This window comes from Talpa europaea, assembly GCF_964194135.1.
Source record: "Talpa europaea genome assembly, chromosome: 4".
NCBI classification, from domain to species: domain Eukaryota; kingdom Metazoa; phylum Chordata; class Mammalia; order Eulipotyphla; family Talpidae; genus Talpa; species Talpa europaea.
Window position 1 is genome coordinate 20,341,128 of NC_140070.1, and position 72,089 is coordinate 20,413,216.

Sequence of the window (72,089 nt, forward strand, 5' to 3'; positions counted from 1 at the left end):
TAAGAAAACAGAACATTAGTTTTTTTCTGATTATCTGATCATCCATTCCACCCCCATTTTGTGATGAGTATATGGAGCAGGCACTTTTCTAGGAAGATGTGATCTCCTCTGTCATCAATCTTACAACCTATAGGAGACAATGCATATATAAAATGAGTGTTGTAATTAGATTGGTTTATGAGAAAGCCAAGGGCAGGGTGATGGGAAAATTTAGACACAATGGTTGTGAAAGCCTTTGGGGAAGATGATGATTAGCAAAGACTTATTTTCCTGAATTTATGAATCCAGGAGGAGATGTCCACTGAAGTAATTCTTTTTTTTTAATTAATAAATTTTATTTTTATATTCCCCATACAATTGCAATCCCCCCATTCTGACCCCAATCCCTCCCCTCCCGCCCCCCACCCCCCAAAAAGTGTCTCTGGTTCATAGTTTTTGTTGATTTTGATTTTCACTTTCTTATAGTTATTCATTTTCCTGGTCCCTTATTTAAGTACTCTAGATTCCTGCTATGAGTGAGACCATCCGGTATTTTTCTTTTTGGCTTATTTCACTGAGCATGATCCCTTCCAGCGCCATCCATGTTGCTGCAAATTGCATGTGTTTATCTTTTTTGAATGCTGAGTAATATTCCATGGTATATATGTACCACATCTTCTTGATCCAGTCATCTATTTTTGGGCATTTGGGCTGTTTCCAAAGCGTAGCTATTGTAAACAGTGCTGCTATAAACATAGGGGTGCAGGTGTTCTTTGGAATTGATGTTTCTGTGTTCTTTGGGTAAATACCTAGGAGTGGAATTGCTGGATCCTGTGGAAAAAGAGCTGATGAGACTCAACAACAACAAAGAAAATAATCCAGTCAAAAAAATGGACAGAAGAGCTAAAAAGAAACTTCTCTGAAGAGGAAATGCGAATGGCCAACAGGCATATGAAAAAATGTTCAACATCACTTGTAATCAGGGAAATGCAAATCAAAACTACCATGAGATACCATCTTACACCAGTGAGAATGGCACATATTAAAAATCTAGCAACAAAAAATGTTGGCGAGGTTGTGGAGAAAAAGGAACTCTTCTGCACTGTTGGTGAGAGTGCAAACTGGTCCAACCACTATGGAGAGCTGTGTGGAGATTTCTGGACCTACTAAACATAGAGCTTCCACTGAAGTAATTCTTTTGGTCATTATAATCTTCTTTCCTATTTAAACCACCTCATGCAGTAACAACAACTTAGCATGGTTTTCTTCTTTGGTCCAGCCTATCTGATGTCTGTGTAATCTCTCTCATCTGGCTTCCTCCATGTACTCAGCTACTCAGAAATCCTTCATCCTGGAAAGGTCATATCTAAGAGTGAGGTAAGGCCTTACATTTGGAGCAAATTTAATTCAACTTGGAAAAGCTTAAGATTCTTGATTCTAGTTTCAAGTCAAAAAGAGATTTTCAAAAAGAAAGCTGAAATTTTATACCCATCTCTTGACCTGCCACTGATAAGGGCTGTGTATTTTGGCCCAGTTTTCTTTATTTTGAAAAGTTAAACATCTAGAATTTCATGCAAAGCTCTTGATTTTTAACTGCTGGCAATTTATCTTAAGATGTAAATATACTGTTCCTTCCAAATGAACAAAAGAAGACAAACCAATAAAGGCAAACAATTGAAGGTATAGGTACACACAGCCATTGTCCTACTTAAGGCTGAGCAGGACTGGCGATGACAATGCAATGTGTATACCAAAGAGGCAGTCAATATTAGGTCAATCAGAGCTGCCTAGCTATTAGGGCAAGGGAGAGAGATATTGAACTTGAGCTTGGTAAGTAGAAGAATGGCAGTATCGTCAACTGCACCACTTAACCCCAAGAAAGAGTAGGATCAAAGAGGAAGGTGATCTTTGAACAGGTCCATTTCCCTCCAGTGCTCCAGCATGTGTCCCTGTTCTGGGATTGACTGTGCTCACCAGATCACAGGCACTGGTACAAAGGAGCACAGAGTCCTGGGGCCTGTATAAAGAGGCATAGCTTGTTTTCTTGCTCTTGGTTTTATTATTAGCTTCCCAGATACTATGTTTGTGGGTTTTTTTTTTTATATAAATTGAAGGTTTGTAGCAAGTCTGAGTGAAACAAGTCTATTGCACCATGTTTTTCCAACAGTCTGTGCTCACTTTGTGCCTGTGTCTCATTTTTTAGCAATAAAGCATTTTTTATTAAGGTATATACATTGTTTTTTTTTTTTTAGAAGTAATGCTATTGCACACTCCATAGACTATAGTATACAATACTGTGCAAACATAAATTTTCATGTGATTTGCTTTATTTTGGTGGTCTGGAACTACATGCACAATATATTTGAGGTATGCCTATACTTTGATACATTATGCAAATCTCAGAGAACTGTAGAGAAATGTCATTAAGTAATAGCAAGGAAGAATTTTAGCCTGATAGAAAAAGTACAACAGTAGCTTAATACTGGTTTCAATAAAGACTGTATGTTTTATGTTACTTAAGAACATTTGAAATGAGACTGTATTAAATATATGAGTAGCTCTTCCTAAAGCAGAAGAGAACCACTAATCGCCATCCTAATTAACTGATTATAAATTTTAAGAGAGAAGATTAAGTTCTGCTTTTAAATATAGTTACCTGGCTATATGAATATGAACCAAATATGAAAGATTTACAGTAAAAATATTATCAATATTTCCAATTTTATAAAATTTGTGTCAATGCTTATAGACAGTAAAATGTTTTATGTATTTTTTAAATACTATAATTAGTAGACATAACAGCTATTGTCAAATTAGCCAGATTTGCATTCTTGGTTTCCAATTTTCAGTTCTCTCGAGAAAGTGCAATTATTCTTAGCAATGAGAACAAAAGTCTCACAGGATACATGCAAGTCTTCACCTTGATTTACAGCTTCAGTGTTAATAAACTAATGCCAACTATGCTAACAGTCTGGAAATCCATTGAAAAATACCATTGTAAATGACAGTTCTGGCACACACACAAATAGATGGAGATTTGCCTGATTTTTAAAAGGTATTTTACAGATTTGGCTACATAATACTAATTCATAACTGTTCATTTTATCCTGGAAAATGTCTATAAAATCCTGGGGAGAAATTGCCCTGGAGTACAAATTGACTTTACACAGGAAGAAGTCAATTATTGCCGAGAAAAATCGGTGTTGAGGACAGAGCTCCAAAATGGCAGAGGTAAGTTTACTTCCTTTAAGTGCGCCTCCACAAAGCCACCTATGCATTTGTATGTATATATTTTTGTCGTTCTGTTTGAACAACTTCTCACTGAGCTCCTTTCCAAATTTGGGGTCCTTCTTCTTTCCTGGGAACTTCATATCAGGGTACGTGGACAATTCTCTTTTACCCCAGTTATCTCTAGATGTAACCATCTATACTGTCTTGATTCTAATTTTTAAATAGCCTCCTATTTTACCATGATAGTGGTTATAGTCAATCTTATAGTGAAGATTATAAAAATGCGTTTACAAAACTGTCTGTGCTTCATATTGGGTGACAGAATGAGATTTAAGTTAAGAGAACTTGTATTTGTTCCAGCATGCCACTTATTAGTTGTAATTAGATCTATTCCAACAATTATCTTTTTTATTTTGATTTTATTATGCCAATGTATTTTCAAGCAAATAACTGTGAAAAAAAATGTAAAATAGCAAAGTTAATATAAATTTTAACAAATACTTGAAGCCAAGAGTTGGCTCTTTGAAAAGATCAAACCAGCTGATAAATGTTTAGGTAGACTCTCAGAAAAAATAATGCTCAATAGCTACAATAATAAATAAAAGAATATTATGAATAATTTTACAGAAATAAGGACTAGAAGAGAGTACTGTTAACAAGTTTTCAGATTGGACAACCTAGATGTGGGCAAACATAACAAAACTAAATCATGAAGATATAGAATATCTGAATGACCTATAATAAATAAGGGATCAAATCTATAATAAAAACATCTCCCAATAAATAAACATCTATGACCAGATGGTTTTACTGATGAATTCTAACAAATATTTAAAGAAGAATTAACACCCATTCTCCTCAAACTTTTCCAAAAAACTAAAGGAGTGAAGACTTCCAAACTCGTCTTGTTAGACCAACATTTTCCTGATATCAGGATCAAACATACCAAAAAAGCAAGCTCGGGATCACTATCCCTGATGAATAATAGTGCAACCCCACACCCCCAAATACTCACACACAGAAGTCTACAATGTGTTAAAAAGATTATGTACCATAACCACGTGGGATTTATTCCTGGAATACAAGAAAGTTTCCACATATGAAAATATAAGATACATTAACAGAATGAAGGAATAAACACATGGTCATCTCAACTGATGTGAAGAAGCATTTGACAAAATTCAACACCTTTACAACACCCAGCTGACAGTTTAAAAAGTGGACGCAGAGGGAGACTCCCTCACTAAAAGTCCACTGCAAAACCTACAGTTAACATCACAATGGCGAAAGATGGAAAACTTTCATTCAAAGATTAGGAACAAAACAAGAATCCTCACTCGCGCCCCTTCTATTCAAAGGGCCCCAGTTCGAGCAATTAGTGAAGGAAAACAAGTAAAGCCATTCCAGATGATAGCAGTAAAATGATCTCTGTTCACAGATGACATGACCTTATATGAAGAAAACCCTAAAGATTCGAATGATAATAAAATCTTTCAGAACTAATAAACCTGCAGGATAGAAAACGAGCACACAAAATCAGTTGCATTTCATTACACTAACAATGAACAACTAAAACAAGAGAGCAATGGACTTCTAGCTTGATTTTTTTAATTCATTTAAAAAACTTTTTTGATGATGACCATTATCTTACATTCTTGTTTGTTTTTTCACAATATAGAATTTCTCCCCTCAGGTGTGGTCACTGCAGCTTTCCCACCACCAAGAGCACCATCATCTACCACAGTCCACTGTGCTTGCTGTCCCTACCCCCCTACTCGCTCCTGCTTGCCCCTCCCTTCTTGGATGCCTCAGATCTATGATGGGTTTTAAAGGGTTTGTTTTTCACCACTTTCCTTTGGGCTATCACTGTGATTCTCAGAGAAACTGGTACTATGTTCTGGTCTATCAGGCAATGTTTTGTTTTCCTGTACCTCTTCAGTTTTCAAAGTATCTGAAAAATATTTTTCATAGTGTGTCTAGTTTTTTTTTTTTTAAGATGTATTCACTTATGCACTCAAGAACTGGGGTACAGGCCAGAGGTGTGGGGGGTGAGAGGATTCACCAGAGACAGAGTGGGGAGCAAAATAGGCAGATCCACTGAAACACACTGCTGAGGGGAGCAGCGGGCAAGACAGGAGAGGGCTTCTGCACCTGACTGCAGAAGTCAGCTTCTGCAAGCTGACTCTCCCTGGCCGGCCAGGGATCGAACTTGTGCCTCAGAGGTTGCGGACAGCTTCATAGGTTGCGTCTTAACCCCTTGTGCCACCAGGGAGGCCCTCTAGTTGTTTTTTTTTTTTTTAAAGATTTATTTATTTATTTATTTATTTGTTTGTTTATTTATCTATACAAGCACTGGGTACAGTCAGAAGCGTGGGAGGGTGAGAGAATTCACCAGAGCCAGAGCAGGGAGCAGAGCAGGCAGAAGGATAGAAGTACACTGCTGAGGGGAGCAGCCGGGGATCGAACCGGCGCTGCAGAGGCTGCGGGCAGCTTCGCAACCCAGCGCTCAACCGCTGCGCCACCGGGGAGGCCCATAGTTGTTTTTTAATAGAATGTGTTACCTGTTTGCATTTTTGTGCTTATAATGGGGATATCAAAAAGAGGATATAAATAACCATATTTTATTCTTCCAGGAGAAAATATATATATATTTATATATATATAATTATATATATATATATATATTTAGGTCATTATGATTTGCACAGATTTCTAGAAGAAAAGTAATCACATGATTTATGATTACTTATAATCATTAATAAATATTTAATTTGGTTTCTAATGTTACTATTAGGGATTTGCTTATTTAATCATTGCAGTCTTGGTGATCAGAGAAAAAGGAACAATGAGTCAAGCTTGAAACCATGGTAGGAGACATACATAGTCTGTGCTGGCTAATTGGTTATACTCACTTCCTTGTGTTACTACAACATAGCTTCTGCCTGTGAAGTGGTTACATGCTGAGCTTCTCAACAAAGAAGAAAACAGGTGCTGGTGAATATGTCGACCCAAGCAGTTACTGCTTTCCTTTCTGTTTTTGCATCTGATACCATCATTTACAATTCTGCCCTTTTCTTTCAATGGTGAAGTCCACAGACATCTCAAGCATGAGTAAACTTCAAATAAGGTCAAATTCCAGAGGTCAAAGCATTATTTTTCCTCCTCGCCCTGTTACCTGTGGTCACGCATGCTTCTCTCAATCCATGCAGCTGAGAATGACTGTAGTTTTCATTAGCATCACTAATTCCACAAAAGTGCATTTAGAGGGTTGTTAACCTTCTGGAGTCATGAATTAAGCATAATAACAGAAGGTAACATGTCAAAAGACCATAAGCAGGCCCCAGGCTGTCTTTGCAGTACCAGTTCTGCATAATGTTTCCAGTTGGTCTGCAATCATGCATGAACTTAAAAGAACAGAAAGCTGGAAATTGGGACCTGCGATCAAAATTGGACCTGTAGTTTCAATACCTTGATGCCTTTGAGAGAGACAGCTTAAAGACCAAAAGTGTACACAATGTTCCGTGTTTTCAATATCATAAGTAGACCTTACAAAAAGGGACATACTACTGGTCTGTAACGTGCCTACCATGGATTAGTAGATAATGTAAAACTATCCATTTAAGCTTCATATGTAATCCCTAATACCATTTATGCTTAACTGTGTTTCTTTAAAAAGAGAAATCATGACAATCATTAAAAAAGGAAAAATATTTCTCAATAAATACAGGTTTCTCAACACTGGCATTTCCCTGTGGCTTTGGAAGACCAACAGTAGAAGTTTCTGTGGCTTATCTGAGACTGTGGGTGTGGGGAACAGGGAGAAACCACTGTACTGATAATCCTTATGAAATAGGTATCTGCATCACCTATTTGAGGCTACAGAATGCTGATAAAGGGAAAGAAACTAAAGGAGAAAGAGCTTTGATATAATATCTGAACATCATATCATAGAAGGTGATTAATCAATTAAACATGTTATTCTGAATAATGCTGAGAAAGCTTCTCTGGCTGAAAGCAATGCATTTTAGTAGCAATGTCAGCTGTGGCTTGTGTGCTTTGTTCCTCTTTTATCTAGCATCCTGGAGATTTTATAAAAATGGGAGTAGAAAAGCACTAACATAAATTGAGCAGTTCCTATATGTCAGAGACTATAGAATGTGTATACAAACTCATCATAATTAATCTCTGCCATACCTCTTGCATTCTATAAATTACAGTCACCATCCTATGAGGGAATCAATTGAGGATCATGGCAGTAAGATATATTGTTAAATAGCAGGGAGGTGTAATCCTGTTCTAAATGACCCCCAAAACTTTCCATTGCCAGAGCTGGGTTTTTTCAGGAGTGGTACAGTGAAAGATGAAGGACATGGAATGTGAAGGGAAAACATGGAAGAAATAATATATAAGCCACCACCAAACTTAGCCAGATAGAGAAACAAGTGAACCCAATAATGGCTTTAAGACTTGTTTTAAAATGGAAAGAGGCAAGATTCTGGAGAACTAATTGAATTTATGGAGAGCAAACGGGAATACAGAAGTTGAAGTAGGAATAATAGTTAAGGGGCAAAGCCATAAATGATAAAATGATCCAAAGTAGGACTCTGGATTTAGGTTCCTGAAGAACAGATGTAGAATTCTTTAAAATAAATAGAGGTGGTAAAGTACTTATCCCATATGCCTCATTAGAGATAGAGTCCAAAAAAGAATCTGGGTCTTTTACATTGTAGGGTCTGGTATTTCATGCTTGAAAAAATACTGTGTCCCACAAGCCATTATGTGTATTTAAATAGATTTTTACAAATATTTTTGCATATGATTATTATCTTGTAAGAGAAATAGCATGAATTTTATTTTCACCACTAATGGGTTTGTGTTGACTTTGTTTCCAAATTCATAAAATTAGTCTTGATTTTTGTTGGTTAAATATTTTGAAAATTTTAGTGATTTTAAATGAATGAGGCAAAACTGCATTTCCAGGAAAAAGGTTACACTTTACTTAAATTTCAGTTTTATAATCAAGGATTATGAATCAAGTTATCCATGAGATAACTTGCTCATGAATACTTAGTTTTTCATTTTCACAAAATTCATATACCATGTTTATTCTCTAAAATATGTAAAGATTAAAAAATATGTTTAATCTATTCACAAAAATAGATCTTGAGGCATCTTACTTTACTTGACTTAGAATTTGTCATACTTGAAACAGGGTCTTTTAATACTCAAGGTAGTTATGTCAATCTTTTGAAATTATGACACTACAAATATTTTATATTAAAATATATTTCCCTTTAGCTATTCACAGTAATATTGAAGAATGAGATTTGCTGAGATCTTTTTATGCATCACACAAACCAATTATAAGTAGGTATAATTATTAGGCAATTAATTCTCTCTGTAAAGAATAAAATGCACTTGTTTGCCATGTGTGGTATATGAAAAAAACTTATACAATAGTAGCTATTAAATGGTAAGTCTATTTATGATCAAAATTTCATATTTAAAATATTATTTCTCTCTGTTTTGTCCTAAGTTATATATTTTTCTACTATTATTTACTGTGGTTACTTAAAAACAAAATAAGATAGTTAAAAATAAAATGGTAGGGCATCCTTCCAGTCTTATTCTCTGCTCCATTTTTGTCTTCACATTTCCCTTGTCTCCAAAAGCAAAACACTTGGATAAACCAAAATATTTATTCCAAGGGACATGGGTCTGCGACACTGTGAGTCCTGCCAACTACTGTATATAGTAAATTTTCCTTCAGATAAGTTACTGTTGAAGAAAAAGGAATTTTACATTCAATGGTGGTTAGAAAATTTTACTTTTTCATAAAGTGTTACACATCCGTTAATGTGCACCTGGTTCAGCAAAAGCCTTCCATAGTGTTCTCAATCTGAGAAGACTCTCTTACTATGTAATCTGTAGCTTGGATTTTTAGAAAATAAATAAGAAATCTGGGTGCCTCAAAAGTTCCCATTAAATTATTCTGTTATCTTTCAATGTTATCTGTAGCCAGATGCTGTTAGTCTTGCTCTTTATATATTAACTTTCTAGAACTCAAGCTAGCTAAAAACATGCGTAGGACCTTTAAATATATGTTCCTTTTGTATACCACAAATACTCATGCACATTTTTGGAGATAGGAGATGACCCTGATGCTCAATTGCATTGCAGAAAAATCAATCAGGTCACCCTTGGAGGTCATAATGCCCAACACTGTTGATACATTTAGTGTTTACTAAAACATTTGCTGAAACTTTGGTATCATTGTTGCAAGTATTAAGACAGTTTTCAGGACCATTGCCCAGTGACAGAAGTTTCCTTCACATTCACAATTCTGGGAGAGTTTTTATATTGCCATCCTAGAAATTCTGAAAACCATCCTGCCACCAAGAGAACATTATTATAAAATAATCTGCACCACATTCTTACTAGTTTTATGCAACACTAGCATTCCTGGGAAAATAAGAATAATTCCTTAACTACTTTGCATGTTATATACCATTATATTCTATATAAATTTAAAGATATTAATTTTAAAAAAGCAATCTCCTTTATTAAGATACTAAAATTTTTATTAATAAACAAATGCAACCCAATGTGCTGATTAAGTAAATCTGCTTTTCTTTTCTCACCAGTCTTGTATTTTAAATGTGGGCTTAATATTATGAATAGTCATTTAAAAGTGGGCCTAACTGGTTTGTCCATATCCAATTTTAAAATTCAGAATGTAATATCAACCATTTTTAGACAATCTCCCACACATTTTTCCCTATGAATATATTCATATATTTAATTTAATGCAAAAATTTCAATTTGCAATAGCATATTTTAATATAACATCTATAATTTCCAATGTTTTCCTTTCAGATATGATTCTATGTAAAGAAATGCAACATCTGTCTCTGGCTTATACCACTATTTTGCCTCATCTGTGGGCAGTGTATTTAAAGGAAATCAATTTATAATAACTTGTGGGAAATTTTTTTTTGCAGCTGAACTGTATATCAAATAACTGTAGTTTTTGAAGAACTTTTTGGCATTCAGGGCCATTTCTATTGCTGTGCAAAGCAGTTCCTCAATGCTTTCTTGGGAGCAGTCCATTTAAAATTCATATGGACCTATTAGATACATTATGCATATTTGGAATGACCATTGAGATATTTCTCTATTTAATTGGGGTGGTCTATGCTAACTCACAGGATTGATCCTGGCAGCTATTTTCAGTCTATGGTAATTTCTTTGGGGGATATGATAAAATCTTTCCTTCTATAAATGTTATCATTTTCTTATTGCAGCAAGTTTTTCGCCACCTTCCAAATCTTGATGGGTAGAGAGAACAGGAAATGGTAGCTGTCTAAATGAAAGCATGGCAGGAGGTCACCTACCCGCCCCCTGCATCTGAGCAAGGCTGTTTTATTGCTTAGTTCCACTGATGGCAGCCTGGTGATGATTGCAGCCCGTTTTTCAGTTCTCATGTCATAAAAAGCATGTGCTCTTGAAAGTTCAGGAAGTCAAGGCATCACTGACATTCTAGTCCTGGTGCTAGAAATGCAGGGTTGCATATCTGTGGCCAACCACATGTTTCTATTCTCTGTTCCTAGGAATTTTCAGATTAACCCTTGTCTTGATGTCACTCAATCCTTCCACTGGGTATATGAACAATATCTGAGATGAACTCCAGACTGGCCTCGAATCCTCTGCCCTTTGCCTCTTTCTGGGGTTAGGACAAAGGGTGCCACAGACAAGGATTTCAAACACATATCAAAGATTGAAGATCATGGACTGTGGAGAAGGGTGGTAGTAGGTAACAAAAAAGGTTAAATGAGAGAAAATATGTAGAAAACATATAGAAAATTTGGTTTAGCTGTTTTCCAACATGGCCATGTTCACCAGGTGGCTGGTAATTGCTGTTTAGCTGAATTTCTTTCAGGCTCAACTGCCTCCCTTCAGTTAAATATTGAGTCTATTTAAAACACAACTCCCAGTTAGATCTGAAATAATGGCCTTGGGAGAACTGAGTTTGTTTTTATGTAAAATTCTCAATATTTCATTTTTCTCTAGCCATACTTTACTTCCCCAAGGCGGTGGTTGCGTTTATGAAAATAACACTATATCTGTGTCAGAAAGTGAGTAGGTCCCCTGTCTGAGTGTGAGGAGGGGGGTCACTTTGGAGTTGCTGCATTGGTATTTCACCCTTTGTCATGATGTGTGGGCACTTTCCCCTGGAGCCCATGGCCTTGCATTTGATATCATTGCCCAGTGCTATCTCTTCAGCTTTGCTGGTTTGAGTATATTTCCATTATAGTTCCATGTCCCCAGAAGGACATATGGAATTCTGTGTATGTGCTAAAAATCATTTAACATAAAATTTAAATATACAGTTAAGTAATGCTAAGTATAATTATATTATTGTGAAGCAGATCTCCAGATATTAGTCATCTTGCAAAACTGATACTCTATACCTATGAAATAACAATTTCCCTTTTCCTCCTCTCCCCAGTTCCCAATAGCTACTTTCTTTTCTTTTTTTAAATTATTTATTTATTTATTTATTTATTTATTTATTTATTTATTTATTTATACAAGCACTGGGTACAGTCAGAAGCACGGGAGGGTGAGAGAATTCACCAGAGCCAGAGCAGGGAGCAGAGCAGGCAGAAGGACCGAAGTACACTGCTGAGGGGAGCAGCGGGTGGCAGGAGAGGTCTGCATGCCATGCGGGACCCTCCTCCGGTGGCCGGGAGCAGCCAGGGATCGAACTGGTGCTGCAGAGGCTGCGGGCAGCTTCGCAACCCAGCGCTCAACCGCTGTGCCACCGGGGAGGCCCTCCCAATAACCACTTTCTGTCTCTGTGAATTTGACTACTTTAGATTCTTCATATAAGTGGAATCATATGGTATTTGTCTCTTTGAAACTAACTTTCACTAAGCAATGCCCTTTTAGTTATCTGTTTTGCAGTATAAAATAGGAGTCCCTTGTTATTTAAGATTGAATCATATTGCATTGTATATACTATATATTCCATATATGTTTAAAAACCATTTATCTGTTGATGGACATTTAGGTTGATTTCACCTTTTGGCTATTATGATTAGTAATAGGAATGTGGACTAGTAATATCTCTGAGATGTTGTTTTTAATTTGGGGGGATAAATATAAAAAAAAGATAGCTATGTTATACGGTAATTCTCTTTTATCTTTTTTGAGGAACCACCCTACTGTTTTCCATTTTACAATCCTATCAACTGAGTTCAGAGCTTCAGAGCTTCTAGTTTCTTTGCATCCCTGACAATAATTTTTTCTAGGTTTTTTGTTGTTTTTTCCCTCTGGGTAGTTTTTTTTTTTTTTTTAATAAAAGTTATTCTAATAATTGTAAGGTGATATCTCATGGTTGCTTTGATTTGAAAATCTTTGCTGACTAGTGATGATGACCAATTTTTAATCTGCTTGTTGATCAACTGTAGGAATTTTTTCCATTGTTCCAAGATACAATTTCAAACTTGACAACATTTACTCTAACACCAAATGAAAACAAAGTATGAAATCTAACTCCAGATGTCAGGATAACTGGATTACCTCATCCTCAGATTGCTTATGAATCTCTGGATGAATTACATACAAATTGTCATCTTTTTCTACAAATTACTCATTCATCCTCCTCATATTGGTAGTTCTTTTTTTCTCTTGTGACTCCTTATGCCTTCACTTTATTAGAATCTGCAGTTTTAGCCATGGACTGAAGTTATGTCATACGTTTCCTGCTCAATTCTCAAGGGGAATCAGGAGTGGGCACTAGGTGAGGGGAAAGAATCCCAACTCCAGAGGACTGTACTCTGGAACTATTACTACCTGGATTAGGACAACAAACATCCTGTCATGCTCAATTGTTGCATTATTAAAAAGAGAAGAATTTATAAAGCCTTATAATAAGAAATGAGAGCAATGATAAATAACAACCATATAGCAAGATTCTTTAAATCAATAATTTATGTGAAATGCTTTCAACATCTTATAAAAATTCCTCATAATTATATGGTTTTATATTTTACAAATAACTTTCATGTGCAGATTTCACTTGTCAATTTTATAGTAATATTTTGAGGGAGGTAAGTAGAGAAATTACATTTATAAAATACCTGTGTAAATGCCAATAATGACACTTGATAACCCCATTTTGCATATTTAAAATGACCTTTAAATTGGGCTTTTCCTAAGCTTCAGAGTTCATAAATGAGCTAATGTCATCAGATTTCTTATCTGATGTGCCTATTCTGCCTTCTGTTTTTTTATGTATTTATTTTTTTAGCTTCTTTCACTACTCTTAGAGTAGAATACTGCTGGAGCCACATGGAATATAAGATTTAGTTTAATTTTACAAAGATATATCAACATTTTTAAAATTGACATTAAAATGTTCAACATTAGTTACTTTTGTCTCTATTAAATTTTCTCTGTTTTTAATATTTTATTAAGCAATAGGGTTATGGGAGGCAGAATATTGGCCCCCCAAAGATGTCAGCATGTAAATCCCTGGAATCTGTGAATATGTAAACCCACATTGCTGGAGGGGGTTTCAGATGAAATTAAAGTTAAGAACCTTGAAATGGGGAGATTATCCTAGATTATTTGGTGGGTTCAATGTAATCATAAGGGTCCTTAAAAAGAAGGCAGAAGACAGAGTCTGAAGGAGATGTGATCACTTGAAAGTGATCAGAGAGATAACATCTCTGGATGTGAAGAAGAAGGAAGGGATCAGGAACTAAGGGATATTGTTGGCTTCTAAAAGCTGGAAAATGCAAGGAAATGGATTGTCCACCAGAGCTTCTAGAGGGAAACACAGCACAACTAACATTGATTTCAACCCAGTAAAATCTTTGCTGGACTTCTAGCTCACAAAACTATAAAATAATATCTTTTTATTGGTTTGAATCACCAAGTTTATGGTAATTTGTTATGGTAGCAATAGAATACCAACACAGGGGTTAGTCACATAAATTTAATGACATACAGGAATATGTAATCCACAGAGGAATAACTACATATTATTCTTTTTTTTACATCAAACATGATTTAATGAACAAATTTTAAAATTTTATCATGAAATGGCATGTGTAGACTTACATTTGTATCTTCAATTAGGGTAAAACCCAAAAAGAGTATGTCACAGAACTTACAATTAATTTTCTAAGTTAAACAATATATATTATTTATACCCAGATTTTACTGACAAGTTTTTATAAATAAAATGTCACCAAATGAATCACTGAAAATACATTTGCTCACTTATTAACAAAATACTGATAGTCAATTAAGACTAACAATTTGAATGTTCTCTATTATGTACACCAAAATCTGACCAAGAAATTTCTTGCAATACAAAAAGATAACAATTAAAATATTTGCTTTATAATACAACCAACTCATACAATATATCCCTTCCTCAATTGTTTAAAATGTTTAGCAAAATTTCCTTTGCATAAAACCCTTTCCACATATTATTCTTTTGTAAACTTACTTCTAAAGGAAATAACTTTATGATTTTTCAGGATGATCATATTAATTTCCATAAATTCATTCATTATTTTTATCCTGTTACCTTCCTCAAGAACTGGAAAGAAGAGTAGTGATTCAGGACACACTTCTAAATACACAGTCCATATGGTAAATACTAAAAAATAGTGCTAAATACTCTTTGATAAAGTAAAGCTGACTGGGTGAAATGTCTCAGGGGCACAATGAGCTCAGTGAAATAGTCTGGCAAATATGCTGGAGAATGGGCACCAACAGGTTAGAAGCAGCTTCGGCTAATCATAACTTCTGGCAAATATTTATATAGCAGTAATGAAAGATATCCTGTTGGGATTTTAGACTTGTTACCATGGTTGGCTAACATTGATTGTTTTTCCTAACTGCTGACAGTAACTCCATGCTGCCACCCATCTGTTCTCCCATCAAAGTGGTTTTAGGCCCATAGTTATTTCCGACATTTCTGTAATATTGGTTATCTCTGTATATGACTCTACATTGAACTTGAGAAATTGATACACAGAGCTCCAGTGCAGGTAGAAACATTCAGCTCCAAGTTTTCTCCTCCTGCTAGCAATGTAATATCTGAATTAGTTTAAAAATTATGTTTAAACCTAATTTTTCACTGTTCTCTTTTGTAACAATCATCACACCAAAGGTTTCTTATCTAAATATTTATTATTTGTAATTAATTACCTGTCAGTTTTTACAGGTGACTAGTTAATTTCTATCTCCAAGTAGTTGATACAATGTTTGCTGGTGGTAGATACTCAATGAATGCCACTTGAATGAGTGAGTGAATGCTTTAATGAAATGTCCCTCATCATTGTCTCTTAATTTAGGTTTAAAACTTACAAAGACATTTTTCTCTTATCCTCTATTGCTAAATAGTTAATACTTGTTCTTCAAGTTTCTTCCAAATACCACTGGCAAATTGTTCTTCTGGCATGAGAGGGGTTATCAATCTTCCCTTTATGCTGGGCCAGTCTCAGTGCTTATAATCTAGAAATCTCATCCTGCCTCCTTGGGAAGTTTGTATCATTCCTTGTGTTCTCTTTCTTCCAAAACTTTAATCTCTCCCTAATTGCTAGATTATTCTACTCAAGATTGAAGATGAATTTGTTAATTATAAAATATTTCTGCTTGACTTTTTACCTTACCAATCCAACCAAGATAATCTAAAGAATAGCACAAAATGCCCCCTTTTCATTTCCCAGTTCATTTAACTACTACTCTTAATGCTTTTACAGAAAAGCTTCTCTCCAGTATCATCAGTGTAATTTCCTGCAGACCTCATCCAATGAACAACTGTCAGTTTGCATGTTACTTGCATTTGATGCCATTTATCACTGCCACTTCTTCTAAAGGCTCTCATTGACTTTGTCTTCTCATTTTATGTTTCCTTTCTTTTGCCCATACCTGCAAAGTTTGATGCTATGGGTGGCATTTCTCCTCTGCTTATTTATTCAGCTCATCAGAATGACTTTATCCTTGCCTATGGTTTCCCCTACTGCTAGCATGTTCATTTCATCTGACTATTCTTCCATAGTTTTAGATATTTAGCTGCCTTTTTGGGAATTTACCATCAGATATTCCAAAGGTACTGTTACCTTAACATATACAGAACTGAATGTATTTTCCATATGCTATGATGCCTGCTCCTCATATATTTTATAAATCAATAAATCATCTTTTATTCTGTTATCCTAGGTAGAATTGTGGAAGGTAACTCTTTTGTTACCCCTCCATCTAAAAATCATCATCCTTCACCAGTCCTCATACTCCTATACTCTGTATAATTAGTATAATTAGTATCTCCTTAATAATAATTTTCTTTTCTTTCTGCCATTATCCATATGGTTGCCTCCTTAATCTAGAGTAAGAAAAGACTAGCTGGGGGTCACATACATCTATCAGAGACATATATTCAAAACAGAGTGTTTACTGGGCAAAGCCAAACTGGTAATCAATTCAGTGGTCTGAACAGAGATGCAGAAATTAATACAAAAGGATAGAAAGATGGAGACATACAAAGTAGACTTTGAGTGTAAGGTAAAAGCACATTTACCAGGCCTCCCAGGTGGCGCAGCGGTTGAGCGCTGGGTTGCGAAGCTGCCTGCAGCTTCTGCAGCGCCGGTTCGATCCCCAGCTGCTCCCCGACCCCCGGCGAGGGTCCCACATGGCGCGCAGACCTCTCCTGCCGCCCGCTGCTCCCCTCAGCAGTGTACTTTGGTCCTTCTGCCTGCTCTGCTCCCCACTCTGGCTCTGGTGAATTCGCTCACCCTCCCGCGCTTCTGACTGTACCCAGTGCTTGTGTAAATAAATAAATAAATCTTTAAAAAAAAAAAAGCACACTTACCTGTAGCTCTGGAGAACCCACATGAGCTGTTTTCAGGATGTTTGCTGCCTGGCTGTTAGCTACAGTAGGGAATGTTGAGGCATATATATCAGTTACCCTCTGCCCACTTCCTGGATATCAGATGTTTACAACTTTTCTTCCTGTTACCCTAACTGGTCTTAACCTTTCAATATTCCCTCACTGCTGTCAGAATAATGTTTGATGTAAATTTCCATTAAAGTTGATCATACAATTAGACATTTTTAAAACCTTCAGTGGCTCCCTAATTAAGTAGAAGTTAAGGCTCAAATGCTTTGCATATTTTGCAAAAGGGTGTAAGATTTGACCCCTCTTTTCTTTGCCAGCATGCTTTGCCCTGGTCAAATCATTTATGGAACAATCTTGAGTTCTATCTTTCAGTGTCCCCAGTGTACTCTATATTCACTGCCTTTTTGTCATTTCTACCCCTCCTCTCTGCAATGCTGATATCACCCTACAGACCTTGCCTGAATTTAGTAAAGTTCCCTAAAGAAAGCCACAGCTATAGCCTACACCCTTCCACCTTCTCCCATTTGAGTTTGGTTCACTTCTGTGAGGTTACATACCTCACTGTGTAATCCGATCTACCTATTGTCTCTACTGCACATTATCTAAGGTCAGGGATTATCTCTTTATATGTGTCTTATCTGTCTAATAATCTTTCTGGTATTTCTAATGCCTTCCACAGTGCCTGGTGCACAAAGGGAAATCAATAAATGTTTGCAAATGATAATCAAATATCTTGCAATGTTCTCTATAAAGTTTAGTATGCAGGCAATAGCAAGCTGAGTTCTTAGATGGCAGGAAGTAAAATGAACAATTTTGTGAGTAGGGTCCTCCTTCTCATAGAACTTAACAGTATTTTAGGCATAAAAGTTACTAAACAAATAAGTAAAAATTAAATATAAAACCAGAATAAGCTATTAAAGTACATATTTCAATGACACAGATCTGAGTTCAAATCTTGGTTCTATCTACGGAAGATTTATTGGCACCATATATCCTCTACATAATTCTATCTATCACTTTCTCCCATACCACCTTCAGTTTTCTTCTGTATATTTTGAGTTTTGAGTCTCTCCTGCCCCAGCTCTCTAGGACACGTCTAATCTCTTTCTTGTGGTTCCCAGGCAGAAGGTACCTTAAACTTGTGCCAAAACTTTTGGGCTTCAGCAGCTCCAATTCAGGCTGACACTGTTTGGCTGGGCATTTGCTTATGAGGGGGCTGGCTAATTGTTGGAGTTTAATTGGAAAGCTATTAATTGAAATCCTATCTTCTCTTCTCTAGTCACACCAATGCTAGTAAAAGTCTTTCACACTACGACTATACTTCCTTTGCCTTTGTGTGCATGGGTGACAGAATCCCTTTAGACCATGAACCCTTTAACAATTTGGGGTCCCTGGGTACTCCTCAGTCATGTGTGGTGAACGTACATTGTCCCTTATTGTACTTTGTCTTATTTATTGTCTATTAAGGATTGGAAAACAGATTTACAAGTTGTTTGAAACCACTTCTCTGATTTACGAGCTGATGGAGAAGTACATTTTATGGTCAGATATGAGATTAGATTTTATGTTTTCAGTTTGAAGGACAAGGACACTTCACCATTTATTTGTACTAATAGAAATAAAAATTACTCCTTCCTTAAAGCTTGTGCAGTAACTTACTGTAGAAAACATAACACTTGAAACTATGTTTTCTATCCACGTTCTAGTTTTTTCTTTATGTAACATGTAAAGGACTTTTAGAGTTTTTCCTTTAAGTAATTAAGCTAGAAGTGTTGGAGAAGAAAGAAAATATGCAAGTAAGCTTATAATTACATATTCTGAAAAATTACTATGAAGAAGAAATAAACATCAGTAATTAAGAACTATTGTGGGAAGAGGTTTAATATAGGCAGGTGGTCAGGAAAGACTTAGATAATGAGATGCTTGTAAGTTGAGACACATATGCTGGGAAAGAACCAGACATGTAAGAAATAGGAAAAGGTCAATCAGACTGAAGTGTGGTGAGTATGCAGCCTCTGAGGTCGAAAGGGGGAGGTGGGTGGGAGCATGGGAAAGACTCCATTTGGGATCTATATTTTCAATATTTTCAATAACTTTTAAGCTGGTGTTTAAATTTTGTGCAAAAAATTGGAAAATATAGGAGATACAAAAGGGGAATTTGAAAATATTTTTGCAGTAGTAATCAAATTATAAAGTTGACTCACAAATAAACATCACCAGAAATGTGCAAGACCTATAGAAAGAAAACTGTAGACTTTTAATAACACACAGGAAAATAAGACTTAAGCTATTTGAAACACTGTTGTGTGAAGTTCACTTTGTAACCATAGTCTCCTTTGTAGAAAAGAATTATAGATGGCCAGCTATTTCTATATAAAAATGTTCATCACAATGCAATATATTATAAAATTGGAAGTAACCTAAATGTCCTCTCACCACTTCATGACCAAATAAATTCTGATAGTGACATTTAATAGAATTCCACACATCTATTAGAAACTATCTTTAGAAAATACAGTAAATGGCGTAGGGATACAGATATAATTTGTGAAACAGCACAATTACAATTTGTGGAAAGATATTATAGGACAAAGATTGGTAGTGATTAAAAATGGCACCCAAGTACATTGGCTTTGCCCAGAATTGAGTCTGGAGCAGTGTCCTTTAAATAGGGCAGATCCTCTATGTGGGGGAAAGTTCCTAGTAGGGCTATTTTTAGAGCCACCTTCTTCAAAGAAGATATTCTCCAAAGCCCTTTACCACAGAAGAAAATCTTCCTTAAATTGGAAAATGCATGGTTTCCCAGCATTATGACTGTTTGGTCTCCACTCAGTTGCCTTATAGAGAACACCACCAAGATCATGCACTGTTCTCACTTAAGACAGCTTTGCCAAGGCTCTCATTCTGGGAAAACACTGTGAGGAAGCTTATCTATATACAGTAACCAAGGAAACCTATACCTGATACACATAATGCTTCTCATTTTATTCTCTTAGTAGTAAATGTGACTGACTAGCCAGGAATCACTAAATGCAGGAGGAAAGACAGCACTGTGAATGAGAAGCATCAATATTAAAAAGAACAGTATATATTTACTCAGGTGATTTTTTTCTGCCTTGAGTGGAAACCAAGTAATTTGGTTTAAAAGCACATTTCAAGTCTTCAAGTCTTAGCATGGTTTGCAGAGAGGGTCTAGCATGGTTTTTGTAGTGTAGCATTGTTTGCAAACTAATAATGAATGTTTTCACACCTTGACACCTGAAGGAGGACTTTGCTATCTCTTGGATAATTACTAAAAATACAGAAAAATAAATTGATAGATAAGTAAATAAATAAAGAATATTTCATGTTCTGAAGAAAACTCAATGACTCAGTAAACCTCTTTCCTTTTAGAGTCCTCTGATTATTTTGATGACCAGTTTAATTCCATCCAAGTCCCAACACTAAGTGCCAGCTTCCTGAGGCAATTAATTGGATTTGTGAAAGTTTATGTCCATGAGGAATTTTCAGTCTAATGCCAAGCAATTGACAACTAAAATGTCTCCTGGTTTCAATCCAAATACTTACTCTTAACATGGCAAAAATTTAGGATTTGTATTATTTACATAACCTCAACTTCTCCATTGCTATAAGACAGGGATCATCTATAAATCTCACATTTGCAATAATTAACATTTCTTTGTTATTGGCACCTGGTATCTTCATCAATGTCAAAATAAGAGTCTTAAAAATGAAGTCCTGCAATTTTACTGTCCCAACAACAGAGGTTTCCTGGATAAACCCTATCTCTGCACAACAGAGAACAGGCAGCAGAAACATCTCTGACAGCTGTTGTATGATGGAGTAGGATAAAGGTCACTTCCTGCAAATGTTAAGGTTTTTAAGAATCCCCCAGGCGTTGGAGGAATAATTGGACTCAGCAAGCAATCAATCATATTTGAAACATGTGAAGTATAGCTAAGGACCAAAGGTTGGGATTTACTATCCAAATTCCCCCAATTGTTTCAATTGTCTGGAAATAAGAAGATTTAATTTCAGAGAAGTTTACATGAAGTACTTCACACAGTATTGAAGATCAAATAGATATTTTTCTGTATTCCCTTGAAAAATCTATGTTCATAAAGAATAATATAATAAATTAGAATCTTAGAGGAAAGTATCCTTCCCTCCAAATTTGATGTCTTATTGTACAAGTAATTACTAAAGAATTATTAAAGTTTTTAATTGATTTTTTACTTTCAGGAGCTGAAAATAATTTAATAATATATTGACTTTAAAAAATTTATGTTAATAATTTTAAAAACTAAATTTAAGAATAGAAAAGTGAAAATATGATAATTACTATTTAGAATCCTAAGATACTAAGCAATTAAAGTTTAAATTGCCTGATATTCTCCTAGACTCATATATTATTAAATGCAATTTTGAGAAGCCAGGTTCTGTGAATGTTACAGTGTCGAGACTAGACTCTCCCCAGAGCTCCATGAAATGAACCACGGCCCCAAACCGGAGGGAAGGGTGTCGGGAGTATACCACACTGGGCTGTTGGAAATCACTGCTGAAATCTCTGAGGATGCTGGGGTAGTGTTTCAGCTTTTTCATCTGAATGAGCTCCGCGTGAGGAAATGCTTTTCTGGGAAATAGAGGAAATACACTTTGTTCTGCTTATTGTGACAAAGCCACTCAGCATAAATCTGGGAAAACTCTGGTGAACTGTTAGCCATGGGGGAGATGAAGTAGAAGGGGACGTTGGAGAGGCTGACTGAGTCAATGTATTGATAAAGGAATTCCAGGAGGTCATGGATCACTGCAGGAGGGTAGCAGGGAACCCACACATTTCCTCCATTTGGCATCGCATATGCCAGGCTGCTGCAGAAGTCTCTCACCATCCCAAACACCCTAGGTGAGGACTGCGAGAACAACATTGCCGCCTTTGAAAGAAGCTTGGTCCCTGGGCTGTGGGTGAATTGTGAGCAAGGTGGGTCCAGAGATGTAGGACACTTTCTCATCAAGGAACTGGATGATCCAGTTGGGGCAACAGTTAAGCTTTAACCTTTCCTAGTCTCTCTTTAATCTGTTTATCCATTTCTTCATGAACAAGTGCTTGCTTTTTATTTGAAAAATTGTCACTCCACATCAATTGGCCCTACTTTCCAATCAGTCAGGATTATTGTAATATCAATACTTATTACATTTGGTGTTTCTGAAATTGCTTTATATAGGTTTTTGATCAGGCAAAAGCTAGGATATACTAGGTCATATATTATCAAAAACAACTGATTTGGAATAGCTAAAGTTCCTATTACTAGAGATGGTCAATCATGGGGGCTTTGATCAGGTATTATTGGGAATTAGTTCTCCATGGGTAGGAATATCTGACATTGAGAGTGAGGTCATAAAGAATTTGCATGTACAAGGTAGCAAGATAAAGTACCACTGCAAAATCTTGGTAAATTTGTTAAAATAACAATGGAGTAATGAAACAATTATTTATTTGAATATTCAAACCTGCAGCAATATTGCAAGAGTAAAGTGAAAATGTTAACTTGTTTGGGAAATGTGACATAACAATTTCCACTTTTATTCTCCTTCCTCTCAGTATATTTACAATGATGTGTGTTTCTATTTCCATGAAGAGTGGCTTAAGCCAATAAGCTTCTGTTGACATCCCTATGTTATGTCGAACTGGAACACCATTATATCATCTATTGATTTTACCAAATTTTGAAATAGGTCGTTTCCCCACATTAACTCAAATTGATTTTGTTCTTCCCAATGTGACAACTATTATTTTAGAATAGAATAATAAAATGTAAATTCAGTAATCATGCTTAGTTGAAAATATCCCAAAGATACAATTCCATGGAAGGTACAAAGGTAGATCTCAGAAATGCAGCCTTTAGGTTCAAAGTTCCTTTGACTATTTGCTAAACTTAATGGTCTAACATAATAAGACCCTTCTTTGACTATATAAATAACTTAAGAAAGCATTATAAAATTAACATAAGCATTTTGAAATATTTTCGATTTGTTCATTTTGAAAAGATTTCCAGTTTGCTCCTAAACAATTGTCAAATTTGAAAGGCTAAGTGATTTAATATAGGTATATCATTACTCTCCTGTATGATTTGTTCAAGCAGGTGAAAAGTGTGCAAGAATCGAACTGTTCTTTCAACAGTAGCTTCAATTTTCATCAGCGAAGACCTAATTTATGTCACAGAGTAAAACTTGCCTGATTAGATCTTTTCAACAAAGTCATTAAACAACTTTTAATGTTCTTGCTCTCACATTTAGGACACTAAACTTTTACAGAGATAGACTGTTTGAAGTCTTCCTAATTATTTCCATTATTATCCAAGAAGGATTACAAAGGCCCAGCTTCTATTGTAATTCTCAAAGTTCTCAGTTCTCAAATTATATGGCAATCTAAAATGCCTTTCTCTGGCTTTATGACCTGATTACTATTTAGAGTCTCTCCAGCAGTGAACTTGAAGATCATGCAAATGTGTTCTTTGGGAAAGTCACCATGTGACTGAATGATTTGTTTTGTATGAAGCTAGGTCAAATTTATCATCTCTCATGAAAATTCCTTTTCAATGCTTTCTATAAAGTAGATATATTATTACTCGAGTTCCACTTTAACTGTGACAGAAAACTGATCAGGAATATAATTATTAAACCATAAATGTCTATTTTAAATATGTTGCCCTATGTTATTATACTGTTTATATATCATTAATTCATGTAATATTTCCATGGGCTTAGTACTTTCTATATCATAATCAAAACTGAAATAACTCTGAAATGTAAAGTGTACAACACAGATCTAAGTTAGAATCAGAATAATTTATAGCTTAAATTGTATAAATACATACAAATTTAACTGGACAGAAGTGCCTTTCTACATTCACTGCATGCAATATCCACAATGCCAAATGGAAATTGCATTTGCCAAGATATTCACAGTGCATAGCATATTGAGATAAAAAGTACTATTATATGACATCATTCAAAAGTCCAATATTTACTTAACACCCATTTGTTAGATCTAAAGATATATTGATGAATGAATGTCACTATGTATTCATAAAGAACTTATATCAAATGGGACTCACAGATAAGGAAACAAATGGTGAGATAAATTCCTCAGAGGAATTTACCCCAGGGAGCTACTGACACATCTTACTCTACCGTATTTTCCAGAGGTGATAAAGATCAAATGATGTTCAAGTATGAGCTAACTAGGCATAAGTTTCTTTAAAAGAGAGGCTGTTCCTGTCAGAAGAAGCCACCAACTGGGAGAACATTTTTGCACCCAACACTAATGATAAAGGACTGATCACAAAAATCTGCAAAGAGCTGATGAGACTCAACAACAACAAAGAAAATAATCCAGTCAAAAATTGGGCAGAAGAGCTAAAAAGAAACTTCTCTGAAGAGGAAATGCAAATGGCCAACAATATGAAAAAATGTTCAACATCACTTGTAATCAGGGAAATGCAAATCAAAACTACCATGAGATACCATCTTACACCAGTGAGAATGGCACATATTAAAAAAACTAGCAACAACAAATGTTGGCGAGGGTGTGGAGAAAAAGGAACTCTTCTGCACTGTTGGTGGGAGTGCAAACTGGTCCAACCACTGTGGAGAGCTGTGTGGAGATTTCTGGACCTACTAAACATAGAGCTTCCATATGATCCAGTAATTCCACTCCTAGGTATTTACCCAAAGGACACAGAAACATCAATTGCAAAGAACACCTGCACCCCTATGTTTATAGCAGCACTGTTTACAATAGCTAAGCTTTGGAAACAACCCAAATGCCCAAAAATAGATGACTGGATCAAGAAGATGTGTTACATATATACCATGGAATATTATTCAGCATTCAAAAAAGATAAATACATGCAATTTGCAGCAACATGGATGGCGCTGGAAGGGATCATGCTCAGCGAAATAAGCCAAAAAGAAAAAGAAAAATACCGTATGGTCTCACTCATAGCAGGAATCTAGAAAACTTAAATAAGGGACCAGGAAAATGAATAACTATAAGAAAGTGAAAATCAAAATCAACAAAAAACTATGAACCAGAGACACTTTTAGGGGGGCAGGGGTGGGAGGGGAGGGATTGGGGTCAGAATGGGGGGGCTGCAATTAAAAAAAAAAAGAAGAAGCCAAAGGTTTAGGTTATCTGCATATAGATTTAAAGCCATCAAATTAAGATTTAATGTGGAATTTGGCCTTCATCGTGTGATATTGAGATGTATCACTGAAGGTGAGTAATTGATTGCATTTCAGTTTAGAAAGCCCATCCTGGCTAAAGTATAAAGGATGTTTTAGAAAGAATAATGGAGTTAGGAACCAGTGAAGGCAAGAAATGATACAGTCCTACACTGTATGATGAAAGAGGAAAAAAAATACAAAAAACATATCTCCACATATTCTATTATTATCTTAATAAAGTTTACAGATGTTAATTTTTAAATATTCTATGATTCTGAGGATCCAGTTATTTAGAGTGCTCCTTGTATTTGTAACAATACTGCATTATCTCTTAAGCATCATTCTCTGCCTATCATCTCAAGTTCCAGGTTGTTTGATCTGATTAAACATTTCTCTTTACCTTTCAAAATGTGAGTAAATATTATCTTCAAAGTTACATAATCTATACTTGTGCAAACACTTACATTTTTATACTGAAAAGTAAGTAAAAATGAAGTCTTAGATATTTGATTTTGCTGATGCTAAAAATAATAAAGTGGGGCTTCCCTGATAGCGCAGGGGTTAAAATCTCAGTGCTACCAATCTATTGCCAGCCCCGCCAGGGAGCTAACTCACATGGCACAGCTGATCTCTCCTGACTCGCCCGCTGCTCCCCTCAGCAGTGTATTTCAGTCAATCGCCTGTTCTATTCCCCATTCTGTCTCTGGTGAATCCTCTTACCCCCTGAACCTTTGGCCTATAATCCAGTTCTTGTATGCATAAATAACTAAAAAATAAATCCTTTACAAAAAATAAATAAAAAGGATAAAGCAAAAGGAGAGTTAGAGGCTAAGAAAATACAAAACAGATGATAAAAACAGCCCAATCTGAAAAATGGATCGAAGGAATTGTAAGTATAAGAGACAAGCATGAGAAATACAGGAAAAGATAGAGGTGATTAAACAGAACAAAAAACTATTTAAAATATTGCCTGCTCATGAGAATATCATTATATCGTTCATATTTTAATGTTTTCATATTAAACATATATATATTTAATGAAAAGTGATGAGATTGTAATTCAAAAATTGCAATGTAACGTAGTAGCAAATTTATTCAGTTAGAAAAGAGAAGTAAGATTCCAATACTGATTTTAGTGCTTCAGGTAAGACACATAACATTAATTTTACATATCTGTAAAATAACAAAACATACCCCTCTATCATGTAAATGTATAAAAATGAGATGATAGTTTTGAAACTGATATATAAAAAAACTATGCTAGGGTTTTGTAATGATTGATTGTTGGGTACCACCTTTTTCTAGGAGTCAAAGTAAGGGGGAACAAAATTCATTCCAACTAAATTTCAAAAATTATAGGAATGGTGGTTTTTTTAAGATTGCAAAAAGAATAAGTTTTTTATGACTACTATATTTGAACTCATGAATCCTCTTCAGAATATAGGAATTCATAAAATTATATATTTTAAAGTTCTATAGTCAAAATAACTCCCTTAATGTTTCTTTTGCATTTCCCTTCACATGTGTTTCACACATGCTCCTGATTTTTCAGACAAGGTCATTGTTTTCATTATATACTTTTACACTGTTATTGTAACAATTTCCTAGGTCTGTCAATAAAATTTGACCTCACACATTGATAACCCATTCTTGTAATTACATTGTAACTCCAACTTTCTTAAATATACAAATCATCTTAATTTATTGCAAAACTGCTTTAAACATCTTGAGACCATTTAGGCTACAGAAAATTAAATAGTAAAAGGGACTAAACACAATTAATTGTGAATGATATATCTGAATGGAAGACTCAAATAACTTGTGTAATTTAAATATGCAAATTGTCAAAATATATACATTTTAAATATCTACCGGATTGGTGCTAAATGTTTACTTGAGTTCCTGTCTGAAGCAGAGTTTATGGTTCTGTGCTTTATTTTCTGTTTATCTTCCTGTCAAGATGCTAATTAAAACCGAGACAGTAAAATCTCAATGAGAACTAAGGGTGATAAACAAAGTGCCAGCATAATTCAGATGTTAGAAAATAAGCCCTTGAAAACACATTTGTTGGATTAGCATGCAATGTATAAATAACATCGGTATTGGTTTTCTCTCTTTGCTGAAGGGTCAAGACACGATGGAAATAGGGGCCGGCAGTGCTAGAAACATTTCATCATTTTGGGTCCATTTGAAGAGTGTGGGAAGGGGCTTTCCAGAGCCTGGCAAATGTCTGTCTCCACTGGCTGAAATGTTTGGCTCCACCACACTGCATGAGATTTCACCCAAGACGATATTTGCATAGACTGTTAAATACAAGTGTTTCCAGGGAGCTTATGCAAGATATTGGGGGGGGGGGAGGTAGGTTTCCTTCTTAGCTGTGATTAGCTACAAAGAAAGATGTAAAGTTTGAGGGGGAAAGCAGAGATGAATTTGGGCAGTTTTAGAGCAGGGAAACCTGGAAGATTTGAGTACCAACGGGCAATCTGAAGCATAGATCCAGGGAAGAATGATAACAGTGACACTAGGGAGTATAAAAACATGGGAAAGAGGAGCGGAATAAGCAAGCAAATGAACAATTAAATAATCAACTCTCATCTTTTTTTATATTTTGACCAGAGTTAATCTCATAAATTCTATGCAGAGGAAGTAAGAAGGATTATGCCCAATTTGCTCCCTCTGTGTATACCATGATCTTGCCCAGCTTGTGACTGCAAGCACTGGGGGACTGATGAAAAAGCTGTATTGAGGGGCCTCCCTGGTGGGGTAGGGTTTAAGTCTCAGTGCTAACATGCTATTATCGCTGTGGCCTGCGTTCGATCCCTGACCAGAACGCTGACCCACATGGCACAGCAGACCTCTCCTGTCTTGCCAGCTGCTCCCCTCAGCAGTGTATTTCATCAGTCTGCCTGTTCTGTTCCCAGCTCTGGCTCTGGTGGATTCTCTCACCCTCCTGAGCTTCTGACTATACCCAGTGCTTGTATAAATAAACAAATCTTTTTTAAAAAAAGTGGTCATTTTTCTGGGAGTACTATAGCCTTAACAAAAAAAAAATTGGTTTTTGGCATTCCCATATTAAGATGAGAGAAAACTGGTCACAGAAATTATAGTATGTCAATAATATACCATGGAATATAAGCAGGGATGAAATTGACCGAAGCAGCTCTCTGTATAAGCAGATAGAAAGCATGACAAGATCAATTTTTAGGTAGTTAAAATATACTTACATACCCTGCTTGCTATGTATAATCAAGCATATAAAAACACCAAAAGCCAAAAACCACATTTCTAAGAAGCATCTAGCTTAGGTATTAAAGGCACTTAAAACCTGCTTCCCTTTGTATATAAGGGCAGGCTGCAAATAATTTTTTTTTTCATGTTGAATCTTCTACAAATGTTGAATTACATATAGATGCTCACATGTACATGTATGCATACAAATGTATGTAATACAATGTACATGTTTACATGCCCACATACATTTATGTGTAGATACATACATATCTCAAAGAAGAACACTCATCCAGAAGTCCACAAACTTAAATGCTAATCAAGATGAAAAAACAAAAAAATTTCAACAGAACATGCCATGTGTAAGAAACAAGCTATGTAGTGGGACATGAGGAACTGGAAGCTAAAACCCCATCAAGAATGAGCTACTACTTTTCAGCTCCACTTCTTGCTGCCATGTGCTGCCATGTGCCAGAGCTTCCAGTTCTTAAGGGGAAGCCAGCAATCTTCCACTGAAATTTGTTTAATGTTGACTATAAAACATTAAGCATTGTACAGAACAAATAAAATTCTCAGGAAGATGAAGTGAATGAGCAATGAATTTCTGTTCTTTGATATAAATAAATAAACAAACAAACAAATAAATAAATATTTGCCTAATTGATCTATAATTTGCAAAGTTCTCTTTCTACCCCTGATTTAGTATTTATAGAGCAGAGCTACTTCCTCATCCTCATCCTCTCCACCTCTTCCTCCTCCATTTTCAACCACATTTCAAATCATATATGCCTGACTACGGCCACAAGTTGAGAAAATAAACCCCACTGTTGAGGCATAAACATACCTTTTTCAGGCTATAATGCCCCAATATCAAAGAACCCTGTTGGAAAGTTTCCCCACCTTGACTGCTTATTCTTTTTCTCTTATTCAAGACTCATTCCCCATGCTCTCATGAGGGAGCAGAGGGATGGCTCCTCTGGTTACTTAAGTATGTTCTGAAACTATTCTCTTCACTAGATCTACTCTTTAAATGTCACGTCAAGTTCTCATCTTGCCCACTTGCTAATTTAGTTACCTCCATCCTCTAACCCAAACTTTCCTAAGTTGACAGTTTTATCCTTGTTTATGGCCCCAGGGATACTCCAGAATCATTTCTTCATTGCCTTGGGCTTCCTTAATAATTACCAACTGTGCCAAGGGCCAGGCACAATGGGTCTGTCCACCTATTATATTGTCCCTAGACTCAGATTCCTTCTTAACATCAATCAGCATTTCAATCAAAATCTATTCAACCACTTAGAATTATTTGAGTTGAATGTGACAATGACAATTTAGTGGAAAATATTGGGGAATCAGAGAGTTGAAAGGTAGAGAACAAGATTATGCCAATTACTTAGAATTCTTTAAACCACATTTCTTAATTTTTTTATTGAAGTATCATTTCATTATGACATGTTTCTTTTTTTTATTCACACAAGGTTAGATAACCACCTACCTAAGTTATAATGAACAGAACCTTGGATGGAGGGATCTCTACATGTATATACACATACGTATGAATGTATTCCATTATATTTATGGAAGTTGATTTCTGAAAACTCTGAATATCATCAATACTGAGGATAGAGAAATGTTTTGACAGCCTCTTGGATTTTTCATATGTTGCATTTCTATCAAGAATTATGTTTTCACTGCATTTCCTCACAAGTTAACTACCTTTCAACATTCTTTACAATCTTCTGCATGACAAAACAATACATAAATAAAACTAAAGACAAGTAATAGACTAGGGGAAATACTGTCTATCTCTCAATCTATTGACTCATCTATCTCCTGTCTGTTTATTCATATGTACATATATATAGTGAAGTTAAATTAATAAGAAAACCAAATAAAGGAAGATGACTAGGGACTCAATAGCAGATTCACAGGAAATATTATACAATGAGACACAAAATTATGAAAATGTCCTTCTGAAAGTATGTTCAGTTTCACTAATAACCAGGTCTGTATACTAAAACAGCAATGGGATTTTTTTTTTTTAACCACCAAATGGTGAACTATTACTGTTTGGTGACTTTAAATTCAAATGAGGAAATGAAGAAATGAGCACTCCTAAACTGGGGATGAAAATGAAAGCCAGAACAACCTTTTGGGAAGGAAAATTGATTGAACTTAGGAAAATTAAATATGCATATACTCCACGGCTCAGGATGCCATTTGTCAGCATGAATACCAGAGGGAAAAAATGCATTATATCTTCAAGTAGACATACCCAGAGTGCTCTAATGTCTACTCTTAGGACAGCAAATAAATTCAGGTAAGTAAACTATGAACTGCTACATGACATTTAGTTAGGATGGGGTAGAAATATATATACACTGACATTGAATGACATCGTTGCAAAAATCCACATGCAAAACATAGATGATTTGATGCTATTTATGTAAAACACATATCCTCACACAGTTACACATAAAACAACATCATATGACCCTATTTATTTCTAAGTATAAATGAATATTCATAGAAGAAGTTCTACAGGATGTGTAACAGCTTACTGCTTGTCATCTAGACTGGATAAGGATTAGAACTGGTGAATAAGAAATAGTTTATCTGTAAGGTTATTTTCACATGACACCTATTTAACGTTTTTTAAGTGCTAAAAATCAATTTCTCACTGATGTATAACTTTTCATAATAAAATAAAATTTTAGCTTTTTAAAATACTTTTAATACTCAGAACCTAAATATGCGCACCCATTGATTAGCAAATACATGATTACTGAGATGATAGGCTTATTCATTAGCTAAGTTACTATCTTATGTATGGTTAGCAGGAGTCAGGACTTAATTATGAATTTTTCTTGCAAAATTTTAGGATTTCTGACAAAGGTTGAAATGTTTTTATTGAATTTAATATGACCAATGACCACTCTGCATGTAACCCTCTGTGTGTGTGCATGTGCGTGTGTGTGTGTATGTGTATGAAATGGATAAGCACTTGCTCCTACGTCACTTATAAGTTACAGTATATAAGTCAAATGTAGATAGCAGAGGGATTATTATTATTAGCAAGATCTTTACTAATGGTAATAGTAGTTGGAGGGATGGGCCACAGGAGAACTTTGTATAAGATAAGATAATGCACATGATATCAAAGAATTTTAGAAGCCCAAGGATGTTTGATGCAGAGATTACTTGACAAGAAAAAAAGAGACAAGAGTTCAATGCTTTGCTGAAAGTCAAACCAATATTTAGTGGAAGAACAAAGACTTAGGGCTCTCTTAGAAACTATGAAATGTTATACAAATATCAACTGCAAAGCTTTGGGAATATTTATTGATCTTTGTAATTTAGAGGTCATGGTGACTGGACAGAAGATCATCTGATAATATTAACCCATTACATTCTCAAAAGTTTCATGATTCAAAAATGAACACTGCTTTGGAGTGAACAATAAGGAATGAATACTGAATTCATTATACACACTTTGATGATTAGGATTTAAACTTCCTTTTCTTCTCACAGTGAACAAGAGGTCTGTGACTCACAGTAAATTGGAAAATTATTAGTACTTACTATATAGGTTTCTGTATGAACTGCTTAAGTCACAGAGGCTAAGTACCTATTATATTTAGGTGCCATAAGGCTGATCTGTGGGAGGTATTCATACTGGTGAATCAGCCTCCAAAATATTCAGCATCTATCTCTAACATAATGGTATTTATGATTGATTGAAGACATAACTTTCATGAACAGCAAGGACTTGCTTTATCATGACAAGATAAAGATAATATGCCTTTACTTCTGTTGAGCACCAACCTGACCCTTCCACTTCTTATGCCATGTTTAAGAGAGAAATATTATGTAGTCTTAAAGCTGAGTTAGCTGAAGTTTCTATTTTTGTGACAAAATTTATTCTTTTTAATTAATTTATCATATTGAGGTAGCATTGGTTTACAATAACATACAGGATACAGAGATAGAGGTTTGAACTTCTTCAGATGTATGTTACCGTACCCGCCACCAAGGAATCTATAATCCTCCATGATTTTTCAATGAGCCTCTCCCCTCCCATACAAAACCCCATCCCCTTGGTCTTTGCCTTCTCCCTCCCAATCTGGTATTCTCTGTTTTACAGTCATATTTCAAGAATTTGGTTTTGGTTTGGTTTTGTCTGACCCTCTGTTGTGTCTCTCTCTATTCCATACATGAGTGATTCGCTGACATGGCTGACATTTCTAAATATCTCTTAGAAATGGATTCTCTTAGAAATATCTCTTAGATATGGCCTCCCCGGTGGCACAGTGGGTTGAGTGCTGTGCTGTGAAGCTGTCCACAGCCTCTGCAGTATAGGTTTGATTCCTGGCTGGCCAGGGAGATACCCACATGGCGCGGCAGACCTCTCCTGCCTCGCCCCCTTCGTCCATCTGCCTGTTCTGTTCTCCGCTCTGTCTCTGGTGAATTCTCTTACCCTCCCATGCCTCTGGTCTGTACCCCAGCTCTTGTATGCATGAATAAATCTTAAAAAAAAAGAAAATGGATTATCTGAGATTGATTAGAAACTGACCTGAGACATTAAATAAGATAAAAATAACAGAAATTAAAACAAATAGTCTTGATAAATAAGCCATCTGTTATTCAGATATCAGCAACCTAAACTACAGGGATCAGCTACGACTGACTCCATTTCCCATCCATTTCTTCTGGTGTAGGATCCTGCTTCTGACACAGCATCATAGAATATTAGTGACAAAAAGAAACCCAATGGCTGAACTTTTCTCTCCCTCCTTGCTGCCATATTCTCAGTTCCTTTAAAAGAAAAGCAATTGTTATAGCTCCAGATTGCTGAGATGAAATCACATTAAGTATTCTGTTTTTTAGAACTTTCTGATGCAGTACTGTAAAAAAGCAGTTGGGTTGCCGATGTAAGAATGAAGGAAATGAGTATATATAATTAGCATGTGACTTATGTTGTAAGAGTACATGAAGCAGGTGGGGTATTAATCTTAGCATTCTTATTTTCAGTTCTTGGAAGACAGTCTGGACTGATACCAGTGCAGGATAAGTCATCATGCATTTGAACACCATCATTTATTTTCTCCCAAAGTATCATTCTGTCCGAACTAAAACTCCACTCATCAGATAAATGCTAACAATTGTGGAAAGGGAAAATTGAAAGCGTAAGTATTTCCTAATATTAATGTACTTGAACAATCATATTTAATCGGTTCTTATATCTATTATTTGTTCTGTCTACCAAAAGTAAGTTCTATTGTAGCTGTTTCAATTATGAACTTGCTTCTACTTGAAAAGTTCTATTATTCTGAGAAAATGCTTGAAAATTGCAGAAGTTGTGATGAGATAGAGAAGGCTTGATAATACACTCTAAATTAAAAAAAAATAGTATTACTTATGTTAAAACTTTTCCTAATAGACATTGCAAGATCATTTAGATACCATTTTATTTTACGGACTGTGTGGATTTCTTACAGTTCTAATGCCATTTCTATTAAAATTAGATTTTCATAAAATACATTAGAAAATCATGCTGCGTTTAAATAGTGATAGTGTTTCAATCTTTCATCAGTATAGGTCATTTCCATTTGGAAATTTTGACATTCATATAGAACATTTTGTATCAAAAATGTCTACATTCCTTTCAGTTCCAGAACTGAGCTATTTTACATGCAAGCACAGGTCCTCTGAAACCAGCCACACATCTTCCTTTACTCTTTAAGAATGCAGTGCCCTGAAATAGGTCCCCCGAAAGTTTGGCATAGTTATAGAAAAAAATCATAAAATGTTTTATTAAGGGATTAATGCCACCATCATTAAAATGTAAATATTCATTTTTCTTGGGTATAGAAGTTATTATGCTTTTCCTAACATTGAAGGAGGATGTTTGAAGATTTCAAAGAAACTCAAAGGCACAATTAATTTATTACCAGAGTTCTTAAGGAAAAGACCTAGGATGAAAATAGAGAGAGAAGCAGGGACTGTTAAGTTTTCAATTAATGCAAGCATGAGAACATTTGTACCTAGAGGCAGAAGAACAGGAAAATCTGTGATCATTTTGCTGATGATCTAACCTTAATACAAACTTAATTAAAACTTCCTTCTGAAAAAATTTCATTTACTATAATAATAATTTACTCTTGTGTTCTTTCTATATTGTAAAACAATTTTAGATCTATTATGTCTTACTGTAATACTTATGGTATTAGGTGTTGCAACAAGTTTTGACTAGTTAACAATAGGGGGTTGGAACTTATGTGACCTGCTATTGTCACATATGTAATGAATTAAAGAAGAGGAGAATTTAAGAGTGGTGTTTTACTGAGTTATTTAGGTATCATGCTATTGTCATATGGGAGAAAAACTTGTTTTATGATCCTATAAATTATCTTTTGATATCATATGCTGTATAAGATTCATTAGTATGGGCATGGATAAAATTTTCTTTTAATGTACAATAAAATTCAGAACAGGAAGAATAATATAGTACAGATTCTTAAAGGCAACATTTAGTAAATAGCTTTTTAAGTCAGAAATATTAATGTTAATACACACACAGTTCAAATTTTAAGAGATACATAAACAAAGAATTGAAAAGTACACCTCCCATCTGTTGCTTGCAAGACAAATAATTCCAGCCAAACAATCTCAGCTGAACAATCCCAGTCAATTTACATCTCCCTAGAGGAGATAGTCAAGCATGATTTCTTTTTGTTTTCCTGTTCTTTATTTTCTCACACAATTTCATCCTACACATGTTAGTTTCAACCTTGCTCTTATCACTTAGTCACACACAAAGACAAGTGAGCTTTTGCTCACACATAGTCTCTCTCTCTCTCTCTCTCTCTCTCTCTCTCTCTCTCTCTCTCTCTCTCTCTCTCTCTCTCTCGCTCTCTCTCTCTCTCCCCCAACCCCCATTCCAAAGCAGCTTACCAAAAGCTGTCTTACTCTTTAATGGCTATAGGAATGTATCCTAATTGATTGGACCAGTTGGCTATCTAAGTTATTTCCAAATGGATCTTTTTGTACAGCCATTTATAACATGGAAGAATATATCCACTGGACAAATTCATAGAGATGACTTTTTAGACAAAAGAAATTACACATTTTCAGTTTTGAGAAACATTTACTAATTGCTTCTACAGATGTTCATAAATTCTTTTTTTTTTACTTAGCAATGAATGAGAGTGCTTATTTTCCTCATACCCCCACCAGAATATTGTTACTAATCTTTTTTAATGATACCAATATGACAGGTAAAATATATATCTAAGTTTTAGATATAGCTGTGGTTGAGATTTCCCTGGTATAGATCAGTTTTCCAAATTGTTCATTGTGAAACCATGAAAACCTGGGGAAAGTCACAGTTCCTGGGTCCTCACTATGCACTTACAATTGGGAGACATGACTCAAACACAGAGTGTAACAACAGGGTTTATTTATTAGGTGGAAATTGGGAGAGATTTAAAATTGTAAAGAGTTTCTAAGGTCACAAATGGCCATTTCTTCTAACCCAGATCGTGCCTGCAGTGTCCAGTAGTCCAAATCAAAAGCTACTTATGAAAGGTGATGCTGTTCTTTCAGTGACAGCCTAGAGCTGGTGTCACACCAATAAGTGGTGGACCAGGACACAAATCACAGTGGCAGCTGAAGGTAAGTGCAGGTGGCACTGCTGAGATAGCATTGCAGCAGCTAGCAGCAGTCATCTGGAGGCTGGGTTGGGCAGCATGTCAGGCAACAGCAACAGGAGACAGCTTTAGTGGTGGCACAGGAACAGGTCAGCAGCACTGGTCAGCAGAAGATGCAGAGGATGACACAATAGTGGACAGCTCTTAGAGGCTTGGGCACAGGCTAGTGGTTCTTGTCAGGAGGTGGTGCTGGTATCTGAGTCAGGGACTGAAGTAGATGGTGGTGCCAGACCATCAAGCACCAGCAGTCAGGAGGTCCCAAGCAAAGGTCTTCTCAGATGAGTATCTTTAATGATTCAGAACTTAATGTCTTTTCAGATGAGAGTGCTAGGCAGGTGCCAGAGAGCTAAAGGAAATTTCTTTCCAAGTGAAGAGTCCCAGGGAAATGTCTTAATCTATTTGCTTCCCTACCTTTTATGGTGTTCAGCTTCCCTTCACTCCTCCAGCAGCAGTGTGGGTTTCAAATGATTTGAAACTGGTGGTTTGAAAACTCGTTTTCAAAACTGGTGTGGGTTTCAACCACCCCCCCCCCCCCACCATGACCAGCATCTGAAACTTGAACCACCTGAAGTCACCTTTTGTGCAGTGGAGCCAGGCATGCTCTGCTGCACCTCTAAACCACGAGCCTCAGGGCTCCTCTTGCCATTGGACTATGGGTCTTTTTCCCTGTTAATTCATATGAATACTGAACATAAGAATATGAACTCCTTAACTGATAAATGAATTATGTACTTTTCAGTTTTAATCTATATTTTGTTTTGCTTGCAGAACAAGCAAATGTTGATTTGTAATTTTGATGTAATCGTATTTTATATATTTTCAAAAATTACATATTTCAAATATATATGTTTTTGAACTTTTTATTATATACAGAACATCTTTTCCAATCCAACCCTGTAAATGTTCTTTCAAAATTTCTTTTAGATTTCCATTTTAGGTTAATATTTAATATCTGTAATTTATTTTGGTGTAAAGATGAGATATGTATCTCATTTTCTCCGATATAGTTGTTCATTTTTTACAATTCATGCTATAAAACAAAGCATTTCCAACCCACACTGACATGAAAATTAATGCATAGTAAACATTTTGCTAATTAACAAAATTATATCATAATTCTATTTTTCTACATATTGCCACTCTAATATTTTGAGTTATTATTTTCTAATTAGTCTTTCCATATTATCATATTTATATACATATGCATGGTTGCACTTATTTATGGTGCATTTACCACATAAAGTTTAGAATCAAAATACACCACAATGTCTTGGGATTAAGTTACACGAAAATACAATTACATTCTGCCACTTCCCAAAACAATATTAATATAAGTTAAAATCTAAATAAAACAATGTGTGTTTTATGAATAAAAATAGGAAAATCCTTTTTAAACAGCAGAATAAAAGATTATTTTAGTTTCAGTTATTATAGCTATTTCACTTCAAACTAAGAGATAAAGCAAAAAAAGAAATATACTGTCATATGTTATTATTATTATTGATAAAGGAAGTGTATTTCCTAGCAATAAATTCTAAGTGAATGAGTTCCAGTCTATATGAAGAATGACAAACAGCATAACTGATTAATTTATATAAACAGTAAATGTTCAGAATACTTCCAAGTGGATAATTTTTGTTATGTTGAGGAATCAACATTGAAGAATGCATCAGTGAACATATTTCCTCAGGCAACAAGATAGCATCATCTAGGTATGTCAGCTACTGAAAATGAGATACTATCTCCTCTAGACTTTATTTTTTTCAAAAACAAATTTAAACATCTGCCATATATGAAATTATGATAAACTTCAAAGAGTCTATCATGTTTGTTGATGATTGAAGATGTAAAAGCATGACATGTTCTTCCTCAAAGAATATTTCTACAGAATGGACTACAGAGCTGCCTGCCTTCAGGTACTTTTTCAAAAATTTACTGAATTTTCTTAAACAGGTATTTGATGACCAGAATATGAAATAATACTTTTGTCAAATAACTCCTGGTTTTAGAAAACTTATAATAAATAATAATCTTTTACTGGTTGGGTATAACCTTAGTGTTGCATTGTATTTTGAGTTGTTTTGTCTTCATAATTTGGTTAACAATCTGCTATAAATATGCTAAAGGTGAATGAACTGTTTTGGTAGAAACTTTAGTATCCCATTTAAATTTTGGATATTATCTAAGAAATTCAGCATTTTGCTTTTTTTTGCACAGTTGGTATCCAGACACACAGATGTTCGAGAACAGTTTCATTTGTTTTTAAGCAATTTCTGGTTCTAAAGGATAAAATAATATCTATTACCTCCAGTAGAATGTGACATGCATCTACAACATCTAGTAGTTTTGTTATCCAAATAAATTTAAAATATTGGATATGTACCTTTTGACCTTGGTTTAGAATTAGTATTTTATTTGTCAAAGTGGTTTTCTTATGCTTATTCTGATTTCCATAAATAGACAGTGTAAATGCATTTGTGATTTATATTTTTTAGTCATATTGTATAGTAGTATTGCATTGTTTTAAAATTACTCTACCTTAGATCCACATCAAGATTGCTAATTATTGGCACCTCATTAGGTAGTCTTTTCTTAGACAATGACTGAACTAATTTTACTTGCTTGTTGACCACATGCTTTTGCAAGAAGCCCTCTTCATGCCCTCCTACATTAAGGCTAAGAGCCTACTGCGTCTACTCACTTTCCCAAATGAGTCTGCTATTTAGGATCAAATAAATGAATTATTGATTAACAAGTGAAAATACTGATTTGAGGATCGGTGGATAGTGAAGAGGAAGTGTTGCTTGGAAGATATAGAAAGAAAATACAAAAGTATCATGACGATTTAATTGCACTTTGAATATGAATACTTATTATAGGTATTTCTTTTTAAATTTTGAAACTTCTTTAAAAAGAATGCCTTTCTGTGTGACTTTGAAATAGTAACCTTTTTTATCAAACAAAATTTATCTTATGTTTACCCAAGAAAATGTACTTTATAATTAAATGTGATAGTAAGACTGTTTGAATCGAAAATAGAAAATATTTTCACAGTTAATAGTTTGTAAAATTAATAATTACATTTTAATTTCTTCTTGAGTGAGGTTTACTTTTTCCTTAAAGTAGGATATGCATACAGTGCTTTTCTGTGGCATAGAAAAATTGTTTTGTGTGGCATGTGTGATTAGTGTGCCTATTTTTAGAAGCATTAGATCATGGTCAGTCATTAAAGTCAATGGTGTTTAATCTTGTAATGGAAATGTATATTGTTTTAACCCGCATTTACCTTTCTGTTTATTAAATAGCTATTTTATATAGCTAAAATGTTTTAAATTTTAAGACTATAACTATAAAGGAGACCTTCTCAAAGTGCTGATTTCTTTGTCCATCATTCTGATGCATCATTTAATGGAGACTAAGCAAAAATAGTACCATAAGCTGAGGTATGGCCCTCGCGTATTTTGTACAACTCGTCCAAAAATTAAACACGTATAATTTTGGTAAGACCTATAACTCCTCAGCCTCATAGAGTTAGCCTAGAACCCTGACATTAAGGTGTGAGAGTATCACAGACACCTGTGGTTCTGTATCCAAATCCTGTTAGTTATCATATTTGAGAATCAAATTCATCATAGGATCTAAAATACAAAATAATTTGTATTTGTACAAATACTGATTATTCAATATTGGGAGAAGAAAAAAGATATTCGTATACATAGTTAGGTCCTATGAGCTTCTGATTTACTCATCTTTGCCACCTGCATCTCATGATCCTATTGTATGAGATTCATCTAACCACTACCAAGTGTCCCACATGTTGCTTTTTTGCTATTATTCATAGCCTCATTACCTTGTCCTTATCCTCTAAATCCAACCAGTGGACCTCCACACTCTGTTATCCAGCACTTTTTGTAATTGCTCAACTCTGATGATGTAGAGTCTACTGCATCATCCATTTGAAACAGATTTTTTAACACCACGATTCTTAAGAGCACAGTTACATCACAACCTCAATTGATTTCAGGACTTTTCCATTCATTCCAATGCTAAGAGGTGATTTTTCAGAATCAAAGTCAAGATCATGTGGTTTAAAATTTCCTCCTATATTGACATTTCTAAGAAACTATGACAAATTCAGAGCTTGCAGGCTAAGTGTCCATAGACTCTGCTTCATGAACTTAAGCCACTAAATGAGTGAGTTGAGGACCTGGATCTCAGTAAAAAACTTAGCCACTAGTCAATCCATGGGTCATCATATTTCTTCTTAGTCTTAGATCTTTGGATTAATTCTACCCTATTTCAAAGGAAGATTCAATTTGAAAGAAACCATGGGTAGTTTTGCAAGAGAATTTATAGACTTCAAAGCACCTATTTCAGCCACAGAAAGACTTAGGCTCAGATTAAGGTGGCAAACTGTATACAAATTGTCTGCAATTCATGTATTCAGAGAAGGTCTTTTTGCCCTCCCATTGCCTACTCCACATTTGTCTTTTGGCATATTTCTTTAAGTTGATGAATCTTTCATTACTTTTTATTACAGATTTTCTTAGCCAACAGTTATCTTTTATAACTCAAATACTAGGGCACAGTTATCTTTTATAATTCAAATACTAGGACACAGAAACAAAAAATATAAACTATAATGTACATATATATAGGCACACAATATATATTATGTTAGTACATAGAATATATATCATTAATGAGCACAGAAACTAAAATGGGGTAATAGAAAAAAAACTTTAATTACTATGAAATTTTGCTTGGAACCAATCCTGAACCTAAAAATTGTTCAATATTGGCAAAAAGTAAAGATACATTTACAGGGACTGGAGTTCCTCAGTGTGAAGGAGTGAGAGCAAGAGAGAACTTTTAGATTTCACCACACTTACACTATCTGAATGCATGTTAATCATGCGTTATGTAGTCCCTAGTGGCCATTCAGACCAGGCAAGAAAAATGTGAATGATGTTGGCCAAGATGAGAAAAATTGCAATTGTTAGTATCAGTAGTAAACCAATGTAAACTTGCCATGGCTAAAAGGGCAGTCGTTACTTAACCTCCAGTTGATTCCTGCCTTACAGAGGTTCTGTATTGCCAAATCTCACACTTTTTCAAAGAAGCTACGTTTCTAAATGAGATTTCCTGGAATTTAAATGTGAATTTCTTCATTTAAAAAATACCATAGAGGTAAAACCAAAACAGTACAACCCATTATAGTCATTGTAACGGGAATATATTTGCTGAGTGAATTTGGCTTATGGGCTGCCGTGTGTGACTTCTGATCAAAATTTTTAAATTATCTTTGGGAGACTGGGGAAGGGAAGATTCAATTTGAAAGGAACCATGTGTAGTTTTGCAAGAGAATTTGTAGACTTCAAAATGATAGAATTAGAGTATGCACTCAGAACATTTTCCTAGGGAGAAAATATGCCTAAAATAAAACACATTAAGGTTAATACCCATAAGTAGGAAAAGTTACTCATTTGCTATCATACAGACACACACACACATGATTGCTAGCTATATGACCAAATCAGTCTATAACCTCAATTCAGAAAGAGTAACAAGAGGATAAAGAAACCAATTAAAAATAGGGAAGAATAAATAGGACTAGAAACCTGATAATGATGGCATATACAAACAAACAAACAAAAAAACAAACAAAAAAAACTCCCATATGAATCATAGGGTGAACTTGGAAATTAATTACAGTTTCACATTAAAGTACAGATTTTATAGTAGTATTTGCTACAACTCTTAGTTTTAGCCATGGAGGTAATTAATGCTGTGTTTAGGTGAATTCTAAAGTTCTCTGTGTCTAAATTTCTTGATTAATTAATGAAAATTATAGAAATAGTTTGACTAATGTGCTCACTTTGAGAAATAAGTGAAATACAGTATTATATTTTAAAGATGCATTAGGCATGATGTATTTAATATCTACTGGTGATTTTAATTTTGAAGAACATAGCAGGTGTCATATGAGAATTGTAAATACAGTTATTGACCTACTGTATCAGTGACAAGAAAAAGATTAGGTTTTTTCTCTAGCAGGTTGGAATTAGCCTTGCTGAAAATCTTCATTGCATACCAAATTAGACTATACATTGTATTTCTGTCACTGAATGTTTGCCTTTCTTGTTGTCTGAGTAAAACAAATTGGATGTAGGCGCAAGGTATATCATTCAGGCACCTTCTTTCAAAAGTAATTAGGGTCTTATTCACTGAAACCAGATAATTACATTTAATGTAATCTTAAAAGAGGCCCCAAGGATTGTTCTCCATTGGTAAATGCATAAGAAGTGGAACAAATTGACTCTGTGATCACTAAAGTTTAGGAGAACTAGGAACAGTATATATGCAAAATATTGCCACACACAGGAGCTTCGATAACACAAAACAGAGTTTAGCATGCAGAATATTTTATATGAAAACAGGGCAAATATACCACAGTGTATTTCCTTCACTGCTACTTCCATGGAATAATGAAAAAGCACTTCTGAATGATGAAATGAATTTAGATTTGAGTCATGTCTTGTGAGCTAGAGCAGGTTTCTTAAGTGTACTAAGCTTGCATTTCTTAACTATTAAATGTTTTTAAAAACCACCATAGAGCACTGTTGTGAAGATTAAATAAGAATGTATGAGAGGCGGTGATAATTAAATTCTCAATAAATGTTAAAGCTAGACTTCTATTATTTTTAATTAAGATAATATTGGTTTATAATACTGTATTTGTTTTAGGAGGACAGGTTCAAGCCTCTTCAAATTTCTGTTATTCTGTTGTTGTTTTTTTAATTTTGTCAAATGATCTTTCTCTGTGATGGTCTTTTTCCCCTTTATTATATTAATGTGATTAATACTGATAGATTCTTTTTATATTAAACCAATCTCACATTCCTGGAATTATTTCCATGTGGTCATGGTCTGTAATTCATTTTTATATGTTTCTGGATTTAGATCCCTAGTACTTTGTTGAGGGTTTTGTGTCTGCATTTATAAAAGATATTGGTCTCTAGTTGTCTTGTGATGTCTTTGTCTAGTTCTGATATCAGGATAACTGGCTTCTTGGAATGAGCTGGGAAGTGTTCCTTTGTTTATTGTTTTTGAGAAGGGTTGGTGAAGAATTTATGTTCATTCTTTAAATGTTCAATGGAATTTCTAGTCTTATAGTCATTTTCATAGCATTTAATAAAGTTGTTTTTCATTTTGTGTGTTAGCATTCTCTCTCCATTCCATTAAAATATTGTCGAGTAAATGGCCAATAGGTACATGGAGATGTTCAGCATCATAAATCATCATGAAAATGAAAATCAAAACCAATGAGACAATACTTCACACCTGTTAGAATGTCTGTCATCAAAAAGAGAAGCAATAACAAGTGTTATGAAGAATGTGGAGAAAAGGGAACTATTGTGCACTGTTGGCAGGAATATAAATTGGCCTAGCCAATATGCACAATATGGAAGTACCTCAAAAAAATAAAAATAAAGCTACTGTGATCCAGCAATCCCACTTTTGGGTATATATCTGAGGAAATGATATCACTATATAAAGAGATGTCAGCACTCTTAAATTCATAGCATTATTTACAATAACCAAGATGTGGAAACGACATAAGTGTCCATGAACCAATGGATGAATAAAGAACATATTTTACAGATAATGTAATGCTATCCAGCCATTAAAAGGAAGAAAAGTAATCCTGCCACTTATGTCCACCTGAATGGCCCTTGATAGCATTATTCTGGGTGAAATAAGTCAGACAGAGAAAGACAAATACTGTATAATATCACTTATCCATAGACTCTAAAAAAGCCAAGTTCATAGAAACAAAAAGTAGAATGGTGGTTGCAGAACCTGAAGAAGGACGAAGGGATAAGAAGAGTTGGTCAGTGGGTATAAACTTCCAGTTTTAAGATGAATAATTCTGGGAATTTGATAGTGACTGCAGCAAATAGTGTGTTACACACTTGAAAGTTGCTAAGAGAGTAGATCTTATTCTCACCACAAAAACTAGTAACTATGTGAGGTGATGGAAGTGCTAATAAACATTATTGTGGTAATCAGTTCAAAATATGAATGTATCAACTAATCACATTATGCACCTTTATATAATGTGATATATCTCAATAAAGTTAGAAAAAATATCTTGAGGACAAGGATGTGGTTTCACTCTTTTCTTTAATACAGTATTCAGCTACTTAAAGTAGTATGGTCTGCAAACATTATTAACTAGCTCAAGAAATAGACTTTCTCTGAATTATGGATTCATATTTTCTGTATCTATCGTCTATGTGTATACATGTATATGCATACATATTTTGTATCAGTGATTATCCTTTATCCTTCTTTTTACTTTTAAAGTTATTTTTATTTATTATTCATTTTGAATTCTAAAAAAATAAAGTGTTAAGAATTTCTTTCAGTGAAACATCTCAAATTTATTACCTGAGTTATTGTACTAAAAATGAAAGAAATAGGCATCTGACTATAATTGCCCTTATATAGACTGAGAAGGGAAATGGAATAGAGAATATCATATAGAATTAACAGTGCTTAACCAGCATTTCATGTTATACTAAAGTTACTTAGTTTAAAATAAAATTAAATGGCTCAACTCACATAAAAATGTCACCAAAGTTGAGTAACAAAATGTGAATCAGATTCATTAGAGCTGGTAGAGTCTTAAGAGTTCAACTGTAGAGCCACTGCTATGCCATCTGAGTTTTACAGTGACATTTTTAGCATGCAATAATCATTGGATCTTCATCTTCTCTCTGAATGGTTTATGGCAACAGGAGTCAGCAGCCATAAAATTGCAGGAGGCCCCCTAATAAATACTATCGTTTACTGAGGGAAAACAGCTGCACACATTTGTACAGATTTGCATAACACCTAGTGTTAAACAAAGCATTGCACTGGACCTACTGAGATTCTTTTTTGATTTAATGGAACTATCCATATCTGGGTGGAGAAAGGGTGGATATGATTTCTTCCATGAAAAGCAACTGTTTTTTTTGGAGTCTTTCATCTGCGGAATGGTGGGGTTTAAAGCATGTTCATATATACACCCATTTGTTCTTCCTTATCAGAAGAATAGCTAATATTAATTTACTGAAGAAAAGTTAAAAGGATGAACTCAAAGCATGTGTATGTATACATACACATTTGCATATTTGATTTACTTAAGTGAGATCTTTTTCCTATTTCTACATATAAACATACCCTGTAAATGTAGACTTCATTTTATGAACGAAGATGAAATGTCCCTTGAATAGTAAATCTTTATAATGAAAGAAGCATTCAATTTAAAATAATAGTGATCAGGGTACTTAAGGATCTTGTTTTCAAGTTTTAATTTATTCAAATCTGCACCAAACAACAATGATATCAAGTATTCTCTACGTTTCTACTTAGCACACAAGTGACTAGGACATTATTGGAGGAAACTGAAACAATCAAACTTATCCTGATATAAAAATATCTGTCATATCCAGTATTGTATAACTGCATTTTATTTTAGGGAATGTTAGGATAATGATATATATGTGTTAAACCACAAGTATCTTAAGGGCTTTAAAATGTGTGGTTAGGGGATTTTCCAGCTGCCACATATCCTGCCAGATGCTTGAGTTTTTTGGTCTATTTCACAGCTCAGGAATGAGGAAACATCCTGCAGAAGTGCTGTCGCCTGATGTTTTCCTCCAGCTGTGGCAATATGTGTAGCTCCTGTCCACAGAATCTCTGCTCATCAAAAACCTTGGCTTGAGTTTTAAAATACTCAACCTAACAGCAAAGACTAGAAGAACTACTTTTAGTTACTTGAATTTAGAACTTAATTGTTCTGCCTTTTTAGTATGTTTATTCAGATGAAATTGTATAACACCATTATGAAGCTTACAAGGTTGAAAATTAAAGACCAAAATAATAAAGAAGATGTGAAACCTGCTGTATAACCGTAAAGTTGTAGATTAGTTTCCAAAAGTCACTACAGAAAACTGGTCTCATTAACTTATAATGAGTGCTATGTATATAAAGATATGTGTGCATAATAAAAGCTTAGATATCTATGCCACAAACATTTGTAATACAAATAACCTTTTCAACAAACATGTGCACAGGGGATATTTTGAAACTCACAACACTTGTCAAGAGGAAATTAATTTCCACTTGAACTAAGCTAATATGAATGTCAAAAATGCCCTTTGGAAATTGAATCACAAAATAAAAGATCATGCGTAAGGAGTAGATTTGCATACATAAAAACAATCTATAACATGGCTTAAACATTGTGTTACTACATTAGTAAATCACCTAGTTGTGTGATCTCGGGTAGGTCATTTAGCTTTAGTGTCCTTACATGAATAGCTGAATTGTGAGGGTATAAAGAGACATGTAGTCATTACAATTAAAATAGTAAAAGAAGTTCATGATAGGGCCTCCCAGGTGGCGCAGCAGTTGAGCGCTGGGTTGCAAAGCTGCCCGCGGCCTGTGGGATGCGGGCTCGATCCCCGGCTGCTCCCCGGCCACCAGAGGAGGGTCCCACATGGCACGCAGACCTCTCCTGCCGCCCGCTGCTCCCCTCAGCAGTGTACTTCGGTCCTTCTGCCTGTTCTGCTCCCTGCTCTGGCTCTGGTGAATTCTCTCACCCTCCCAGCTTCTGACTGTACCCAGTGCATGTATAAACCAACCAAACAAACAAACAAATAGATAAATAAATAAGACATGCCTCTAGAAAATTAAAAAAAAAAAAGAAAAAAAAAAAGAAAAAAAAAAAGAAGTTCATGATATATTATTTTAAACATTATGAGAAAGACATAGCCACATACATATACTAATGACGGTTTCTGTTTCCATATTCAGCATATGTATCCATATACTTATGAGTAGGTATTTGATGATTTTTATATTTGAAAATATTTTATTATTTTATGAAATATTAGTCATAATCTATACAATGTTTCCATACAGGGGTAATAATAGCAACTCAATTCAAAAACTTAAAAATGACTGTTGAAAAGTGGTAGGAGGATCTTAACCATAAACAAGATAAACTCAAATGCATGGCTTAGAGCTTTGGGATGTTTATGTAAAACACTATAAACTTATATTTGAATGCCAACTTGAATGGTAACTTCCAATAATCATTTCTTTTTTAGACTTCCAGAAATACATGGGTTTGGATGACTAAGATATACAGTAAGAATGGGTTTGCACATGTACATATTTACCTTTGGACTCAGACCAAGCAAACAAATAGGAACAACTGAATGAAATAAAAGTTTGTCAGGATCCATTACTTTGTGAAATAGGATATAGTTCCATTATGAGACCAAAAGAAAATTCCTACTTTATCTCAATTTGCCAAACCATTCTTTGTAGAACCTCATCACAACAACATTCTTGTGGCAAGCAAAATCAGCATGTTCCTATCAGTATAGGGAGAGTAAGAAATGAATTCTGGTCAGAGTCAAATTTTAAGGATCACAGAAAGAAAATTAAAGTTAAACCTTAAAACTGAAACCCTTAAGACTAAAATTAACAAAACATAAAACCTAGAAAATTAAAATAAATCTAAATTTGATGGGTTTATGAATATCTATGACTTTTCTTGACCCAAGTTTTATTGTATGATGCATAAAGTAGTATTATCAAAAAGGTTAATTCAGCTGTCATTAAAACACTGATTCAGTATTTCACATTTTATCCTTTAATTTTTTTCAATTATTGTTAATAAGCTTAGTGCTTGATAATAAGTGAATATGTAATTCAAATATAATTCTCTATAAATACCTCAGTGGTTCTTGCCCAATAAAATCATGCATTTTTTATTTAGTCACATTTCTAGCACAGTTTTTTTTTTTTTTCAACTTTGCTTTAATATTAATTGTGTTTTATTCCCTTGTTATTTTCTGGAGAGTGAAGACCATGTTTCTCTATTTGTTGTTTCATTCTCAATACAAAGTATGATATTTGGCATGTTAAAGGTAGTTAATAAGTGTTTGACAAAAGTATTTATGAGTGAAGTAATAAGTGACTGCTATTTCATTTATATATCCCACAAACATTGATAGGGTGATAAATATAAATAAAATACATGAATCCATAACTATTATAGGGCAGCAAAATTCTATGACCCCCAAATACATTTGGTTTGATGGGTCAACTTCTGAAGACTGCTTGGAGTTAGCATTTGATGTTTACATGCAAACTTCTCTCTTTAAGAACCTCTTCTAGGAAGGAAGAGGTTTTCCAAGTAGGAGGCAGAACTCAAATTTGCCTTCTCTAATATGCCTTTTGTGATAAACTCCCTAAACTTCTTTCTTCTCTAGTTATAGCAAAACTACATAAAATGGTCTAAATCCAAGTGGGTAAGTTATTGAGTCATGCTCAGTTACTCCCCTGGATCCAGGAGGTATGCATGTTTTGAGTCAGACTAGATAACAGGAATTGCAAGTCATCAGATGAATTGTCCCAAGTCATATTTGAAGAGATGGACTAAATCATGGACTGGAAAACCCTGTCCAAACAATTTGGCCTATCCCACTGACCACAAGGTGCCATGCTAGACAAATAGCCCAAGTGCATGTTCAGCATGTGTAACCTATCTGCAAATGCCTGGGTAAATCTCAACCCAAATGCTCAGAAGCTGCAGTCCACTTCCCTGCCTAGTGGACTTACCCTTTACATATTTCCTCCTAACTCCCTTTGAGGAGACAGGTTAAATTCTCCTTCCTTGCACTGGTTCCCTTATGCATGAGTCTCCAGTAAAACCTTGCCTGGTTCAATTATACCTAGTGATCTCTGGTGAATTCCTTCTGCAAAAAGCAAATGTCCCACTTTTTTGGGGTCAGGGCATGCAACATTTTAATTAAGTCTTCTTGACGTAATCTGTCTGATGTTTGTTTGATTATTTGCTAGCCTAGAAGAACCCTGAGGGGTATAGGATGACTTTTTGTTATTTGCATTATCCATCAAGTATCCATTTAAGGCATCATCCATGAGAGTAAATAGAGGAGATGAAGGAAGCAGTGCCCATGATCCAAAAAGATTCAGGTTAAAGCTTGCAGTCAGGAGATAGGGAATTATCATGGATTGTGCAAAAAACTACTGATGGTGACCTTGGCTGCTTAACCTTTTTGGTTATCAGTCTCTTTATTTTTTTAATATGAAGTCAATGGCTTAAAATCTTTAAATTCCTTGTAAGTCTAATATTTTATTATTATGATTGATAATTATATTGTTCAGACACAAGTTCTGTAGTCTCCTCATCATGTATTGCTTGAGGCACAGACATAAAATCATTACAAAGGATATCAATGAGGGGAAGCCATAGTTTTAAAAATATTCTATGTGCAAAATAGAGCAGAAGCACAGAGAAACTTAGAGGTTAAGTATTAGAGGGGTGGTTGGGGGAGAGGAAGTATGGGTGTTCAAAAGAGGTATTACCCCAGAAGTGACAATATAATTAGGATTTTAAGGATGGATTTTGCAGAGTCATAGCAGGGAGTGAAATGGGATGAGTTACTCCAAATGTCCTTTTCAACTTGATGTATAGATTCAATGCAATTCCGATCAAGATTCCATCAAGCTATTTTGTAAATATTGGAAATCTAATTCTAAATGGTATATGGAAAGACAAAGGTCCCAAGATAGCCAACATAATGTTGAAGAACAAAAGTTGGAGGATTGATGCTACCTAGCTTTAAGACTTATTATACAGCCACATAAATCATGACAGTGTGGTATTGCTAAAGAATAGACAAATCAGTGGATCATAACTGAGTCCAGAAATAGAACCACTAAATATAAATAAGTCCTATTTTACAAAGAAACAAAGGTAATACTTTTGAACAAAGATAGTTTTTTCAACAAATGATGCTGGAGCAATTGGACATCACATGCCATAAAAATGAAGCTAGACACAGACCTTAGACCTGTCACACACACACAAAAAAACCTCTAAATGGATCAAGAGAATTGGAAGACAAACCACAGATGAAAAGAAAATATTTACAAAAAACACTTTTGAAGGAATATTACAAAAAATATATAAAGAATTCTTTAAAATCAACAATAAAACAACCCAATTAAAAAATGGACCAAAATCTTAACTTCACCCCCTCAAATATACAAATGATGGCTTATAATCATATGAGAAAGATGCTCCACATGATGTCAACAAGGAAATGCAATTTAAAGTGAACTATACTACACATATATTAGAATAACCAAAATTTGGAAAACTAATGGTCTCAAATGCTGTCAAGGATGTGGTGCAAGAGGATCTCTCATTCATTATTAGTGGGAATCCAAAATGGTACACCTACTTTGTAAGATAGTTTGGTGGTTTCTTATAAAACTAGCCTTACAGTCCAGGAATCACAAATCCTTATATTTATCTATAGGAATTGGAACTTATGTCCATGGAGAAATTTACACACATACATGTCTAGCAGCTTTATTCATAATCACCAAACTTGGACGTCACCAAGATATCCTTCAGTGGGCGAATGTATAAAATGTGGTACATCCAGATGATGGAATACTCATTGCTAAAAAGAGTGGACTATCAAGCTGTGAAAAGCCATGGCGGAGCCCTTGATGCATATTACTAAGTGAAAAAGAGCCAATCTGAAAAGAATACACACTGTATGATTTCAACTATGTGACCTTGAGAAAAAGGTAATGGAGACAGTAAAAAGACTGGTCATTGAAGTTTGGGGGTGGAGGGGGAGCTGAATAGGTGGAGCAAGGAGGAGTCTTAGGGCAGTGAATATATTTTGTATAGTACATAATGCTTGATACATGCCATTTTCCATTTGTTCCAACCCATAGACTCTATAACAGCAATCAGCTCTAATATAAGCTATGAAATTTGTGTGATGATTAGGTGTCAAAGGAGGTCAGCAATTGTAACATGTACCACTTTTTTGGGGTATGTTGATTAGGGTCTATATGTGTGTTGGAGGGGGCAATCAGGGAGTACATAGGAAATCTTCATGCCTTTCTCTCAATTTTGATATGAACCTAAAACTTCTCTAAGAAAAAAGCCTATTTATTCAAAAAAACATACACACAAAAGATAATGGTGGATGTTACAAATTGCCATTTCCTACCACTTAAGCCATTTGTGTTGTGGAGCTTCACACCAAATTCCATGAAGTGTCAACAGCTACAATCCTGGGACTTGAATGAAATATATGGGAGAGAGCATCTTGTAGAGTCAGCTGATTTTCAGCTGTGTGTCTGCACACCATTGATATTTTCAATTACAGAAAGGGGTTTACTGAGACTATTCTTCAATGAATTTGGTAAAGATCACTAAAAATTAGTGACCCAAGGTATAATTTGAAGGTTAATATTATGTCTGGTGCTAGCTCTTGGTGGTGGTTGCTATTTTTAAGCTCTGCTACTTTTTTAGAAATATCAGTGCTTGTCATTAGTCAGATGAAGGCCAGACATTTCTTCCAACTGCTTCCTGGTTCTTCTTATGTTTTCTTGTCAAGAGAATACTACTATATGCCTCTCTTTCATAAATGTGTAAAGTCTTCACATTCATCTATCACAAATACATGAGTAATAAAGATGACTACATGCTCATTTTACTAAGCACTAAATTGTTTTCCCAGGCTCTGAAGAATAGATGATAATTAACTATCTTTAAATACTTAAAAAATTCTTAGGGGAAAGAAACAGATGTAGGTTTGACAAAAATAATAATTCTATTGTATGTTCATTTTTTCTAGCGAACAGGCCAGGATAATATACATTTTCAAAAGTTTTAGTACATTGGTTTAAATAGCAAAGGTTAGACAGAGGCTGTGACTTTTTCTGTTTGCTTTGGCACAATCTGCTTCTGTGATAGAATGTAACCTTAAAAAAAATTGTGGAGGGAAAACAGCAGCAATGCAGGAAAATACATTGAAAAGAAAAGAAAATTGTTTTAAATAGGTACCATTATTGTACAATTACCTTGTCATTATTTGTATGTAGCTGAGGGTTTATAATAAACTAATTTTACTTTTACTCATGTTAAATAATTTTATAATATTTAAAAATTAATACAAATATTCTTGACCTTTTTTACCTAAAGTAAGCTAGATACATGCTATATATACAATATATAATTATTTATTAGAGCTGTATGTATACAGTTCTGATTTATATGTATTTTACTCATTAACGTACCTTATTTTCTACAAAGGTAATTATTCCTCTGAGTTTTATATTCAGGAAATTCTCTACATACACACACATGAATTTTTTTTAGTGATAGGCATACATATATATGCATGTGAATATATACTCATACACATGAATGTTTATCTTTTGATGTTTTTTTTTTAAAGATTTATTTACTTACTTATTCATGGATAGAAGAACTGGGGTATAGGCCAGAGGTGTGGGATGAGGGTAAGAGGTTTCACCAGAGACAAAGTGAGGAACAGAACAGGCAGATCTACTGAAATATACTGCTAAGGGGAGCAGTGGGTGAGATAGGAGATATCTGCTGCACCATTATGTGGGTTAGCTCCCTGTCTGGGATCAGACTATTGCCTTAGCAGTCACAGTGGGTATCTCTTCTCAACAAATTTGCTTCAGATTTACCTGCTTCTCCACCTTTCTCTGAAAGACTTTAGAGAAAGTTCTGGGGAATCAATGTTGAAAGATCTCGCCATTTAACATAATTACCTTTGATTAAAAGGCTCTATCACATGACCTGACATTCACAGAGGCAATCATGTTATTCAAAGCTTTGCTAACTTTGTGTTTATACAGTGTAAACTTTGTCTATCTGTAATGCTTAGGGAGAAAATTCATCTTCATATTTAATGAAGTTAAATTGAAATAGTAGCCAAACCTCACTTTTGTAGTTTCTGTGTTGAGGAGAACACAGTTCTATTGGGAAAAATAGGAATTATAGTATATGAGACTATAACTTTCATATTTATTAGCTCTATTTGTTGACTGTGAGCAGTTAAATTCCATGTTGAAAATAACCGGTAGACAGTATTTTTAAAATATATGTGTATAAACTCTCTTGATAATGATTAACTATTTTATAATGACCACAAATTGAATGTGTTTTCAACTATACACATAAAAATTATTTCTTTTTACCCTGCTACTTTAATCCTATGGTGATATATCTACTTGTTTTTATTTCCCTTAGAAACTGTTATGGAAACACTAATTAATGTAAGTCAACTGTTTAACTTCTAATATTACTGGAGACTTTAGGCTTAAAATCAAGTATTTGTGTTTACAATACAATTGATGCTTTTAGAAAATTTCTTTCTACACATATTGTAAGTTTTTATAGTATATAAAATATATATAAATAAGCTATAAAAGCTTTCAATCATGCCTTGATCTGTATAAAATAGATTCTATTACCGTAAAAGAAATTACTTAACTTTACCACTTCTGAAAGGAAAGTCACAGAGGTTGTATAATTTCAAACTTATTTTTTAAGAAAACAAAAATAGTAAGCTATTTTATAAAAGGATATATGATATTCTTTTAAAAACTGGGGTTCTGAGCATTCATCTGAGAACGTGGCTGAATTTTCTTGGCTGCACAGCTTCAAAGCACTGGGGAGAAGTAAAATTGACTCAATTATTGGATGGACATTCTGGAAGGGACCTGAAATTGCTAAACTCAGGAGTTGCCATAGTTTTATACTCCCCTTGCAAGCAAGCTAAGCATTGAGAGGTGCTTTAATCAGCTAATAATTATAAAAGATGCGTGGATACTAAATCATTTATTTCTGATGCTTGTAAGAAGCCAAATACTAAAGCTAGAAAACAGGAATGTCTCTTCTGCAAGATCCTTCAACTCTGAGGCATAGATAAGAGGACTGTTTATAGGTGGGGACTTACAGAAGGACACCTCCCTGCATTCACAGAAGACAAGGAGGGTGTTTAGCATTGGGATATCTTGCCTTCCTCACTGTGAGAAAATCTGGAACCTTGTGTCAAATGGCAGCCCCTGAGGGAGTGTAATTGCTTACTATAATGAGCTGTAATGGGGTGATTCAGAGGTACCATCTAGGGCTAATAAACATCCAGTAGCCCAGTCAGGTGTTTCTATGTATAAAAACATTCATAGGCTCCAGGAAAATCCAATGATGTAAGCATGAATTCTCCTGTTAGTCTAAGGCAATCTGGAGGAGTTATGCAGAAATATGACATGTCAGCCATCTTTCACTTTATCATTTACAAATTATGTTCCTATTTATTGGCTGTTAATTCTGAAAGCACTCTGGATGTACTGGATGATCTTTGGAAACTGAGATTTTAAGCCACCTGACAAATTTGTGTGGAAGACAGTAGAATATTTCTTCTAATCTGCTCTGTGATTTAGTGAAGGAATGTCCTCATTGGTAAAAACAGTGCTTATAATCTTGCCCTTTCTATGTCACTATCATTATGATTATAAAATGTGTATAGATGTTTCCAGATTTATTGAACCCCATACAAACCCAGTAACAAGTAGTAGTTTAGAAAGACAAGGAAGACCCTGAGAACTTATACTCTCTTGAAAAAAGAGGCAAATGGGCATGAGCCTTTCAGATACTCAATTTTAACTAGGTATTTTGGTAGAGTCTCATAAAATGTCTATCACACTCTTGCACATAAACTTTTGCTCTATTCCAGGCATCACTTAGTCTGGCTTGAATCATCTAGACCCAACTGTAGTGTGCCTCACAGTCTGGCATGGACCTTAGAGCTCCAGAAACAGCACTGCCATAGTCCGGTAGTACTACCTTGTTCCCTCACAGAGCTCAAGGTTGCAACCCCCAGGAAGAAAAACACAAAATGGCCCAGGGGTATACTTCTGTCATCACTGTTTCTCTATCTTGGATAGCTTTTCCTGGTCTTTACAGCAGCAACCAAGGCTTTTTGATTAATGTAAGAAGAGAAAGAATCAGAAGGTAATAACATTGTCTACTATAGCTTGCAATTCTATAGAAGATACAAGCAAGAAAGATGATGGATATATTAGTGGTTGCCTATGGTTGGGAGAAGAGATGGGTATTGATTACTAAAGGTTAAAGATTTCTTTGGGCAATTATGCAAATATCCTAAAATTAGATTATGAATTAACAACTCTATACTAAAAATCATTAAATTGCTTACTTTAAGTGGGTGAAATTTATATATGTAAATCATATCGCAATATAACTATTAAGAAAAAAATGGTGGGAACTTTTTTGGGCTAAAACAAATTAAGTTAATGAATTAGGGAAGCTATGAATATGTTCTTTTCTTTTTTAAAGCTGTATCTATTTATACATACAAGAACTGGGGTGCAGGTCAGAGGTGCGGGGGTGTGAGAGGATTCACCAGAGACAGAGTGGGGAACAGATCAGGCAGACTGACTGAAATACATTGCTGAGGGAAGCAGCAGAGGAGACAGGAGAGGTCTGCTGTGCCATTTGGGCCAGCTCCCCAGTTAGGGATCAAACTCGCGCTGCAGAGGCTGCAGCATAGTGCTGCAAAGCAACCCTTACACCACCACCAGGGAGACCCCCTTTATATGTTCTTTTCTATCTCCACAATGCCTTTCATATCTGTTCCATTCTTTCTATTCATGATGTCTCTGTCTTAGTTCAAATCCTCATGAAGCAATTCACCCAGTACTTACACACAGATCTTAGCTTGTGTTTCTTGGTTGGTTTCCCATTGAGAAGTCTTACTACCCAGATTGCTCCATTCAATTTTGAGAGGGATTATTTTTTTTTCAAAGATTTGTTTATTTATTTATACAAGCACTGGGTACAGTCAGAAGGGCGGGAGGGTGAGAGAATTCACCAGAGCCAGAGCAGGGAGCAGAGCAGGCAGAAGGACCGAAGTACGCTGCTGAGGGGAGCAGCGGGCGGCAGGAGAGGTCTGCGGGCCATGTGGGACTCTTGCCGGTGGCTGGGGATCAAACCGTTGCTGCAGAGGCTGCAGGCAGCTTGGTAACCCAGCGCTCAACTGCTGCGCCACTGGGGAGGCCCTTGAGAGGGATTTCTGAACCCTATTCTCTCTCAGATTTTCCTAAAGCACAGATCCGATCATGTCACATTCTTACTAAATAACTCACCTTACTCAGCATTGCCTACAAAATGCAACACAAACTTTTAGCATAATCTATGACTCATTTTTTTCTGGTCTTATTTTTCATATCATTTTACTGAACCAGGATTCACTTTGGGCATACAAAACAACTTGTCTTTGCCTTAAAACATACTCAATTTTTCTGCTTCTCTGCATTTTGCCTTTCTTTTGAATTTAAGCTGTCAAAATTTCACCCATTTAGTTCAAATGCTTCCTCCTACATAAAAACTTCAATTGCACACATCAGAATTGCAGCCTTAAAAGATTACACCCTTCTTTATATTTTAATTAGTTGTATGTGCGTGTGCTTGCCTCTCTGCTGTATTAACCTACTCAATAAATTATTAAGTTGCATTTTCAACAGATGTTCTATCATAAACCCCTTTATTTGTAATCACAGGAAAAAAAATAGATTCCTACAGAAATGATGCATAGCAAAATGCCTTCAGAGTTAATGGGGATCTTTGGCCTTTTCTCACAACACCATACATCTTTAGGTTTCTGCTTCCTTTTTTTTTCTCCACCCCACACCTCATGGCCAAATATCTCCAATCCATTCCAATTCCCAAGATCCTCATCACTGAGAAAGGTCTAATTTTGTCATCCAGCTTGGTCAGTGCCGGCCTCCATCTATTGAAATGCACATTTTATTAACTTATCCCATTCAGAAAGCACTTTCAACTTGAGACTAAATTGTACAAATGGAATACAGGAAGACAAAATGTCCCTCTGTTGGAAACTATACAATATTGAGACACTCTGGGGTATTGAATTATGAAAAATAGCCTCCTTTGAATATACTTCCTTGGTGCATTTTTGTCGAACTCATCGAGAAACCAGTTCTCTGATTCTGTTGCAAAATGAGAAATGATAATGGTGGGTATTTCTGAGAAGTCATTCTGGGAAGTGATTACTAAGAATCAAGAAACAAGTGAGAATGGCTACGGTGGAGTGATAGTAAATTGCAGCTTAGTGGATTTTTTAAAATATTTCTACTTTTATTGCAGCTGAGTTATGTCATTAGAAAATATGACATGGATTTCACATCTTGGCAGTACACAGAAATCATCCTGTGTATTTTTGGGTCCTGCACTGATTCTTTCTAAATTATGCAGTAGTGAGGGCTATGAACTAATGTTTGAACATTTTTTTGGAAATAACTGGTCCTTAAGTTGACATTTGGCAGTTACTGAATCCTTGGCACATACTTAATGACATCTAGATTTTTGGTTTACCAGATTACTGGCCAGATTTTAGAATTTCTTACTGAAATTCTTGAGAGTGAAACAATCTTGTAGAAATTATATTTAGATCTAAATTCTATGATAGTTTCAGAATAGAAATGACATTCTATTTAGACTTCTATAATGGACTTTAATCCAGTTGGCATTTTGAATTTATCCTAAAGAATCTTAAAAATTATTTATGCCTCTATACATCCCCTCATGCAAATATACACAAACACGCTCACACACACACATAATGAATTCATCCTGAAATTTCAAAATGCCACACTTGAAATATATAAAATTAATTTTGTAACACTTGTAATAGCAAATATTTTCTCAGAAAATTGAATTATTTTAAAATTTATCCCATCTGAAAATATTGTCAATTTAATGAGGTCTTCTGCCTTTTAACAATATAATTTCTAACTTTTGTTACCTTATAACATCCTCTGCTTTGAAGACAGAGATAACTTATAAAGAAAGAAACTTAAAAATAATGATGTGGGTGAAATTCATAAAGTAAAACATGCAAATGTTATATTTGAAGGCTACTTAGATGTGGAAGTCTTTATTTTCCTAGAATATATGAAATTCTTAACTGTGAGAATTTGAGAAGCTCTTGCTATGAGTTAAAGGTAATAAACTTTTCAGACTAATTTTCACATTAACTTTAGTTGACTCTATTTAATCAAAAACAAAAGCCAATACGTACTAAGAATAGGCTGAATTTAGATTTAATTTTCATCCCTACTATTTCTTACTCTAGATTTCATATGTTTAATATTGATCTTTAGTGATCATGTGTGAATTCATTTCATAATGAGTAAGAGGAAGAAAATGTGACCCTTTTGATTAGACAAAATATTTTATAGCATACAATATACCCAAATTTAAAATAAGATTGTTAAAAACATTTTAACTGATAGATTATGAGACACTGTGGACTTTCATGTGAGTAGAAATGTTTTTTCAAAATATTATAAGACTTCATGCTAATACAAAATTTAGAATTTTAAATTACCAATATTTATTGTTTAGAATTCCTGAAAGACTGCTTATAAATATTTAATATTGTTTGTTGTTAAAACATTACTTAACTGTTTAACTGAAACTATGTTTTACAGTCATTTTTCTTCTTGGCAATACCAAAATGCCTTTGATAGAAGAACATAATTTACATATTTTAATCAGAATTACTTATAAGTCATTATTCATTTGTCCAAACCCACAGAATGTACAACACCAAGACTTAACCCTAATAAAAGATGGACTTTAGATTACAGTGATTTGTCACTATGTATATTCATCAGCTGAAACCAATGTGCCTCTCTGGTGGGTGGGGAGTAATGTTGATTGTAGGGGAGAAGAATTATATGGGAAATACCTGTGCTTTCTGCTCCAATTTGCTTTGAAAAAAACTGCTATTTTTGGACTCTTTTAAAGTCTATTAAACCTCTAAATAAATAAATAAATCAGATTTTTTCTTTTTTGTACCTGAGGTTATGTCAGTGTTCATTTCAACTAAATGCCTACTGAAGGTGGCATCAAAGCAATACAGAGAGAGCTAGAGGTATATCTATAGGGAGATATATATATATATATATATATATATATATATATAAATGATAGAGATACTAGAAATAATTTGATATGTGGTATCACTTAAGTAATCATTATGAGAAAAAAAAAGATATATAGAAATGACTATTTTATTTTACAGAGTAGTTTATCTTGCTTCAAAATTTAGGTTTGGAGCAAGAGCATATTTCCTGTTAGTGTCTCCATAGATCTACTGGGTCCATTGTCACCTGTTTGTATCTTTGATTCTTCGATATCAGGATGCTCATTAATAAAATAAAATGAGAAGTTGAATGTATATTGTCTGGAAATGTTCTTTCTATCTTAAATAATTTATCATTTGTGTAACTTCACTGGAAAAATGGAAGTCCAAAGATGTAATTTTATCAGAGGAAAGGATATCACTGTATTTTAAGGAAAGCATAACCTGAACTTAGAAACATAAATCAGTTTAGGAGATACTGTGGTCATATACAGCATATATTAGTTTTGATACTTAAAAGTTTATTGTCAATTGATTGTTTTTAATCTATTATGTTACTATGTTCCTGGAAAGAGGCCAGATATAGTATGATCAACAAGGCCAGGTTGGGAACATCATAGTCTTATTATGTTTTCTTTTCTTTTTTTTTACATTGTTAAATTTCTTGACATACAATTTTTAAACTTGCATCTGATAAAGATGGTATTTATTTTTCCAAATGTATGCTTTTTTCATCCATTAATAATTTTTCAATCAGTCATCACTATGATGACTGAAAAATGATCTTATAAATTTATTTCCACTGTCCTTGAGATCCGAACTCTGGAGATGAACAGAACAGGGTGTATAGAGGGACAAATTTGACATTTTGTTTATTTTCTTCTCTAACATCAAGTTAAGCTCTACAAAAAAGAACTATTATTGCATATTTCATGAAGTTAAGTACTCACATTAAATAACAACCTTTCAAACCTCAAGTAAATGCAGTTATTTTTCTTCTACTCATCTAAGTGTAATAGGGTGGTACCCAGGGAAAGGAGAGGGTCCAGTTTCCCTCCTCCACCCAAAGAAGGATAGAGGTGAGCAGGGAACAGAAGAAGCTAGAGAGGAGATTGGAGAAAGAAGGGAGAAGGATGGAGAGCCAGAAGGAGACCTGGAGGAGGCACATGGAGCCGAGAGATGTGAAGAAGCTGCACTTCCTTTTTGGTCCTAGACTGGTTGAAACAGATGCTGGTGAGAGACCTGTGGGGAGGTTAACAATGGCAGTATTTATCTTGATTTTGATTTTACTGTCCCAGACTTTTTTGGCTTTTTCTGACCTTTTTCTATGAGTCCCCACCGGGATGTGCCTTAGACTTGTGGCAAGCGTCTGGGCCTCAGTAGCCCTACTTTGGGCCAACCCAGTTTGGTTGGGCATTTATCCACCAGGGGATGGGTAACTTCAGGTGCTTGATTTGGCAACTATATTCTTCCCCTTTTCTGTATTGTACATTAATTGTATTAAATTTCCTTCCCATTAAAGGTCTTATATGTTTTGTCTTGATGCAGCGGATGGCAGAACTTATTTAGAGTGGGCAATAATAAGTAGAACTTATTTAGTTTGGGGGTTCTGGGGTGCCTTTCTCCCTCTCCTGTAATGTAAGTTATTAAATAGTTGATAAAGAATATTTACCAAGAGATTTTACTGTAAGAAACCTGTCATCTGAATATCCAGCATTGTAATAATAAACATTAACTGTCATTTCTAGCATTACGGGGAGCCCTGGGTTAGCTGCCCCTTCAAGAAAAATTGATATTAATATTTCAGTCGCAGTAATAAAACAGCACTTCGTGTGTTACTCATAAAGGAAGATTTATTACCTTCATATCCTCTTAATAATTTATTTCTTCCTTTCATCAGGTATAATCTCATACCACAGCCCTTTGGCCTTAAAGAGTATTTTAATCTTTGGCCCAGAAAACCTTTTAAGACAGAGCTTGACACTGAGTGGAAGTAGATAGTGTCATTAAGAGGCTTCCTGCTTAAAGGTCAGCTTCAGTTCATCACATATCTGCAGGAGCTGAGAGGTAGAAAGGAAATCCCTTGGTTTTCAATCTCCATGTGAATAGAATTCCTTTCAATAAGAAAGACAAAAGAGACAGATCCAGGCCCCACTTCCAGGGATGAGGCTCAGGAAAATGGTTCTAATGGGAGTTATCTCCTAGCATTTGACACAAAGAAACTGATACTCATCTTGGGGTAACTGGGGGTAACAGTAAGGGCTTGAGGATTCCCTTTGTCCATAGCTAACATGGTATATAAAAAGCCATGTATCTACTAACAGAGAATCATCTTTATAATTATTCACACTTGAATTTTTCCAGAGGAAGAAAATGATAATAGTCTCTACTTTTTCCTGTATATATTTATTTTGTTAATTAAGAGCCATGGCACAGAATTTCTCATGAATAAAAGGAAAATATCTGAAAAAAAGTTCCATTACAAAAGGGAAAACACAAATACAACTTCCTGAATTTTTCATGAAACTTCACCCAGAAGGCACTATATATTTTAGAATTGTAACAGGGTGGTCCCCAAGAAAGGGGGGGAGGGTTCCAGGTTCCCTGCCCCACCCAAGGGAGGGTGGTGCTGAGCAGGAAGAGAAGAAGCTGCAGAGACTGAGGAAAGAAGCAGGATGGAGCCAGAAGGAGGCCTGGAGGAGGCACATGGAGCCTAGAGACACGTGAAGAAACTGCGCTTGTCTTTTGGTCGAACTGGGTGACACAGATGTGGGTGAGACCTGTGAGGAGGTGACAATGGTAGCTTTTATCTTGATTTTGCTTTTGCTTTTTTCCTTCTGGGCTTGTCTGGTTATTTCTGACCCTTTTCTGTGGGTCCCCACTGGAAGATGCTTTAGACTTGTGGTAGGCTTTGGGGCCTTCCTCTGGGCCGATCCCATATGGATGGACTTTTACCCACGAGGGGACGGGTAACTTTGGGTGCTTCACTTAGAAACCAGACTCTTTGCCTTTCCTGTCTTGTTTCCTAGTTTTATTAAAGTTCCTTCCCATTAAAGTCTCATATGTTTTGTGTTGATGTGGCGGATGGCAGAACCCATTTAGAGTAGGCAGGTTTGTGGGGTTTGGGCTGCCCCTCTTCCTGTCCTGTAACAGAACCAAATAGCATGGATGCCTTAGAGCATTATGCCTTACATAAACAATATAATTGAATCAAAGAAATTTGAGAAATCTTATACCTTACAAATATTTCTCACTTTAGAAAAGAATTACTGAAGCAAATAAAATTATAAAATAGGATGGTAGCATAGAATTTATGATTAATCCTTTTTAAAATTTCAGTTTTATTGAGGTATAGTTGATAAATAAAATTATAAGATATTTAATGTATATATTCTGGTGATTTCATATGTATACATCAATTACTGTTAGGGAAAAATGATGTCCTGAGCTAATCCCATACAGGCTTTGTGGACTCCACTCCCACTCCAGACTAAAGCCATCAAGACATTGGGAAAAACAAATCCCATCACCACCAAAGGGAAGGTGGCTGAGACCTGAGGGTGGAGTTAAGCAGCCAGGTTGGGTATAAAAACCAAACATGTGGGCCTTGGGGGGCTCTCTATCGCTTGCCTCCTGGCTTCACGGCTCCTGGCTTGCAGCCAGCTCTCAGAGCGCCATTTGGGATTCCTGATCGGTGGATTGGGTAGGACTTATTTAAAACTTTGTCTCCCACTTTTCTCCCTGAGCTGTACATTTCCTCATTTCCCCTTCCCTTGTAAATAAACCTTTTATTAACCTTTTGCGTGTGCCTGCAGTAGAGCATTGATAAGTCCTTTTAAGCGCATGGGTGAGGACCCACAGTCAGGCACCCCGTTTTGTATCGGGGTTGCTCTACAACATTACTACTAAGAGTACACCAATTACTTTACAAATGTATCATTTTCTTTTTTGGGCAAGATGATTGTACTTGATAAAAGCTACCAGATAAAGTGAAACAGAGAAGCATATAACTATGCTATGAGAGGGCCATTCAAGCTAATTTTCAACAAGCTTGAAGTATTTTCTTTATCATTCATCCATTTCTCCATTCAACCTAGATATAGGTGTACACATAAAAATACTAACTACCTATGTGTTGCAGGAGCAGCAGTTGGACGCAATGATAAAGAGGCAAGAGCTGTATGCTAAACGCTAAAGAGATTAAGATATAGTAGTGAAGACCTGCACAAAACAAGCATCATTATGATACTGAAATCTCAGGTTTTCAGGCCTACTCTCCCAACCAGGAATGGATCCCAGGCTGCAGAGGCAGCGCTGAGTCCCAGCCACTAGACCACCATGGGTTGGTGTCTCACAAAGCTGCAGCCCGAAGTTCGCTGATGCTCAGGCTAGCAAGCAAGAAGAGGCAGATTTGTTTAGAGAAAGAAAAAGTTTATTGAGGAGAAAAGGAACAGAAATAAAGTGGGACTCCCTGCCTGGTGGAAGCCGCCAGGGAGGGGCAGGGAAGCCAAAGTGGAATCATGCCTCAGGAAATATGCATCTTCTTTCCCTGATTATTCTAAAGGTTGGCCAGTCACTTTGTGATTGGTTAGTTCTCCGTGTCTCACTCACTGCCTAAATGTCTCTGTGCCCAGAACTGTCTCTGTGTCCCAGCTCTTATCATTTTTCTTCATTGTCCTTGGATTTGGAATGTCCTGTTGACCTTAGCTCTGGGGTGTTTGATTAGTCTCCTTTGGAATGTGTTGCCCTTATCTCTGGAGCCTTCCTTAACTTAACTCTCCTGAAGTCCCCACCTACAATGTCCCTAAAACTACCTGAATATCCTAACTTGACCTAGGACTCAATTACAAGGCAGAATATTACCAAAAATCTTAACACAGATGTCCACAGAAGGAAGATAGAACTTTTTATAACAAAAAAACAAATAATCCCATTTAAAAATGTGAAAAGGAATTAAGTAGACTTTTTTTTAAAAAAGAAGATGGTCAAGTGACCAACAGATACATGAAAAGATGCTCAACACCTCTAATTGTCAGGGAAATGTGCATCAATAGCACAGGGAGTTATTACCTCCCACCTATAGAATGACTATCAATACGCATGGGCAAGAGTGTAGGAAAAAAGAAATCCTTGTATTCTGTTGGTAGGAATATAAATTTAGTCACTATGGAGAACAGTATAGTGATTTCTCAAAAAAAAAATATAATACAGCAGTTCCACTTTTGGGATTATAGCCAAAGGAAATGAAAAGAGGATATTGAAAAGATAGCTACACTCCCATGTTTATTCCATATTTGCCATTTGCGATGACATGGATAGAACTAAAGGGGCTTATGTTAAATGAAATCACTCAGAAGAAGTAAGACGAATATCAGATGCTTTTACTCACATGAAGACAATAAAGAAACGAAAAGGAACAGACAAAATGAAACGAAAAGAAACCCTAGAAATCTGACAGTAGAATGGAGGCTAACAAAGAGGCTGTGAGGGTTTGGGAAATAAGAGAGGGAGTTTAATGGATTAGAGTGAAAGATTACAGGTGGCTTGTTTGTTGCAGTGGTATGATAAAATAAATCTGAAAAGTTGTGAACCTATACCTCCTAATTATATGTGGTGCTGGAAACCAGTGTTATCTCCGTAAAAAGTAATACAAAATATTTTGCAAAGACAAGTATAAGTGAACTTCAAGAAACAGGAATGGTTACTATGCTCACATATTTAAGAAAAGTTAATGAGTGGCCTCCCTGGTGGCCTCAGGGTTAAGTCTCTACTCTATCATTGCTGTGGCCTGAGTTCCATCCCTGGCCAGGGAGTTAACTTACATATGGCTCAGCAGACCTTTCCTGTCTCTGCCTCTTCTTGCCCCTTAGACCACCTGTTCTGCTCCTCACTCTGTCTCTGGTGAATCCTCTCACCCCTGCACCTCTGGCCTACACCCCAGTTCTTCTATGCACAAATAAATAAAAATAAATCTTTAAAAAAAAGAAGTCAATGGAAGTGAATACTGGGAAAAGACCTGTATAGATTTTCTTTCTTTCTTTTTTTGTATATATTTTCAAATATCTATGGAATACTTTCAGTAGGAATGAATACCAGATGTAGATGTGAACTCTTCACATGGAGGACAGTCTGTCTACACAAATCATTTGAGATTGCATTGATACATTGCTCAGTGGAGATGACAATTTTAATCTGAGAAGACAAACACCTTAGGAGATATGGAAGGATGTGATTCCTTCATAGGGTAATGCAATTATGAATCAGGAGACAAATACCATTTCTGAGTAGCAGTGCAAGAGAAATAGCATCAGGTAGTAGAGATTTGTAGTAGAATTAGCACTATTTACCTCCTTTACTCAGCAATGTTAAAACAGTGTGAAAGCAGTGACAAAAGACCATCAGGATTACTAATAATTGGGATTTATTAGAATAGAGATAATAAAATTCAAAGAGGTGAGAGGATTTTGGAATATTAATCAAAAGACTAAAAAGCACAATATGGATCTCACATAATAAGCTAAGGAGAAAAGTGAAGTCAGACAGCAGATGATGAACTAGAAATACAAGAATGGTTCAAGGGATTAGATGTCACAGTGAGAACAAAGTGCCAGCTAGTTGCTAATAAAGGCAAAGAAAAGGTGAAAAGTAGGATAATTCTGTCAAAGTGGGAAATTTCAAAGTTCAAAATCAATAAAATTGATCTAGGAACCACAGTGAATAAAACAGTAAGCTATTATTGATCCAGATGTTTGAAGAATGAGATATTTGGTTAAGTAAATATGCTGACCTAGAATTAGCATTATACAATTATATACCTATATATACAAAAATATCCATATAACATATTCTTACAAATAACTAAGTATATGGGATTTTTCCAGATAAACTATTATTTTATTCCCCACAGTCATGGAAATATCTGAAATGTTGAACACTGACAGTACCTCGTCAATATTAGTGATATGCTTAAATAACATAAAACAATGTATATTGATTTCTATGCCTCCTCTTCTTTAACTAACCTATGTATGCATATATTTTTCATGTGTATCCATATCTATAGACTATTCTGGGCAGATTTGCATAGTCCTAGGTGTGAAAGAGCTTCTCACACACATTGTCATGTTGTCTTGAATTGTTTTTATATTCATTCTCAGTTATATATAACAAACTTTAATGCAAAGCCAAATGTACTTTAGTAGGTCACTGGAAAAGTAACAGGTAGGTAGAAAGGTCTCAAATGATAACATTAATTGGGAGAAAAAGACAGAAATCACAGTGGAATAAACAATGATTACAGAAGGTTTTCCTTCCATGGAGAGTGCTGAAGTAAACCTGGACAAAAAGTCATATAAATGAAAAACTCAATATCCCTTCTTTCCATCTTGTAGTTACTATGATGATGAAAGGGGGAAGAGAGAGAAGAAAATAGAGGGAAAGAGGGGGAGGAAAGGAGAGATATAAGAGAGAGAGGGAGAGAGAGAGAGAGGAGCAAGGGGGAGAAATTGTCTTTCTCTCATTTAAAGGACACAAATCTCATTGTGGGGACCCCGCTCTCATGTTCTCATCTACTCTAGTTCTTCCTAGAGTCCAAACATTCAAATACTATTACACTGCTGAGGGTGGTGTCAGGCTTCAACATATGAATTTTGGAGGGCTGTAAACATTCAGTACACATAAAAAGAAGAAGGAATAATAATCTTTATGTCATTGACTCATATTAGTGCATTTCAACAAAATGTACCATAAACATAAATATATTTAGACCCCTGCCAATTCAAGGTTTTCCATGTACTCACTATTTTTCACAGTCACTATTATAAACATATTTTATTGAGTAATAGTATGGATGTTAGTATACAGTGTGAGGCATTTAACTATATAAATGGATTAATTTTAAAGTAACATTTGTATTCATAGAGTAAGTTATCAACATATATTTCCCATCTTATTTCCATTAATCTATGAAATAGATCAGGGGCAGGAATTAAAACAAAACTTTTATGTTATGAAGAGAGAAAGCAAAGTCCTAAGAAGATAAGTCACTTGCCTGCCACTACCCAACCAGTCTGTAAGCAGAATGAAACTGAAACTCAGCTGTTTAAACATTTCCTATTTTTAAGGTAATATTTCCCACCATACCAGAGTTCTCTGATGACTGTCAAATGTTCAGAGACAGGCAGACTAAAACCAATGGATCACCAAAGTAGTAAATAATCAACTTTTTTGAGCACACACAAAAAGCCAGTTTGTAAACTGGGTGCACTTAAACTACAGCATGGAATGGGACATAGCACTATGGAGCCATACATATAGCAGGAAATACAGGTGGGAGAATTTGTTCTTCATGCAGAATGCAATAGGGTAGAGGAGTTTTCTGAGCAGAAGAGTGACATAACACTAGTGATATTTTAGAAAGATTATTACAGTGGAAGGGTGGATTTGAGAAGGAATGAGCAGGCTAAGCAGTTAAAGAGCTGTTGCAGCATTCCAAGCATGAAGTGATAAAAGGGTGGGCTGCAATCTTGCAGTCAGAATTGAGAAGAAAGGGTAAATCCCAGAGACATTTTAGAAGGAAAAATGACTGAACACGGTGACAGACTGCCTCTAGGGAATTTCAAAATGGAAAATGTCGAAAATTACTTTTCTCTTTGTATTCATTATGTTTTTCATCTCATTATACTTTTCATTAATTCTTTATGACCTGCCATTAAGCAACAAGTAAGAACAATTTCAACACTTAAGAAGAAATATGAATATCATTTTCTGAAAAGTATGAGATTAAAAAAATGTTTAAACTACACTGCATGTAATAAGTGCTCAATAAGTGTTCACGAAGAATTAAATTTTAAAGTCACCAAATATTAATAAATTCCCTCTTTCAGAGATTGGCTTATGGACCTAGGGATGTCACAATTGAGCTGTATGAAGTATGAAGTCAAGAACAAACAATGGAGATGTTAAATGTTTGAAACAGTGGAATGTCTCCAGAGATTGCCTCAGAAATTTAAGAAATTGACACAATCAACTTGAAAGGTGACATATTGAATCCTAAGTGAAATTTCCTCATCTAATTTTAATAACAGAGGTAAAATTATCTAAATATATATTGGTAATTCTAGAGTTCATTTAGGGAAAAAAATAGTATCTGTTAAGTTAGAAGAAAATAGAAATGAAATCTGTAAATATTTTTTGTGTATGATAGTAACTGAATTACTGTTATGAGCCAAAAAATAAAAAAAAAAAGTTGGGAAAGAATAAGGACATCCAGGTTATTTCATGGAATTAAACAGTTTGAATGACCAAGAAATTGATTATAGGTGAAAATCTTTCAATATCCTTCAATGTCTATCATTCTCACAAAATACAGAGGCAAACCTGTATCATTGCTTCAGCGTTAAATATACTATTTTGTTTATTCAGAACATATAGCTTAGTAAAATGATAAACATAAGTTTATAAAGGTACTTGTGGATAATTAAAAAACATGTAAAGTCAACCCAATCAATGATATAAAAAATGTATGTATTTTTGTATTTTTAAAAATTTTATAAGTAAAAAAAGTTGCTACCACCTTCTTTCAAAAATGCCCTAGCCAAAAACTGCATTTACATTACCTTCCCATCAAAACATTGAAATACTGTTGAAACATACAAAATTGCCACGAAGTGAATCTCTGGTCATCTAGTTGATTTGAAAAGTTTTAGTTATGTATTAGTACAGATTCTGAAACAAACTGCAGAAAAATGTCTCCAAAGAGTGTCTATCTTAATGAGTGCGTTAATTTTCTTCATTTATACACTGAGTTGAGTATGAGTTTTGGAGTTACCCAGGAATTTGTTGATTCACACTTAAGTCATTCCCTTACAAACACTGTTAGAGAATTATAGTTGGAATTAATCTGATTTCATTATTCTGAACAAAATTCTTTTTCCAAATTTTTTTTTAGAACTTGTATATGGATATTCAGCTATGGATTAGTCTTCCATGGACTATATGAGGAAATCATCCAGGATTTGTTGAACGAGTACATTACATTTTCAAGTCCCCTTCTTTCTCTGACCATGAATATAGATCATACTAAGAAAATTAACTAGAATCTCTTCATGTTTTTACATCCCCCCTCACCTATATTAAATAACATGCCTAAAATTAGATACATATTTGGAGCTTAAACTTATTTTTATGCACATTAAAATATTTTAAAGGTCAAAATAGATTTGAACCACCATCAAATGTCTCCGTTTTACTAAATATGAAATATTGATATTAGGACTGAGATAAAAATATTTTCTTCTGCAACAACAGTAATTAACATTTAAAGATCTCTAAGGTCATATTTTTTCCTAATATTAAGTTAGAAATTTCATCTAATCTACTTTTTTCTTTCATCTAATCTACTATTTTCTTGGATCAATATTTTACATAATAAACTCAAAATACAGCTCTTGGATTTTCTGTGTTGTCCTTGTCTGGCTCTACTTTAGTGTTCAAGTTCTTTATGTTTTTTAGTTATTTCCTTAACTAAAGATGCATAGAAAAATCTTTCAAAGGTTGAAACTAGATGCAGTTTTCAGTGGACATTGACATTACTCCCTCATTTTAAGTTAAAAGATGTTTGCATGTTATGTCTTTATCAGAAATAGTTAGTTAATGTCATGATTAGCATTTAATCTTATTCTAGACCCTATTTTTTCCCTTCCACGAAAACCTTAGATACTGAAGTATGGCTCGGAATATTGTGTGGATATATTATACATAAAGAGGAAACTGAACATTTAATGTGTCTCCTTAAAAAAGACTTGTTTAATACAACAAAACACACAAGAAATGTACAATAAGATAATAAAACCATTGCCCAGAATGCATTTCCTTCTGTTGGACCTGTTTAGGGTCACTTCAGATTTCATTAATTCATTCAGTTTCCTACAATGTCTTTAAATCCATAAAGCATTGATTTTCTCTACAATTTTGTGGCCTTGTTTGGTCAGTATAGACAAGTAATATCAGACTTGGACTTTTATGGCATAATGTTTTTTTCACTTGGTTTTTCTTCTCTATTTCCCACCTCAATAAATAAATGAAGGGCCAAAAGAGAAATCTGTTGACAGTAAAATAGTACGTCAAAAACCCTAGGTGTGGATTCCAGTATAATTTTAGATACATGTATGCCAACTAGCTTTTGAGCTTTTTCTCCTTTTCAATTAATTTGCAGCCAAGTACTCCCAGAGAGCATCTTACCAGGCAGTATAGTGAAATTATTTAAAATGTCCTATATTTATAGAACCAAGTAGTTTATGATCATTTTCACCTTATTATAACCATGACAAAATTGCTTTGTTATATATAACACATGAAAAACTAATCCTCAGATGGATTTTGTCAAAATGGCAAAAATAGTATGTATCATATTTGCAAATTTAAATTTGTTTTCTCCTTGCACTAGACTTTCTAGTCACCTGCTAGTTAACAACAGTTTGTAACTTTGTAAAAGATTTTTCTCAAGGAGAAACATTTAAGATGAATAAGAGGTTACATCCTAATAACCTTCAAAACATATCACTACTCCCTTAAAATATGCCTTCAATTGTCAGGCTCCTGTTGGTTAATTTCCTTTGCTAGGAAGACTTTACCCCATTTTCATTGCTCTCCTGCTGGCAAAAACCTGCTCATGTCAAATCATATATATTATAGCACTTTTGAGTTTCTCTAAAATTCATCTTATTTTTTTAATGATAGTATGTGTCCACAATAAAACTATAACTTGCAAAGTGGGAAACAGATTTAAGAACAATATATCTTATATTGACTTTTTTTCTATAATTAGAGTGGCCTAACAGTGAAAGAAGCTATCTCTTAAGTACCTTAGCTGGTGTTTTATGACCACAGTCAGAATGGCGATGAAAAGAAACCTGCATCTACCAGAGGTGGGTCTAGATTAGTGTTTCTCCAAGTTTTCTTATCAAGGGAGTCTATTAAAAGTTTTGTTTTCTTTAGTTCTGACTATCTGTATGTTAGCTAGATCCCCAGGTAATTTTGTAATCTGACATGTTTGGAAGCACTGCCTTTGATGGTCCTGAAGACAAATTTCAACTCAGAGAAAGTAGTTGACTTAGAGACAGGAACATGCCTAGTGGATGCTCTAAGTTGTTTCCAAACTGTGGACCCTTACCAGAGTATTGAAAATGGAGGATGAAGTGCACTGCATATGCAGTATGCAAACTAGACAGAAGGGGGGAAAAGATGAAAGAAAGGAAGGGAGAGAAGAGGAACAAAGGGAAAGTGAGAGGAAGGAAATGCTGATTAAATGGAAGAGGGGTAGTTAATACTTGTTAAATTTATGTACTAATTTGCAGCCATATCTAGGTCAGAGTGGGGAGGATATTAAATAAGAGGATGATATTGAATAAGACTCAAATCCATAGTAAAATACTGGATCACTGCACTTTTTTTTATTCTCCAATATGAGCAAGTATGTGTATAATGGAAAAAGAAGATGGAAGATTTGATATCTATGCATCTCCTAAATAATTCCAGAAATGTTTGGCTAGGAAAGGTGAAGAAACCAAATACCAATATACAAACATTTACAATGTAAGCTCCCTCCCTCCCTTCCTACAAAGGTATGCTGAAATACATTCAACTTTTATTTGGTCATATTTTTGTTTTGATAAAAATTATAATCCTACAATTTAAATTATTAAAAAATAGTTTCTATTCTTATACATATGAAACAGAATTTAAGGATGACCAAATGATCTAAGATCAACATGTTTCCCAACTCAAAAGTCTAAATAACTTCTCTGAGTAGCTGTAAAAATAAAAGTCAGGGCCTCCCTGGTGGCGCAAAGGGTTAAGCACAGCGCTATGAAGCTATGTGTAGCCACTGCA